The 50696-nt window shown below is 37.2% G+C and overlaps 4 protein-coding genes across 11 annotated transcripts; 1 reads left to right on the plus strand and 3 right to left on the minus strand.

The window, feature by feature from the left end:
* The first annotated feature begins 20339 nt into the window (after positions 1-20339).
* LOC112758618 (universal stress protein PHOS34) lies at positions 20340-22460 on the plus strand. 2 transcript variants are annotated; one of them, XM_025807332.3, is made up of 4 exons: positions 20340-20936; positions 21027-21121; positions 21954-22075; positions 22164-22460. In XM_025807332.3, exons 1-4 carry the CDS (start codon positions 20735-20737, stop codon positions 22249-22251), a joined length of 507 nt encoding a protein of 168 aa, XP_025663117.1. In that variant the 5' UTR covers positions 20340-20734; the 3' UTR covers positions 22252-22460. The 2 variants fall into 2 exon arrangements, with proteins under 2 accessions (XP_025663117.1, XP_025663116.1); XM_025807331.3 differs by having other exon boundaries at positions 20383-20936; positions 21021-21121.
* A 9948-nt stretch (positions 22461-32408) lies between these two features.
* LOC112758580 (uncharacterized) lies at positions 32409-35313 on the minus strand. Of its 2 annotated transcripts, XM_072219247.1 has the most exons (3): positions 33570-34829; positions 33117-33499; positions 32409-33037 (listed from the first exon to the last, which is right to left on the minus strand). In XM_072219247.1, the coding sequence occupies exon 3, from the start codon at positions 33017-33019 to the stop codon at positions 32570-32572; it is 450 nt and encodes a 149-aa protein (XP_072075348.1). In that variant the 5' UTR covers positions 33020-33037; positions 33117-33499; positions 33570-34829; the 3' UTR covers positions 32409-32569. The 2 variants fall into 2 exon arrangements, with proteins under 2 accessions (XP_072075348.1, XP_025663073.1); XM_025807288.2 differs by having other exon boundaries at positions 33189-35313.
* Positions 35314-35386: 73 nt separating this feature from the next.
* Positions 35387-37580, minus strand: LOC112758579 (phytochrome A-associated F-box protein-like). The gene has a single exon (XM_025807286.3). It carries the CDS (start codon positions 36527-36529, stop codon positions 35579-35581), a length of 951 nt encoding a protein of 316 aa, XP_025663071.1. The 5' UTR covers positions 36530-37580; the 3' UTR covers positions 35387-35578.
* A 593-nt stretch (positions 37581-38173) lies between these two features.
* On the minus strand, positions 38174-42709 carry LOC112756399 (serine/arginine-rich splicing factor SR34B). 6 transcript variants are annotated; one of them, XR_011873449.1, is made up of 16 exons: positions 42479-42709; positions 42150-42243; positions 41787-41852; positions 41632-41706; positions 41404-41512; positions 41277-41323; positions 41148-41205; positions 40906-40955; positions 40691-40747; positions 40456-40583; positions 40265-40366; positions 39546-39633; positions 39246-39456; positions 38978-39011; positions 38607-38683; positions 38174-38461 (listed from the first exon to the last, which is right to left on the minus strand). XR_011873449.1 is itself a non-coding variant. In XM_025804990.3 (14 exons), the coding sequence occupies exons 2-14, from the start codon at positions 42234-42236 to the stop codon at positions 38458-38460; spliced, it is 894 nt and encodes a 297-aa protein (XP_025660775.1). In that variant the 5' UTR covers positions 42237-42243; positions 42479-42709; the 3' UTR covers positions 38174-38457. The 6 variants fall into 6 exon arrangements, 2 of the variants coding, with proteins under 2 accessions (XP_025660775.1, XP_025660776.1); XR_011873451.1 differs by lacking the exon at positions 39546-39633; XR_011873450.1 differs by lacking the exon at positions 38174-38461 and having other exon boundaries at positions 38610-38683; positions 39272-39456.
* Positions 42710-50696: the final 7987 nt, after the last annotated feature.

The following is a 50696-nucleotide window of genomic DNA, read 5'->3' on the forward strand; positions in this document are numbered from 1 at the left end:
ATTCAGGGTTGGACACAAACTTCATGAAATTTGCAAGCTTTGTAGCAGTTCCCTGTGTTGCACCTTGCATAGGGCCACTTGTTCAAATACTCCCAAGTTTCCTTATTAACCCTTTCAATCTTTTTGATGATATCAAGGAAGCCATCTTGGCTAGTACACCTTGCACAATCCCAAAGTAGCCCTCTAAGCTGGAGATCCTTCCATTGCTTATTGAAGTTCTTCCACAGATGCCAAACACAGAATCTGTGATGGACATCTGGAAAAACCTCCTTAACTGCATTTATAAGGCCCTGTTTCAGATACCAAAGAAGGGGTCAGATAGTTATTTTCGGGTAATAAAACTGTCCCTACAGTTATATAAGTGACATCAAACTAGTCCCTAGACTTATGTAAGTGACATCAAACTAGTCCCTACACAGTACTGTTACAGAACATTATGCAGAACAGGATAAATGAGTAACAATAGATTGACAGAACATTATGCAGCATATAATCAGTCCAGGATTAATTCTGCATATATAGACAGCAGCCCAATGTATTAACATCATATAATCAGTCCAGAATTAATTCAGCATATATAATCAACAATATGTGCCTTAAATCAAACTGGCAAATAAATCACAAGGACAGGCACCAAACTTCACTCTCCGTGTAGTTCCCCACAAAATCCAAGACCAAGACCCTTTTTTTTTTCTTTTGCAACTAAGAAAAATATATATATACAACTACAACTTACTACCAACAAAAAAAGGCACACAGAAATAAAGAAAATCTGTCAAATTTGGAGCTAAAGTAATCACTAACTAGAGAGATTAAAAATAATAAAATAATATACAACATTGAAGGTGGAGATGAAACAAGAAAAACCATCTAGAAATAGTAATGGTAAATAGTAGTTAATGAAAGCTCATTAAATGACATCTGTTATCTTCTTCATATCATAGCATTGATTCAGTCCTAATCTTCTTCTACCATTTTCATCATCACTCTCACTCTCTCCTTTTCATTACTTGACAGTTGGCAACAAAAACACCACTCCCTTGCTTTTCTACTTCTCCTTCTCCCTCTAATATTTCACTGTGCTATATTATCACTATATTCAAATTAACAATATAAGTTAAGTCTTCTATTATTTGTGGTTTTTTTTTTTCAAAATTTTTATTAGAAAAAGTTATTGTGGACCGGGGTATTGAATAGAGTGCCTAACTTTGTTAGTTGTTAACTGTTAAATTATATGATATTTCACCTTTATTTTGATCATGTTGCTAATGATTTGTGTCATGTGAATATAAGAAAGTGTGAAATCAAGAACATTATTTTGGTGTAACTAAGGATAGTAGTTCTCTAGACACTAACTTCAATCTTGGTGGATCAAACCATTCAAATTTACATACCCTTTCCCACAACTAATCCACTAGTCCAGATCAAATTCATCAAACAATTTGACTATTCCAATAGCTAAGTTAACTTCATTAGCAATTGCAAAACTTATTACTTTATATTACTCTAACTTATGTATGCAAGAATCCTTTATGATCACACACTCAGTTTAACTAAACAGCATTACACATTACATTTAGTTTAACTAAACCAACCCAATACAAAGAAAGGCAATTAGGTAAATCAGTCAAATTCAGAATCCATTATCAGAGTTACAAAAAATTTTAACTCCCAAAAGATCTTTACTTCTACTGTGATCATGCAAACTCTGTTTAACAAATTCATTGATCAGAGTCATTGTCCTGAAACACATTAACAATTTGGAAACTCCTCCACTAAGAGCAGTAAACTCTAACACATAAAGAACACGTTTTCATATTATCAAAACACAAGAAACACTCCTACTCTACAATTTTCTTTGCCAAACCACTACAAAAGTCAGTAGTGATCAAACCCTAGCATAGAGAACAGAACAGAGGCGTTCATACCCACCAATTACAGTAAAAAAAAACGGCCTGAACTTTTGTGAATATTAGATTAACAAAAATATCAAAAAACAGAGAAACCACTTTTTTTTTTTCATTTTTGGCTTACCTCTTTCAGAGAAACCAGACTTCCCATGATTTTTTTTTTTCATTTTTGGCAAACGAGCTTCTCTATTTCTGTTCATTCTCCTCATGATGCTTCCAAATGATCGTGGATTGTTCGAGCTCCCAGCTGCATTGCTCGTGCTAGCCATAACCTTCGGGTTTCAGAGAGGGAGAACAGAAGAACACAGCACCGATGAGGAGACAGCAGAGTGAACAATGTGGCCTTCAAAAAAGGGGATTAGGGTTTTAACTTCACCTGAGGGACCAAATTGAGTCAAAAGAGTTTACTCTGCCACATCAGCTAGCCGTTGTGAGTCCCATGTGTCACCAACGCTGCCAGCTAAGCTTTCCGGTTGCGCCACGTGTGCTGAAATTGCCGGAAGGACCACTTTGAGTCCCGGAGTGCAAGTTCGGGGATGACTCTGAGGAACTTTTAAGTTCAGGGACTACTATGAGGCTCGAGTGCAACTTCAAGGACTACATTGAGACTTATCTCGAAAGGATGAGAGATAACCGTTTGTTAATTGTTAAGAAAAGTTTATGGGAATAAATAAAATAGAGAAAAAATAGGAGATAACTGTTTACCAATTATTAAGATCAATTGTTAGGAGAGGTTGAAGGAATAAATAAAATAGAGAATAACCGTTTCAATCCTCTTCTCATTTTTTCTGTTTTATTTATCGTGTATCAACTTCATGCTTCCTATCTTTTAAATATATTCCTATACAGCAAACAAAATTTAAAATATAATTATATTTCAAATTTTTATGTACTCTTATATAACAAACAAAATTTGAAATATATATAATTTGAATTTAAAAATTAATTAATACTCAAAATAGTACATAAAAAATTTAAAAATTTTGTCCATTAGAAACAATAGTATTAACAGTGGGTAGTTAAAAAAAAATAATAGTATTAATAGTGGACAGTTTAATGGTATCTGCTTTCATGTAAACGTGTTTATTTTAAATGTACAGTCCATCTTTCCTAATTTCACCTAACGTGTTTATTTTAAATACACAATCCATCTTTTTAATTATTTGAAACATTTTATTTTTAAAAGTTTTATCCAATTTATATTATTAATATTTTTTATTATTTTTTAAAATTTTATTTAATTATTTATAAATGCATATATATCGTTTACACTGTAAATAAAATAATATGTATCTCGTTTACATATAAACAAAATACATGCAAAATTATCTCGTTAATAGTGTAAACGAAATGAAATATGAGTGGAGTATTTATTTCAGTAAATATATTTTAAATTATTTATTTCAATAATTTTTATAATTTATTTATTTATTAAAATAAAAAATCCGCCACATATATATATATATATATATATATATATATATATATATATATATATATATATATATATATCTTTTTCTGATTTATAAGATAAATCTTTTTTTTTAAATCTCAATAATTAATTACTTTGGTAAAACTAAATTATATATTTAAATATTAATAGTTAAATTAGTCTCTAAAAGATAAGACATTCTTTAAATTTATCCCTAAAATTTTTTTCAATCAAATTGGTGTTTCAAATATTATGAATTAATCATATTTGACTAATTAGCAATTTTCTTTAAAAATTGATATTATAAAATGTTAATTGATAACATATATAATATCTGATATGTCTAATTAGATATTGACCAAATATATTTTTGAAAATTTATTAATTTAGTCATTTTTCTCAATTACAAAAATTTTATTCCTAATATGACCTAGTAACTAAATTGATAGATTTTTGTAAACATATTTAATCGACGTCTAATTGAACATGTTATGTATCATTTATACTATCAGTTAATATTTCACATTATTAATCGTTGACAAAAATTGTTAGTGGAGTAACTAAATGACAAATATGATTAATTCGTAATCTTTGAAGGACCAATTTAATTAAAAAAATCTTTCAGGAACGAATTTAAAAAATACCTTCTTTTTTAGAAACTAATTTAACTATTAATTCATATCTAAACTATGCATAAAAACTACCATTTAAGATTTAAAATTACATTTGCAAACAGCCAGTCAAATTTTAAAATAGAAAAGAATAAGAGAGATTCTGACAAGAATTAAAGGAGAGAGATAATTTTATTGAAAAAAATTTTAAGAAGAAAAGATACAATTACTAATTTTTTGATTGTCAATTACATTTTCATTAAAATTAGTAGTATCAAAAAATATTTTAAATTTAATATTATCAAAAAAAAAATATATAAGAACTAATTTGATTAATTTTTAAAATTTCAGGGATGAAAATGACTTATGTCTGAACTTTTAAGGACTATTTTAATTATAAATAACTTTTTTACATGTCAAGTGCCACGTTGCATGCCACGTGTCACTGATCTGACACGTGTCACTGACCTGACACGTGGCATGTCAGGTATCACTGACGTCAACCAATCATCTTGTGACATGTGACATTAGCCCCCACGTCATCATCCAACTGATGGAAGGACTAACGTGACCAATCGTGTATCTTTCGAGGACGATTTCGATTAACTTTATCTTTCGAGAACCAAAATGAAGATCGGGGTATCTTTTAGGGACGATTTTAGCTATTTACTCTGTAGTAATGGCACAAAAATAACGTGTGCGCGTAAATATAAATGATTTGTATATAGATTTATATTAAAAAATGAGTTGTATATATAAAGAAGAGGAATGCTAGGGGCCACCAATTTTAGTGTTTTGTAGCCATCAATTAATCATCAATAGTATTTTTAATGGTGTAAAATTATATCTAATAGTAGGAGATCACTCACTTTTGTTTTGATAATTAAGTGCTGACCAAAAAACACAAAAATTATTGCCCCTAAATTTTTCCTATAAAAAATAATTGTAAAAAATTAGACTGGAGTTCTCAAGACGATTCACTCATAATTAAGCATTAAGGATCCCCTCAAAATTGAGCTTAAGGTCTTATTAGTGATTCCAGTGTTTCTAGTTACGTGAACAGTCATTCAATTCAGACACAGTGGTGATGCATGCAATATTGTACACATCAACATATGCGTAGGAGTATTACGTACTGATGGTACTTAAAAGAAGAGAAATATTAGTTGTTTTTTAATTTTTAGTTTTTATTCAGTTTTTAAAAAATTTATTATTATTTAATTAATTTAAATATTTATTTTATATATTAATTGTTCAAAAAATTAAAAAAATTATTTATTTTTTATTTAAAAACTGAATAATAAATAATATTTAAAAAAATATTTAGTTGAATTGTTAAAAAAAATGACGATGTTTGTACTTTGTACTATTGTTTTGGCATATTTTTTTATTAAAAAATAATTTTTTATTTTTTCTTTTTATTAATTATTTTTAACATTAAAAAAAAAACATTGTATACAAACATGATAATGCCCTGTATAATATATTTTTTGAACAGTATATATAAATATAATAAGAAAAAGGAGTAAAATCCCTCCCCATTCCCTAACCATTTACGAAATTGACCTAGCGCTCCCTCACCATTGGAAATTAATAACGCGGTTCTTAACCATTATCTCTGTGTGACCGAAAGGACCCTCTTACCGGTACTTCCGGTTAAGAGGGTCCTTTCGGTTACATAGAGAGAATGAATAAGGACCGTGTTATTATTTTCTAATAGTGAGGGGACCAGGGAGGGATTTTACTTAAAATTGAAAAATAAATAAAAAAAAAAAGCATTGTTTTAAGTTTTGCATCTAATGCATTCTGCCATATTTTACATGTGAACGGAGAGCAAACAACGTCAAACTTAATAGATAGCACGAAATCATTAACAACGAGACTTAATACAAAAGTGATAATTATTTGGGTTGATTAAGTATTATTATGTCTTGGATTTAGGGTTTTAAGAACGACACGTATGTTCTATATTGTTGAATCTAAAAAAAAGTTAGTTCAAGATTATTATTCCATACACCTTTTTCTAGAAAAATTAAACTGCTTTTTTTATTAGTGAAATTAAATTCATCAACCATAATTTTAATAGTAGGGTTATATGTAGAGACTAAATATTCTTTTTAAATTTTTAGAAGTGATATTTGTTTCATCCAAATGTTCGTGATATGACTAATTAATTTTAATTTAATTTTACGTATTTTAAGTATTGTTTATTTAGTTACTAATTTGAATTTTATGTCATAGGATTTAGAGTTTTCTTTATTTAACCTAAAGTTGAGTGAGTTTCTTCGATTTAATTTTCAAACAAGTGAATAAATTATATTGAGGTATTTCTTTCTTATTGCATCAAGTAATTAAATACAAAGAGAATCGGTTGATCTTTTATTCAATTTCTTGATGCAACAAGAAAGAAATACCTCAATCTAATTTGTTCGTTTGGAACTTTAGGTTAAATAAAGAAAACTCTAAATTTTCTGGCATAATTAGTAACTAAATAAACAAAATTAAAATACGTAAAATTAAATTAAAATTAATTCGTCATATCACGAACATTTGAATGAAACAAATATTACTTCTAAAAATCTAAAAAGAATATTTAATCTCTACGTGTAACCCTACTATTAAAATATTTAGTCCTTAACCATCTAGAAAAGGACCTGGCGCCCATTGACCATTAGAAAATAACAACACGATCCTTATCCATTCTCTCCTGTGACCAAAAGGACCCTCTTGTCGGTTTTTTGGTAAAAAATAACCAGAAGTACCGGAAAGAGGGTCCTTTTGATCACACGGAGAGAATGGTTAAGGACCGCGTTGTTAATTTCCAATGGTGAGGGGGCGCCAGGTCAATTTCATAAATGGTTAGGGATCGGAAAAGGGTTTTACTCTAAGAAAAAGGGTTAAGTACTGCTTTCATCCCTAAGGTCTGAGGCCAAAATCAAAATCGTCCCCAACCTTTTTTCGTTATTAAAATCATCCTCAACGTTACAAAACGTTATAAAATCGTCCTTTTCTACTTCAATTTTATTTTTTACCAAATTACCCTTAATAAATAATAAAAATAATTAAAAATAATATTAAAAAATTAAAACAAAACCTTACTCCACTCCCGTAACTCCCCACCCCTCCCCACCTCTCACCCGCCAATGGAATCGAATCTCCAATACAGAGGTAAATCAATCACAATGTACAGGAGTTAGGGGAAAAAATGTTCACGAAAATTAAGCTCGTATGGTCAATCTAAGAACATGATCATTCCATCACTTGTAAATTAGGAAACCATAATTCAATTGAAAAAAAAAAAGATCTGCTTTCAAAACCAGCAAGATCCAAACACCAAGTCCCTGGCCTTTCCAACTTTTTCCAAAATAAATCAACAAAAAATTCAGATTAAACAATAATTCAATAATCATCAATTACAATTTCAGTTTTCAGATCCAAAAACAGCAAAACAACAGAAATTAAAAAAAAAAATTACAGAAGAAGAAACATAAACTCAAGCAGAAGCAAAAGTTCAAGCATAAGTAGAAGAAAAAGCAGAAGAAGAAGCAAAGAAGCAGAGGCAGTCACAGAAGAAGAAGCAGCGCCAGTGAGGTCCCCCTCCCGATGACGACGCGATGGCGTGGTCTCCCGATGATTTCCAACTTCTTACCACACTCCTTCCAGAACCTTCCACAACAAACCCCACTACATCAAGCCACCGTTAACCTCCTCAAATCCCACCCCCTCTCCGATTCCGACATCCCCGCATCGCCGCTGCTGCCCCCTCCCTCTTCTCCCCCTCCTCCGCCGCCTTCTCCCCCGATATCATATCCGCCGTGTTCCACTTTCACAATCGTTTGTCTTTTGCTTTTTTTTTTTGTTTTCTGTTCAAGGTAATGATAAAGGGTGGGTTGGGTTGGGGTGGGGTGGGGTGGGGTGGTTTTTTTAATATTTTTTATTTTTATTTAAAGGGTAAAATTGTCTAAAAAATTTTGTTCATGAACAAAAGAATGATTTTATATGTTTTGTAACATTAAGGATGATTTTAATAACAAAAAAAAGGTCGGGGTTAGGGACGAAAACAGTACTTAACCCTAAGAAAAATGATATGGATCACTTCCAGAAATTATTTTTAATATGGAAATAGAGATGGTGTTTTGATTGATATTGATATTTGAAGTGTATTACAATATTGTGGAAATCATTCAACACGCTCCCCACGTATTTCAACACGTCCCCCACGTGTTGGCCAGGATGCTGCCACGCATCCAACACACCCCCACGTGTTGCAACACGTCCCTCACGTGTTACCCTTCTACCTAACACCTCCATTCATACGTAAATACACTAGATTTATCCATTCCCAACCAATACACCACCCTAAACCCCATAACCAAATTTTTGAGCCGACAACTTCAGCCATCAGCTATATATTGTGCTACGTGTAAATTAAATATAGTAGAATGGATCCTTATACGATCTCATCAACATGATCATTGGTTGGTTTTTTTTGGGATCCACAAGTTACATCATCAAAGTGTAGATCCTCGGAGAAAAAGAGCTTACAAATTAGGTTTTTTTTATGAAAATAAAAATAGTGATATTTTAATATTATAATTTTTTATATTTTTTAAAATAATAAAAAATACATAAATTAAAGAGTTTGATTTTTATATTTTAAATTTTTTAATTTTTTTAATATAAATTAGACAGTCTAATTTATGTATTTTTCATATATTAGACGGTCTAATTTTTATACTTCTAAAAATCGAACGGTCCAATTTTTATATTTTTAATAAATTGGACGGTCCAATTTTTATTTTTTTAATTAAACGGTTTCACGTTTAAGAATAACATCTTAATGGTATACATTTTTAAAAAATACCATTGTCACTTTAATGTCAAAAACAAAAAATTTTACAAATTCAAGATAAAAGTTAAGACGTGATTATTTTCATGTAAAATTGATAATTAAAAATTATTAAATAATTTAATAAATTTAATTAAACTATTATTTAATAGTTTTTAATTATTAATTTATATTAAAATAATTATATGTAAATATTTATCTAAATAGAACCAAGAATAATACACCACCAAATAGGGGTGTTCATGGATCGGATCGTATCCATAGATACATGGTAAAATATTCACATCCGATCCGAAAATTGCGGATACGATCCAATCCGCACATTGATTGGATAGGATCTAATCTGCACCTCAGATAGCGGATATCTACTCTACATCCGCATATCCGATCCGCGAAGTCGTAGATCCGCACAATAATATATATATATATATATATATATATATATATATATATATATATATATATATATATATATATGTTTGGTATTATATTTACTTGTTTGTATGTTTTAGTTAGTAATTATTAATCATATATTGTATTATTTTATTTTTGTTATTTAGAAAAAATTTGATTAAAAATATTTTTTAAGAATAAATAAGTTTAAAATTGTGAAAGAAATATTCTTATTAAATTTTTTACATAGAAATATAATTAAAAAGAGAATATTCAATTATGCGGATATATCTGATCTCCGATCCAATCCGACACTAAAAAACGCGGATATCATATTTGATCCGATCCGATAAAAACTGTGCGAATCGGATCGAATTTTCAACCATATCCAATCCAATCCGATCCGATATGATCCGCGTACACCCCTGTCACCAAATCTTGCCAATTCCCGTCTTTAATTTCTCTTAGACTACTATTGTTCGGTGCTCTTTGTTGTTAATGTAGCACTTAGCAATATAATGGCATCAATTAATAAACGCGGTTTAATTTGGCTCCTTCACGTTACGACCACGAAACCAGGTGGCCCCCTTATTAATATTGCACCTTAGCTTCCTGTCTTTTTCTCCTTTTGATGGTTGCCAACTTTGCTATCTGTATTGCCACATTGGCAAAGTTAATTATGAATACGTTCTCTCTCTATCTATATATACAGTTGTACATGTTCACATGAAAAAACCATGTTATCTATGAAAACTTTACGTGATTGTATTAAATCATCAGCTTCTCTTTACTGTGCAATTTTTCCGTGCCATCCGATCCTGATGATTCGTGTGATATGATCATTTGGACCTTTTCTTTTTGAAATATCTGTCCATTAAATCACTAATAATAATTTTAAGTCTAGTTTAATTAAAAGCAAAAATTGAATTCCTTAAAACATTGGAAAATTTTGAAACATTTTAAATTTGAGAGAGAAAATTAAAATTTTGAATTATGGCCATATTATATAATTAATGACAGTGCTTGAAATCAGATAACGTGGATGATTAGTATAAGTGAAGCAATTAGTGGCAGATAGAGGTAGAATTCTGCTAATCATTACATTGATCTTCTCGAATATTTTAACCAAGTGAGGCTGATAATAAACTACCATATATATAACATAAACAAACCGCAACATGGAAGCATGCATATCGTTAATTAATAATTTCTTTAATGAGCACTAATTAAGCACCACTCAATTTATCACCTGTACATAGAGCTATATAGCACACTGAAAGTTTTGATGGTGGTTTTGGTTCAAATATTGATAATATCTTGATTTCTTGATTGATATTTTATGCTTGAACATATCAAATCAACTAAACTCTGAAAGTAAGCTTTCTCTATGGATGGTTGAGATTGCCCTCTTTTGTGTTATTCTATTCATTCTGGCAAAATCAACTGTATAATGCCTTTTTAATGTTAGTGGAAGGATCACTAAGAAATGTCGACCATTAATCCATCATCATTACACAAAGGCAGCAAATGAAGAGTATATATAGTACATTAATGTTTTTAAGAGAGTTAGTAATAAATTTTTTTAAATATTTTACTTTAATAAATACATAAAAAGAGAGTTTTATGGTGGTATTAGTTTTGGTGGCTAAAAATAACATAAATTTGAGTTATAAATAAAATACTAACACATGACATGATAAATTTATGACCAAAATAATTTTTTCTTTCTTATAATTTCTTATGATTACTTTTATATCAAAATAATTTTTTATATTATTTTTATAATTATAAAAAATAATTTCAAAAGAATAAAACCAAAATAATTTTTTTATTATATTTATAATAATTATTTTATTATTATTTTTTTAAAAATTAATTCTTTATAATTATTTTTAATAAAATAAGTTTTTATAATTATTTTTATTTTTTAATTATTTTTTATTATTATTTTTAATAATTTCTAAAAATAATACTAAAATCATTTTTTAAATTATTTTTGTTTTAAAATTATTTTATTATTATGTTTGCCAAAATAATTTTTTTATAATAATTTTTTTTGTAATTTTAAGAAACTAATACCAAAATATATTTTCTCTTATAATTTTTTATGATTATTTTTAAAGTAACACCAAGAGAGAGAATATTATTTTGATGTTAGTTTTTTAAAATTATAAAAGAAAAATTATTATAAAAAATTTATTTTGGTAAAAATAATAATTAAAAAATAATTTTGGTGTTAGTTTTAGAAATTATTAAAAATAATAATAATACAAAATAATTAAAAAATAAAAATAATTATAAAAACTTATTTTAGTAAAATAATGATAAAAAATTATTTTAGTGTTATTTTTTAATTTTATTCTTTATAATTATAAAAATAATTATAAAACATTATTTTAATAAAAATAATCATAAAAAATTATAAAAGAAATAGAATTATTTTGGTCATAAATTTATCATGTCATGTGTTAGTATTTTATTTGTAGATCAAACTTATATCATTTTTAGCTATCAAAACTAATATCACTATAGAACTTTTCTACAAAAAAAACTTAAATATTATATCTTTTAATTAATAATTTTATCATAGAACACATGTTAACTAAACTTATCTTTTTATGGCATTATATCTTATAAATTCTTTTACGTTACCATAGAGGTGTTTCATTTGTTGATTAGAGGTGGTTAGTTGACACTTCGTTTTGTCTATCCAATAAATATGTGATTGCAACAAACAATCCACTTTAATATGGGAAGTGGCAAACTAATTTCTTCGTCAAAAACGATTCGTTGCTTTGTATTATTTATTGAGAAATGCTAGGGTCAGCAATTTTAGTATTTTATAATCATTAATTGGTCATTAATAATATTTTTAATGGTAGAAAATTACTCATTTTTAATTTTAATTTGATGGTTAAGTATTAGACAGAAAACACAAAAATTACTAGCCTTTAAACTTTTTCTTATTTATTTTGGCGTTTCCATTTATTGCTTTCCTTATTTGTTCGAGCCTCTCCACATGTCCAATATTATTTTCCATGTAAGAATAGTTGAAGTCATATAATATATGCGAGAAATTATATATTATTTAATTATAGCAAGACCACCATTTCTGCAAATATTTTAATAAAATGTGAAGAACACCATTCATACACTTTTTCATCAGGTGACCATTTTTGACGATATCAAATCAACAGGATTGAAAAATAATGCTGAAACTGCTAAACTTTAATTAGTTTTATTTCCAACTTTTTGACTTAAAAACAGGAATTCGCGCACTTAGCTTGAAGATTATAGGATATAGATAGGCTTAAAAGGAAGTAAATATTTTATACGTAAGCACTTCTATTGCCTTAGCTGTAAGCCTTTAACAGTTTTCAACAGGGATTAAATACCGTATTTCATAGGGTTTTTTTTTTTTTTACCAAAGATAGGAGATTCAAATCCACAACTTCTTAATTGAGTATGGAAAGACTATGTCATTTGAGTTATAACTCATTGGCCGTATTTCATAGGGTTGCACTACACAAATGGACGGCAAAAATTTGTTAAGTATTTTAGAAAAATAATAAGATGTTTATCTTTTATATACAAAAAGACAAAAAATAATACAAACATGAAACATCATCTCTCAAATAAATAAGGTGGAGGCTTTTTAGGTGAGGAAAGAATATTTGGGTCTTTAGTGATCTAAGATTCTTTATAAATTTTATCCATTAAAATTTTAAATCAACGGATGAGATTAAAACATTTTTATTATATAAAAAATAATTTTATAAAATATACTTATATTAAAATATTTAAAAAAATTACTTGAAAATGTTTATTTTATCCTTCTTCTTTGTTATCACCTCATTTTTTTTATTTATATGTGGTTAATTTTTTTTGTTATGAAAATAAAAATAGTGATAAAACAAAAAAGTGGGAGATAATTATTTACCAATTATTAGGAGAGGTTGATGGAGATAAATAAAACAGATGAAGAGTAGGAGATAACCGTTTGCTAATTGTTATGAGAGGTTTACCAATTGTTAGGAGAGGTTGATGGGAATAAATAAAACAGAGGAAGAGTGGGAGATAAATCATTTTAAATAATTTAACGTGTTAACCTGTTTATTTTAAATGAACAGTACATCTTTCTTATTATTTTTTTTTGTGACTTAAAAGAAAATAAACAAAAACTAAGAAAGAAAAAAAAACAAGAAACTGCTTAAGAAAGGCAGTCCCGCTGAATACTACTCTCAAACTCCTTCCAAGGCAATGGAAGCTCCACTTGGGGAGAAATAGTCCTCATTGCAGTCTTTGCCATGATGTCTGCTACTGTATTTGCATCTCTCAAGATCAACCGAAGATCAGCACGCCATTTCGAAGACATGATATCTCGGATTTTTAACACCAAAGGATCAATAAACCCAGAGCAATCTTGTAAATTATTGACAATAGTAAAAGCCTCCACACAGTCTGTCTCACATATAATGTCTCTTTGTCCCGAGTTCCATGCTAAAAGAAAGCCTCTCCAAATAGCAAACAACTCTCCTTGCAAAATGCTACGACTCTCAATTGTTCCCAGACAGCCTCGTTGCCACCTTCCCTTCCAATCTCTGCTAACACAAGCAAAACCAACTCGAGCACCACTGCCAAGATAGCTAGCATCACAATTAATCTTAAAGGTACCTACTAAGGGGGGAATCCAAGAGCCACTAATGGTTGAGAGGATAGATAGTCGTTGCAACTCAAAAATATTTCGGAGCTCCTTTTCTAAGGACAAAGCCATACCAATCACCTTGTCTGTGGTCCAATGCTTGTGAGGATGAAAGATCTCGTTATTTCTTGAACACGAAATCCATCAGAGACCAGAAAAGAATCTAAAGGGGCGCTGTTTGCTATTATGTAAGAACCAACTCATCAAATCCACTGGTTGATCGGAGATCCCTAAAGCTTGCCAAACAAGTTGGGCTTTTGGACAATCCCGAATACAATGTAAAACCGATTCCTGACCTGAGAAACATCGTGGACAACTATCCGTGTGCGAAATGCCCCTCCTAAAACGAAATGCAGCAATAGGAAGAGCCTCCCGAAGACATAGCCAGGCCAAAAATTTGTGCTTTTCCGGAACATGTTGACGCCAAAGCCAAAGCCAATTACCCCTATCCTCCCAACTAAACATCTTCTTACTGAGCCACAAATAACCACTATGAGCATCATAAACCTTTGAGGTCGCACCAGTCCAACACCAACCGACCTCTGAACCAGCTTGAACATCTGGGTTGTAAAAGTTAATGTTGCTCTGCAGAGACTGATTCAGAGGAGAATAGATATTCTCAAGGTTCCACTGTCCAGATGACCAAAGGTCCAAGATCCTGAGATCCGAATCAGAAATGTGAACATAATCCATCTCCTGACACAGTCGCCCCTCTCTTCTCCATTTAGAAAACCAAAAGTTCTGTTCCAAATCCCCAATGCACCAACTAAAACCTTCCTTCAGGATATCCCAAGCTCGACATATACTCTTCCAAACATAAGATCCCCTTCCTTGAGACCGACTAAAACAATCATCCTTAGAAGAATGGTATTTCTCCGTCAACAGTTGAACTCATAGCTTGTCGGGATGGTGAAAAAGTTGCCAAACTAGTTTTTCAAGAAGAGCAATATTGGCACAAAAAGGATCTCTAATTCCCAGACCTCCAAACTTCTTAGGAGTGACCAACACTTTCCAGTTAACTAGATTCAAGCCTCTACCATCAGCTTGACCCTTCCATAGAAAGTTTCGCATCATGGATTCTATCTTATTAGTTACCCCTTTAGGGAAGAGAGATACTTGCATGCGATAAGTAGGAATCGCAGTCACTACCGAGTTGAGCAAACAGAGTCTGCCTGCCTTATTAAGTAATCTCCCTTTCCAGCTGGCTAGCCTTCCCCGAATCTTGTCCAAAACATCGTTGAAAGTTGCGCGTGTCACCCGAGAGTGATTAAGGTTCACCCCTAAATACTTGCCCAAGTTCTGGACGAATCTGATGGAGAAGACTCCGGTAAAAATCTCTTTTCTTGTCGCTGAAACATTCCTGAAGCATAGCGCTTTAGATTTTTTCACATTAACCTTCATCCCAGAGGCTCTGCAGAAATTTTTCAAAGCTACCATTACAGTTTGAACTTGCTGTTTTTCAGCTTTACAGAAAAGAAGCAAATCATCGGCAAACATCAAATGAGAAATTCTTGGACCCCCTCTAGAAACTGCAACCGGCTTCTACAAGCCCTTATCAACTTGCTGATTAATAGAACAGGACAATCTCTCCATATACAACACAAACAGATACGGTGATATAGGATCTCCTTGCCTAAGACCCCTGCTTGGAGTAAAGCTATTTAATCTATCCCCATTCCAGAGGATAGACAATGAGGAAGCAGTGACACAACGCATAATCAGATTGACTGTCGGAGGAGGAAAGCCAAAACTCACCAGGGTTTATTTCAGAAATCTCCAATCCACTCTATCGTACGCTTTCTCCAAATCAATCTTAAAGGCCAGGGTGCCTTTCTTTGACTTTGTCTTCTTCATGAAATGGAGAACCTCTTGTGCTACAATGATGTTGTCTGGGGTTCCTCTCCCTGGGATAAACCCTCCTTGAAGGGGCCCAATAATCTCTTTGAGATGGGGACGAAGTCTATTGACCAGGACCTTCGTTATAACTTTGTAAACCACATTACAGAGACTAATTGGTCGGAAATCCTTCATGGAAACCGGGTTTTCTACCTTCGGAATAAGAACCACAAGAGTTTCCATCATCCTTGGATCCATATCCAAACCAGAGAATGCATGACGAACCATAGTCCAAACATCAAAACCAACAATCTTCCAGTATTCTTTAAAGAAAAAAGCCTGAAACCCATCAGGGCCCGGCGCCTTAAAAGAATGCATACTGAAAACAGCCGACTTAACTTCTTCCAGAGTAACTGGCGCTGTGAGGCTACAACAGGCTTCATCATTCAGGGAAGGCAGCGGCACATCACCAAGACAACCTAAGTCTACATCCTCCGACTGGCAGAATAGGCATTTATAGAAGGATTCAGCTTCCCTTCTAAGGACATCCGGGTCCGTTTCCCACACCCCATCTTGAAGAAAGAGACCATGAATCTTATTATGCTTTCTCCGCACAAGAGTCTGGACATGAAAGAACTTGGTATTTCTATCCCCAAATTTTACCCACTACTCTCTGGATTTTTGAAACCATAGAAGTTCCTCCTGCACAAGCGTGTTATTAAATTCCTCAATCAGCTGTTTTTCTTTTTGCCGCATAGACAAATCTTCCATTACTTCAAGTTGCTTCTGAAGGAAATTAATCTGTCTCTCCAATTTGTATTTCCTAATGAAAATGTTGCCGAACACTTTAGAATTAAACTCCAAAAAGTTCTTCTGCACTTCTGAAAGCTTGCCATGCATCTCTCTGTAGCCAGCCTGCCATGACTGGTTCACAATATCTCTGTACCCCGGATGAGTTGCCTAAGCTGCAATAAATCGAAAAGGCCTATTCTTTTTCGGTTGGGGATGACCTGTACAGCGTACTAGGATAGGACAATGATCAGACTGAAGCCTATTTAAAATTTCTGCGTAAGCCTCTGGAAAGAGAGATAGCCAGCCACTATTGATACAAACCCGGTCAAGTTTTTTCGCCACCTCAACACCATTTTTAACCCTTCTGTACCAAGAAAACTGTCTTCCAATAGTCTTCAAGTCAAACAGATTACTATCCCCTAGAGAGGCATCAAGCCGATCTGCATGACGACTCGAGAAGAGGCAACCCTTAGATTCACGAGAGAATAGTACTTCATTAAAATCACCAAGAACAATCCATGGCCCGCAGAAAGACGAAGACTGAGTAACAAGATAATCCCATAGCAGAACTCTGGTATTAAATTGAGGACTACCATAGATACCACTGCACCTCCAAATCACATTATTTACCTGAACCTCAACTGTAACACACTGATCGAAAGCATCAACCAATTTGCAGTGAACACCCTGTATTGCAGAAAGGAACCAAATACCCCCTTATGTCTTGACGCCTCCACTATACCAATAGGGTGATAACCAAGTCTTTCCCATAACAGTTTCAAGTGTTGAAAAGGACAATGAGTTTCAACCACAATAAAAATTACAGGTTTAAATTTCCTAACCAGCTCTTTACAATTCACCGGGGCTAACTTATTAGAAGCACTCCTAATATTCCAAGCTATTATATTTAAACTATCCATACTATAAAATATAAAAATATAAAACAAGGAAATCAAAGTGCTTCACCAACCTCAAACCGAGGCTTGCCCAGCGGAAGTGACTCCCATGACCTTCAGGTTTGCCGGATCTCCATGGAATATCTCCTTAGTCCCGCCTACCGACGTAGTAACAGCCGGCAATACGCCTTCCTTCTCCAATGGAACCGCCACGGTAACACCCTCCTTCACGGTTGCAGGAAGACATGACGATGCTTCCACCACCGTGCCTCCATTCTTCTCAACTGGCGAGCTCTGTAGGGACCCCGGCCTTGGTCGTTTCCGGAGAGAGGACCCGCAAGGCACTGGGGTGTGTCGGGTTGAGGAGATCGACGTCTCACCAACACGGAAGGCGCTGTGTCCGACCTTGACTCGTGACCCGACCCTAGCGCGATAGGAGCTGGATCCATTCGTGTGAGAGAAGTGAATGGTGGGCCTGATTACTCTACCCGAATCGGTTCTGGATTGAATGCCTCTTTGGACCTTGTTAGATTGCTTCTGACCCAGCTTGGTTTTACCTTTCCTCACAACTTGCTCCCAGCCTGGTTCATCATGCATGCAAGCCTCCTCAACATTATTTCCTTCCAAATTATTAGCCTCCAAATCCTCTTGCAAATTCGATGCAGGATTCTCGCCAGTAACGCCACCTACCACATTAGGTTCTACTTCATTTGAATTGTGAATTTTGGTTTCAGGATGTGGCACTGCCTTTGTACCGTCCCGTGGCTTGGTGGCATCGAAATCAGCACTCTTTCCTTCCCTAGAGTCTCTATCCAAGCACTGTGCCATATCGTGACCATAACGTGCACAAGAGTTACAAATTAAATTTAAACTTTCATACTCCACTACATGAGTTACGCCTTCCACAATGATATGCTTGATCACTGGCAGTCCTAAATTTATTTGAACACATACTCGGGCATATCGTCCTCTCTCAGCCAACTTAGTGGCTAAGTCCACTTTGATGGGAACTCCTATTGCAGAAGCAATACGCATTATGGCCTGTTCCTGATAGCACCAGATTGGGAGTCCCGAAATTCGAACCCATACAAGCGTAGACCCGAAGGATTGCTCACATGGCCGAAAATCTATATCCCACGGTTTTACAGCAACATAGTGCCCCTCAATCAACCACGGGCCACCAAGCATGACCTTCTCACGATCTTCACATGCATCGAATTTTACCATGAAGTACTCAAACCCCACATCAAGCAGATCAAAGCCACATTTGATGCGCCAAACCATCCGAAACTTGTGTGAAAGAGATGTGTAACTATAATTTTTATCAAGAACCTTGATCACTAAAGCTTCTCGATAAGGCTCTGCCAAACAAAGCTTGGCTTCTTCAGTGAAGTTTACACATGGAGGTTGGGAATCGCCCTGCTTGCCCACCACCGTGGCTATACTATCCCCAGATAGAGATCCTGCAAGTGCAAACGCCTTCGATTTCTCTGGACTAATGACTTTATCTCTAAAGGAGATCTTTGTAGGATTTGAAAAACCCTCTCATGAAAAACCTTCCTTGGCACCGGATGCACCCCCACCCACACACTCTCCCCCTTATCTCTTCCGACGGCATGGCCGCCATCCTCCCTGTGTTTTGCCCTCAAACACTCGTTCCCGCTCTCTCCTTCTCTCCTTCTCTCATTCTCTCTGAGTACGGAGTACGTACTCTTTTTCTGCTAGGGTTTAAACTATCTTCTCCACATCTTTCTTATTATTTAAAATGGATTGATTATCTTTCTTATTATTTAAAATCGTTCATCTTCCCTATTATTTAAAATGTTCTATTTTTAAGAGTTTGATCCAATTTAAATTATTAATATTTTTTATTATTTTTAAAAATTATATTTAATTATTTATAAATATATATATCTCGTTTATATTATAAACGAGATATATACAAAGAAATAAGAGAATGATATTTATTTTGGTAAATATTTTTAAATTATTTATTTCAATAATTATTATAATTATTTTATTTATTAAAATAAAAAATTTGCTAAAAAAATAAGTACAAGATAGTCATTTTACATTATATTTTATATTATTTTAAAAGACCACTAAGATCCTGATTTTAGGTCCCCACCTAAGTCAATTCTAAATAGGATACGTCAACTCTTTATTACAAAATTCGTAAACTCGTAGGCCTTTTTTCTTTTTTTTTAAGTCAGGAAATTTTTATTTTTTTTGGTATTGAGTCCAGAAATTTTAGGTGTATTTTGTTTGTGTTTTTATTTTTTATTTTTTATTTTTATTTTTTAAATTTTATAAAAAAATAAAAACAGTAAAAATAAAATTGTGTTTTTTGTTTTTATTTTTTTTATAAAATTTAAAAAAAATAATAAAAATAAAAACAGAAAATAAAAATAATGCACTCGTAGATTTCAGGGGAAAAAAATTCAAGAAGTCCTTGACACCACATGTGTTTTCAGCTTGTAATGACAAGTTCAAAACTTCAAATAATAGGGTATAGCTGGCTTCTTTTTATTTTGGCCCTGATCTGGCTTCATATTCCGTATATTTATGAATCCATTAATAGTATTTATGGGCCTCTGTTAACAAAAAACCTATTTATTTATGGGCCACTTATATTTTAAGGGATTTCTTTCTGGAGTTGTGCTATACGTGACTAGGAACGAGGGAAAAAAAGTTTTTGAAAGAAAGAAAGAATGGCAGCTGACGCTGAGGCTTTAGTTCAAGTGGTAAATTGTGTGTGAGTTTTTGAAAACGGTCTAATTTATTGAAAAAAAAAGTTATAAGACAAAAAACAAGGCATGGAAAAGTAGATTATGGAAGCATTTATTGAGGAATAGGGATTTGGTAGAATTTCTTTTTAAAAAGGAATGTTTGCCAAACGACCAAGTGATTACTATTACATACATAAGAGTATGAGACCTTTATATGAAGGTCTGTGGACATGTCTAGAATCCGAAGCTCCAGATTATTCCTTTCCTGTTTAGGTTTAACAACACATACCTAACACAGAACGAAGCATAAAATAATACAATTATTAAGTAACTTAATGAAACTTTTAATCATTCACGTAAACACAAATGTCAGTATAAGAAAGCAGAGGAGTTAGGAGAAGAATGTAGAATCGGGAATAAAGCGTGGAGTGGAGGGTAGTTTTCATGAACCCGATTCATATGCCAATCATATAAGCATTACGCTACCTTGGAATTCGAATCAACCAAGCCAGTTGCGCCACTAATAACACACTATTTTAACTTGGATCGGAGGCAATAACTAAGCAAGCAGAGAGATCAGAGCCATGGCAAGTTGCTGCGCAAAGAAGGTTCCAGAAAGAGAGAAGCAGGTGTTGGTGGTTGGTGTGGATGACAGTGAATACAGCACCTACGCTCTTGAATGGACCCTCGACCACTTGATCACACCCTCTCCCACTCCCATCTTCAAGCTCGTTATCGTCTTTGCCAAGCCTTCTGTTACCTCCGCTGTTGGCATCATAGGCCCTGGTATGTACGTATGTATTTTCGAATATCCATCCATGCATACGTATACATACGTATACGCATATAGATACGTACTAATTCAAGTAGTTGTAGGAGCCCCTGAGGTGTTTCCGATGGTGGAAGCCGATATTAAAAGGACTGCTGCCAGAGTCACAGAACAAGCTAAACAACTCTGCATCAACAAATCTGTAAGTAATTAATTAACTAATGAAAAATGTATTATTTTGTTCCTAATATTTAGATCCAAATTTTAATTTAATTTCCAATGTTTGAAACGTTGTATTTTAATCTTAAAAATTTTTAAATATCATATTTTAATTCAAAAAAGTTTTAAGCATGTTTAATATTGTCTCACTATTAAATTTGACATAAACAAGTCGCATATTGAAAAGCCAATAGCATTCGATTTCAGTATATAAATAAAATTAATCTACTAACGATCACTAATATAAAAGTTTTTTCTTTGATTTTGAAGGATTGATTGTTAGAATTTGGGATTGAGCAATGCTAGGGGCCAGCAATTTTTGTGATTAGTAGTCATCAAATAGCCATCAATGATAATTTATTGGTGTGAGATTTCATCCAATGGCTCACCTTTTCCTGTTGGTTACATGCTGGCCAAAATTCAATAAAATTGCTGCCCCTACTCTTTTCCTTTGGGATTTTGAACCAAAAAAATTAAAGAGAAGAAGTATTACAGGAAGGTTTTGGTTACATTTTTTAATACATGAAATAAGATATGACTTAATTAGTATCGTTATTAACGTCTACATCACTCATTTCGTTAACTATTAACGTCAAAATTAACCGTAGAACAACATTAAAACTGTTTAATTGTTTTTGGAAAAGAAATAGGACGTTTGAAATATTAGGAATAATAATAGAATTTATTCTAAGTACTGGAGACTAAAAATCTAAAGTAGTACTTTATTCTTAACTAATTAAATTAATCCTAATGTGCAGATGATAGCTGAATACAGTGAGATGACAATATAATTAATATCTTTGTTTGATGATTAGGTGAATGATGCAATTGTGGAAGTGGTAGAAGGCGATCCAAGAAATGTTCTTTGTGAAGCTGTGGAGAAGCACCACGCTTCGGTATTGGTGGTGGGTAGCCATGGTTACGGAGCTATAAAAAGGTACACCATCTGTCGCTTGTTTTATGAAAGTATGTTGAAATGAAGTATGAAAAGCTGTGTGCTGATTGAGTTTCCTTTGAGGTTGCAGAGCTGTATTAGGGAGTGTGAGTGACTATTGTGCTCATCATGCTCATTGCACTGTCATGATCGTCAAGAAGCCCAAAACCAAGCACTGATGTATAATATATTCATCTCAAGGGGAGACATGTTTTCTTTAAGAAAATCATAATGCTTCACTCTATATATGCTTCCTTCAATTTACTTTGTATTTCCGAGATAGAACTCAGAAAATAATATATGCATGTAGGATGTGTTGTATACATTGGACTTTTTCCACTTCCCCTCTTCTCCCTCCCATATATATATTTTGATAAATGTTATTTCTTTTCTTGTTAGTCATACACACATATATTGTACTTTATTTTATTTTATTTCTTTCTATTTTTTAGAACAATCAATGTATGTGTTCAAATTAAAGCTAACGTTGAAGTTGAAGTAATATAAAATTGCAAGTCTCACGAAGGGGTGGGGTTATGATTGTAATATATTAATAAACCTTTTTATAATTTTATCCTTACTTACTTCTTATAGATGCCTTTTAATATAAAAGAATAAGGGTTAATAGTAAAATTCGTCTCTAAAAGATCATTTATTTTTTAAATAAGTTCTTAAATAATTTTTTTAGTCATATTAGTCCTTGAAAGATAAAATGTAAGTCAAATTATCCTTCCGTTAGTTAGATGATGACATGTCAGGTCAGTGACACCTAGTACGTCATGTGTCACTTGACATGTAAAAAAGTTATTTATAATCAAAATAGTCCTGAAAGTCCAAATATAAGTCATTTCCATCCCTAAAATTTTAAAAATTAATCAAATTAGTCCTTTTATATATATTTTTTTTATTTTTTTATAATATTAAATTTAAAATATTTTTTGATAGCATTAATTTTAATATTATTTTTAGATTTTAATAAACAAAATTTTCTGTACATAAAATAATAAAAATAATTAAATTATTATTATAAAATTATTTTGTCATTTGTATTTTAAAATTTTACCTTTTTAAAGTAATTTTTTATAGTGACATTTTTTTATTTAAACGAATTTATCAAATTATTGTTGATTATATATTTAAAATTTAATATTTTAAATTTCACTAAATAATATAATAATTATTTTAAAATTTAAATCTTTTAAATTTTTTAAAATTATAATTTATATTATTGTTCAATTTATATGATAGAACTCAATAATTTAAAAACCGATTTATGAGATCACTTGTCGAATAAAAGATTAAAATATTTAAAATAATTATTATATTTATTTAGTGAAATTCAAAATAGTAAAATTTTTAGTATATGCTAGTTATATACTAATTATTAAGATTCAACAATAATTTGAGTTCTATCATATAAGTATTTTATATTAAAATATTAAGATTCAACAAGTGATTCGATTTGATTTTTTAATTATTGAATGCTACCATATAAATTAAATAATAATAAAATTATAATTTTAAAAATTTAAATGATTTCAATTTTAAAATAACGACTATATTATTTAGTGAAATTTAAAATATTAAAATTTTAAATATATAATCAACAATAATTTAATAAATTCGTTTAAATAAAAAAATGCCACTATAAAAAAATTACAATTTGAAATGGTAAAATTTTAAAATACAAATGACAATATAATTTTATAATAATTTAATTATTTTTATTATTTTATGTAAAGAGAATTTTATTTATTAAGGTTTAAAAATAATATTAAAATTAGTACTATCAAAAAATATTTTAAATTTAATATTATAAAAAAATAAAAATATATATATAAAAGCTAATTTGATTAATTTTAAAAATTTTAGGGATGAAAATAATTTACGTTTAGACTTTCAAAAACTATTTTGATTATAAATAATTTTACCTAACACGTCAATCAATCATCTGGTGACACGTGATCATCTAACTAACGGAAGGACAAATTTGACTTACGTTTTATTTTTTAAGGATTAATATAACTAAAAAAGTCATTTGATGACTAATTTAAAAAATAGGTAATCTTTTAAAGACGAATTTGACTATTAACCCCAAAATAATAAAAAGGATTAAAAAAAAGTCATACATGTACATTCTTCCTCAAAAAAAATTTTTTCTTATCATAGGTTAACTTTAGAGAGACCTACCACTATTGCTAGATGGTATCCAATTCAAATTTATTGAAATGAATTGGTTCATTGGTCGGTTAGAAATCGGTGATAAAACATGAGAGTTTGAAGAACGGTTCTGAGGTCAAATAAGTTTTTCTCCTTATCCTTGGTCTTTTGGTTATTGGTGAATTTATTTTCAGTCCCACATTAAAGAAAGAAATCCTGTAGTCCTTTTTTTTCGCTATCATTAAGAATTTTCTATGATTTCATCATAATAAGTTCATTTTTAAAAGAGATAGAGCCTTTAATGATGGTAAGATTCATGAACTAGTTTTCTATTTAGCCAAAGACAATAACTTGACCCAAGTTGAATTGTTTTAGATAAAGAAAAATGTAATTAACTTTATGGAAAAACAGGTGGATTAGCCGCCCCAAACCCCATCCATTAAATTAATTTAGATGGCTCTATAAAGGAGGAAAAGATGTCATAGCACTATAGCAGCACTGTGCTAACTTTGACACTTGTATAGTGGCGTTTACTAAGCTTTAGGACATCTTTTTGGGACTAGATCTGGCGCTGAACGTTCATGTAGAGATGAAAATTTACTCAAATTGATTTTCATTTTTTGGAAATTTTGGTCTAGCCCATCCGAAATCTTTGCATCAAATTGAGGAGTTGGAGCCTCCACCATGAGTTTAAAGAAGAAAATTCTTGTGCCAATAAACTGGCCTTACATGAATATGATTTACAATATAAATGTCATATATATATATACATTTCTGTCTTCTTATATTTCTCTTAATTTCTTTACGGATTTGACGTGTACCTCTCAAATCACGACGATCACTTTCTCACCTAACCGACCAAATATCTCGGTACCAAGAGTAGACTCCAAACGTAACTTGGTCACAGTCTCACGCAAGTCAGATTCTATCTTCAGCCCGTTACTAACAAACGGAACTCACTAAAAATATCGGAACAAACCCAAAAGCGTAGACACTCCCCTCGTCTATAAAAACAAATCAAGCAACTCATATGGAGGCAGGTCACAAATACACTCTCATTTTTATTTATTCACCTCATTTTGAATACTCTTCTGACTTGAGTGTCGGAGTGCTTTTTGCAGGTGCTCCCGCCGCCGTGTTTCGCAACGCCGAGGTTAATCCTAAGGACCATCCCTAAGGCGACGCATAGCTCTTCCCCAAGACAGGCAGCCTCGCCCGAAGACATATACCTCGGCTGAAGCTGAACGAAACATCTGGCGCCCACCATAGGGCCGAGAGTTAATCTAACCCCACTATTTTTTCTATATTGCACTTTGTATTTCTCTTCTACGCAGGGTTTCCCAACCTTCCAACATGGCCGATAACGGAGTTCACTAACTCACTCAGGCCGAACTCATGGCCCAGATGGCCGAGCTGCAAGCAGAAGTCAAAAGCCTTGCTGAACTATCCACCCAAAACAACGCTAGTAAACGTGAGGAGAATGGTTCCAAAGGAAAAGGCGACGCAGACCTACTAAGTGTCAACCCACCGAAGGAGAAACTGACCTTAGACAACCCGTTCTCGGAAGAAATCACCAACTACCAGATGCCAAAAAATTTTACACTGCCTTCCTCACTCGAGCCATATAAGGGGATTGGTGACCCCCGAGCTCATATTAAGAAATTTCAATCTATGATGTTCTTTAATGGCCCTAACAATGAACATGTTCTTTGCAGAGCTTTCCCTACTTACCTTGACGGCGCTGCGCTACTTTGGTTTTCAAAATTACCTGCAGGTTCGATCTCTTCTTTTGAAGAACTGGCAAAATCCTTCATAGACTACTTTGCTGCAGCACGGATACACATGCACGAATCAGATTACCTCGGCACCATCCGCCAAGGTCCCCAAGAAAGCTTGAAAGATTATCTGACCAGATTTACAGAAGCAACAATGGAGATACCCGATCTGGACCTTGCTGTCCACCTGCATGCCTTGAAGGCCGGACTCCGACCCGGAAAATTCAGAGAGACAATCGCGGTAACTAAGCCGAAAACATTGGAAGAATTTCGAGAAAGGGCAGCAGAACAGATGGAGATTGAAGAGCTTCGCGAAGCCGAAAGAACAGAAAGGAGCAACCTAGAAGGGAGGAAGACAGAACGACAAGGTCGGTAAATATCAAAGACTCCAGAAAACCCTTCAAACTCACCCCAAAATTTGACAACTACACCAGATTCAACACAAAGAGGGAGAAGATAATTAAAGAGATACTCAACGCTAAAATCATAAAATCTCCAGCAAGGGCGGGGAACTACCAAGACCAGTGATTTGTCGACAAAAGCAAACACTGCGCTTTCCATCAGAAGTACGGACATACAACTGACGAGTGCGTGATAGCTAAAGACCTCTTAGAAAGATTGGCTCGGCAAGGCCTCCTAGATAAATACATCGAAGGAAGAAAGCACAAAGAAGGTAACAAGGACCGAGAAGAACGCCATCAAGCTCCAGGACACAAGGAGGACAACAAATGGTCAAACAACGCTCCACCAAAAAGCATCATAAACTGTATATCCGGAGGATTCGCCGGGGGAGGTGAAACAACTTTGGCGTGAAAACGAAGCTACCGCGCAATGCTAGCAATCGAAGGAACAGCACCACAAAACAACAAAGATGCGCCCGACCTCAACATCACTTTCAGCTAGGCAGATATATGTTCGGCAGCACCAAACTTGGACGATCCGGTGGTAATTTCCATCCAAACAAGCGAGTTACTGGTAAGAAAAGTCCTTTTGGACCCAGGTAATAGTGCAGATGTCCTTTTTTACTCTACTTTCCTAAAAATGAAATTATCTGAAAAACTCATGCAACCCTCATCCGGAGAACTAGTAGGATTCTCTGGAGAAAGAGTCCTGATCAAGGGTTACATATGGCTAAAAATAATAATGGAAGAGGACTCTTTATCACGAACTATTGATATACAATATCTAATAGTTGATTGCCCAAGTCCTTACAATATTATTCTCGGAAGGCCTGCTCTGAACATGTTCAGGGCAGTAGTATCCACTTTTCATCTATGTGTTAAATTTCAGGCACAGGATGGCAGGATAGCTACACTCCATTCAGACCGCCAACAAGCTCGGCAGTGCTATAATGCAAGTTTAAAGAGGTCGGCCATAGGACGAGAACTTCAACAAGAGGTCAATGCAATTCACAGCACAAACGAGGTATTGTCACTGGCAGAGCTTGACCCCAGAGGAGACACTCAGGAAAGACCCCAACCTGCAGACGAGCTCCAGGAAGTTCCACTGATGTCAAAGCCAGGGCAAGACACATACATCGGCCAAGCTCTCCAGGGACATAAAAGATCGGAACTCATAAAGGTGCTACAAGCCAACGCCGATTTGTTCGCCTGGACTCCCGCGGACATGCCAGGTATAGACCCAAATATCATTAGCCATAAACTCGCCACAGACAGAACAATCCGACCTATAGCTTAGAAGAAGAGGAACCTCGGGGCAGAAAAATCAAAGGCAGCCTTAGAAGAAACCAGAAAACTTCTCAGTGCCAAATTCATCAAAGAGATCCGCTTCACCACATGGCTATCAAACGTGGTAATGGTAAGGAAAAATTCAGGTAAATGGCGCATGTGCGTCGACTTTACAGATCTGAACAAGGCATGCCCTAAAGATGCCTACCCTTTGCCAAGTATCGACAAGCTTGTAGATAATTCATCAGGTTTTAAAAGTTTAAGCTTCATGGATGCATATTCTGGCTACAACCAGATCCTCATGCACCCAGAAGACCAGAGCAAAACAGCCTTTATAACTGAACATGGAAATTTTTGTTACAAAGTAATGCCATTTGGTCTGAAGAATGCAGGTGCAACATACTAGAGACTGATGGACATGATCTTCCGCAATCAAATAGGTCGGAACATGAAAATCTACGTCAACGATATGGTCGCCAAAACAACACAAGGAAGATCCCACTGTGACGACTGATAAACCACTATTTTATGGTTTATCTTGTGCTCATTTGAATGGATTTTACCAACTCTCTACCTACTTATTCATACTATTTGCATGGTTTTATATTTGCCTTCCTAATTATGTGCTTTGATTGAAAACATGCTTCTTTGGCCTTAAGTTCTCTATGTTTAATCCTTTCTTATTACCATTAGATGCCTTGATATGTGTGTTAAGTGATTTCTGAGATTACAAGGCAAGAATGGCTCAGAGGATGAAAAGGAAGCATGCAAAAGTGGAAGGAATACAAGAAGTTGGAGAAATTGCTAAGCTGTCCAGCCTAACCTCTTTGCACTCAAATGGCTATAACTTTAGCTACAGATGTCCAAACGACACAGTTCCAGTTGCGTTGAAAAGCTAACGTCCGGAGCTTCGATTTGATATATAATATGCCATAGTTTCCCTGATGCTAAAGGACGCGGTCGCGTGATCTACGCGGACGCGTCGCAGTGACGAAAAACCAGCGTGGCAGATTTCATCTTCAGCGATTTCTGGGCTATTTTCGACCCAGTTCTCGGCCCAGAAAACACAAATTAGAGGCTATAAAGTGGGGAAACGCATCCATACATGGATAAGCTTTCATATTCACAATTTTAGGAGTAGATGTAGTTTTTAGAGAGAGAGGTTCTCTCCTCTCTCTTAGTATTAGGATTTAGGATTCCTCTTAGTTTTATGAGTGACTCTCAATCCCAGGTTCAATGTTCTTTTTATTATTTTCCCAATTTTATTTATAAATTCTTCTATGTTACAGATTACTCTTTGAATTAATGCTAATTGAGGTATTTCAGAATTACGATTGCTCTCTTTAATTTATGTATTCAAATTATTTTCATTCAAGTAGATTCTCTTCCCTTTTGGCTTTGGTTGAGTCATTGGAGACACTTGAGTTATCAAACTCATTGTTGACTGAAAATTAGAATTTTTCAAGAATTAATTCGAGTTCCAATAACTCTAGCCTTTCCCAAGGAAAGACTAGGATCTGAGGAATAAAAAATTAATTCATCCACTTAACTCACCTTCATAGTTAGAGGTTAACAAAGTGGGAGAAAAATCCAATTCTCATTACAATTGATAAGGATAACCAGGATAGGAATTCCAGTTCTTCATACCTCGCCAAGAGTTTATTTTACAGTTATTTATTTATTTTATTGCTTTGAAAATATACCTGTGCCCATTGCCCAAACTCCAAAACCCCAATTTACAACTCATAATCAATAATAAGAATATACCTCCCTGCAATTCCTTGAGAAGACGACCCGAGGTTTGAATACTTCGGTTATCAATTTATTAAGGGGTTTGTTACTTGTGACAACCAAAATGTTTGTACGAAGGGATTTCTGTTGGTTTAGAGACTATATCTACAACGCGACTGTTTTTATAAAATTCTTTACTGACAAAAATCCTAACGTCAACGACCTCACAGAAATTTTCGAGCAGATCCGAGCTTACAACATGAGACTGAACCCAGAGAAATGCGCCTTTGGGGTACAAGGAGGCAAGTTCCTCGGATTCATGCTAACCTCACGAGGAATCGAAGTAAACCCTAAAAAATGTGACGCAATACTTAACATGACAAGCCCCAAAACAATGAAAGAAGTCCAACAATTAGCAAGAAGAGTAGCCGCACTATCACGGTTCTTGCCAACAGTATCAAGCCGATCATATCACTTCTTCCAGACGATATCAAAGAACAAAAAAATTGAATGGACGGAAGAATGCGAGACAACATTCACCGAACTCAAGGCTATCTTGTCATCACCACTAGTATTACAAAGACCAGAAATCGGTAAACCTTTATATTTATATTTATCTGTTTTCAATTATTCTATAAGCTCAGCATTGGTCATTGAGACAGAAAAGATACAAAAGCCAATATACTTCGTCAGTAGAGTCATGCAACTAGCAGAGCAATGGTACCCGAGAATAGAACAGTTGGCTTTAGCATTAGTAACAACAGCAAGAAGACTCGGACATTATTTTCAGAGCCACACAATAATCGTAAGAACAAACCAACCATTAAGGCAGATACTGACAAAATCAGAACTAGCTGGACGATTGACAAAATGGTCTGTCGAGCTCTCCGAGTTCGATATCCAATTCCAATCAAGCTCGGCCCTAAAAGCACAGATCCTAGCAGACTTTGTCTCCGAGTTCACACCTGACGAGCACCACTATAACAAGGCTTGGGAGTTACACGTCGATGGGGCATCAAACCGAGAAGGCAGCGGAGCCGGAATAGTCCTGAAAGAGGGAGACAAGGTGATAGCCGAGCAATCCCTCCAGTTCCACTTCTTAGCGAGTAACAATCAAGCCGAGTATGAGGCGCTCATAGCAGGGCTCAAGCTCTCCCTCAATCTCCAAGCACATAGCCTGACAGCATATTGTGATTCCCTCTTGGTGGTTCAACAAATCCGAGGAGAATTCCAGGTAAAAGATCCCTTGCTCGAGCGGTATTGGCTCAAGGCAAAGGATCTCATTTCAAAATTTAGTTTGTTCATAATATTACATGTGCATAGAGAGAAAAACATTAGAGCAGATATACTATCTAAACTTGCTGCCACTAGAACAGACACACGAACATTGGCATTATCACAACTCACACTTAAAAAACCCAGCATTGAACTATTATCTATAACGAGCATTAATCACCTCCACGACTGGAGAACACCTTTCCTTGAATACATCAATGCAGGAATCATACCCAGAGACGAACTTAACCCGCAACAATTCAAACGAAAAGTAAGTCTCTACACAAACATAGCGGGAGAACTATATAGGCGAGGTTTCTCACAACCATTGCTAAAATGCCTAGACAAGGACGAAGCAAAAGAGGTAATGGACGAGGTTCATGAGGGCGTGTGTGGAAACCACATCGGAAGACGAGCTCTTGCCGCAAAGATCGTCCGAACAGGATACTATTGGCCGACCATGAAAAGGGATTGCATAACCAAAGTCAAGACCTGTGACAACTGTCAGAAGCACGCCCCGGTAGCGACAACACCAGCCGAAGTATTGCATAGCATGGAGGTAAGCTGGCCTTTTTACAGATGGGGGCTCGATATCCTCGGCCCGTTCCCAGTAGCGCCAGGCCAGGTAAAATTTCTTTTAATATCAATAGACTATTTCTCAAAATGGATAGAAGTACAACCTCTGGCAAAAATAACCGCTGAAAAGGTACGATCTTTCATATGGAAAAACAACATATGCCGATTTGGAATACCAAAGGAAATAATCTCAGACAATGGTAGACAGTTTACAGATAATAAACTCGCATCATTTCTAAATAACTTTAGCATACAACATCGTTTTAGCTCGGTCGAACACCCACAGACCAATGGACAGGCCGAAGCTGCTAACCGAGTTATATTGCAGGCAATAAAGAAAAAGCTTAACAACGCCAAAGGAAAATGGGCGGAGCTAATCCCAGAAATACTATGGAGCTATAACACAACAATACAATCCACCACGGGTGAAACGCCCTTCAAACTAGTTTACGGGACGGAAGCACTCATCCCCGTCGAAGTCGGCATTCCCACCTTACGAACCGAACTATATGACGACATAATGCCAACACAAGAAGCGCCGAGCTGGACCTGGCTGAGGAGGAGAGAGAAATCACTGCCATTAAACAGAGAGCCAGAAAACAATTGGCAGAAAGAAAGCACAATAAGAGAGTTGTTACGAGAACATTCGACGAGGGCGATTTAGTCCTCAAACGAACAGAAAAAGCCAGACGACCTCCCTCACATGGAAAGTTCACCGCAAACTGGGAGGGACCATTCCGAATATTCAAAGTGCTTGGAATGGGGGCTTACCAGCTCCAAACACTACAAGGCAATCCAGTTTCAGGAAATTAGAATATTTCTTCCCTAAAGTTGTATAGATCATGAAATGTACATTTCGCGAATGAAGGTACTCTTTTTCCCCCTTAGAGTTTTTTCCCAAAAAAGGAAGGGTTTTTCCTAAGGAGGGTTTTAACGAGGCCGGACGCCCAAATCAAACAAAATCGATTACTCATTTATCTATCTCATTCTAACAAGATCGATTACTCATTTATCTATCTCATCCTAACAAGATCGATTATCCATTTACCTATCTCATTCCAACAAAGTTGATGATTCATTTATCCAGCACATTCTACTCTTCAAAAGCAAAAATTTCTAACCATAGACCAGTCTAACGCAAAAGCAATACTATCAAACTAACCTCGGTTAAACATAAGTTACGAGTTCAAAACAAAACACCAAACATTCAACATTACAGTAAAGATGACCACAACTCGGTCAGGACAAAATAAAAGGAGTCTTTTTCATTACAAAGGATAAACATGTCCAAATCAAGACGGAGACACATTCTCATCATGCTCCTCCACAGTTCCATCCACCACCAACTTACCATCAATCACGATTTTAGTAACATCAAGTTGGTCACAATCAAAACCAGGAGCTAACAATGCAATCTGATTGACAGCACGATTAAAGCCTGAAGAAAACATCTCCATTCCATCTTCCTCCAACTCATGGATCCTCAAAGTCAGTTTCCCTTTAGAAATATCACTCTCCTTAATCTTAGTCTGTAGTAACCGAACCTGATCCCTTAAACGGAGTACCTCCTCTTCAGATTCCTTCATCTTGGCTGTAGCAGTGACAAGAGCATCATCTTTTTCTTTGGATGAGTTCTCCAGTTCAGCAACCCTAACCTTGTATGACTTTTCTAAGTCGGCAACCTTATCCACAGCCGCCTGCTGCTCAGCACCAATAAGCTCGGCCGTGCGACCAGCACACATCAAACGGGATGCGACAATCTACAACATGAACACCAAAGTAAGAAACAGTATAACAAAAGAAACAACAAAAGAGAAGTCAGCAGAAACATAAAGCAACCTAAACAAACTTTTCAAGTCCCTCCATACCAACCCGGCGTGTCATAAGTATGTCGCCAGGATACTGAGATACCTTGTCAGACAACTTGGCAAAAGGAAACTGGTCACTCCATAATGAATGAGGGCTGGTCCCAGGAATGAAACCGTGAAGCTTCCTTTGGCGATCAAACACAGGTTTACTGCCACCCACAACCTCCTGATCGGCCTCCGAGATGACCTCCAGAGAATTATCAGTCTCACCCCTTTTCCTTTTATGCGAAGACACTGGCTGAGCAGCCTACCCACCATCCTCCTTTAGAACCCCAGAACCTCCAACATTCTTCTCTTTTTTCTTTTTCAAAAACGATTGGAACTGATTAGGATCAAGATGAGGGACCCGTCCACCTACAGACACACCAAGCATATTAGGAAACTCAACAACATGAAACACAGTCGATAAAAGACATAACTTTACCTATATAAGCTTTTAAGCCATCATTATCACCAGAATCATACAAATGCAAAAGCTCGGGGATAGACAAGCACACCCCGTCAGCAAAACACTCAATCAAATAATCTAAAAGATAATCTTCTTCCTCACTCCGCTCAGTAGCCTCAAGGACTTGAGTTGGTTTAGAACACCAATAAAGAGGAAACCTTTCGATAAGTTCATCGTCCAGGTAAAAAGGATACTCAGTTTCCACAGAACGAACCTTAACAAAAAGGGATTTGAAATTCTTAAAAGAAGACTTGTAAAGCAGGGAAAGGGAACGGCCAGGGAAACTGCTAAGACAAACCCACAAACCCTTACGAACCCCTTTCGACTGAAACAAAGAAAAAAAGTAGCGATAAGGAACACGGGAAAGATAGGAACTCCATCAGGCACTGAAAGGCACGAAGAAATGCCCAGGAGTTTGGATGTAACTATGAAGGTGCACAGTTAAGCTGGGTCAACACATCACACTCGAAGGCAGAAAAAGGAAAGCGAACACGCAACTCGGTTAGACATTGCGTGTACATATAAAAGTACTGCCAGTCACCCCTCCTCTCACAGACCCTATCTTCACCAGAACAAGGAAGGAGATCAATCGACAAACCAGAGCCACTTTTCACAAACTTTAACCCATCCAATTCCCGCAATGAGTCAACACTAGTATAGGACGAAGAACGGGTCCTGACATCATCATGCACCCAATGATATGGATCATCCTCCTTAACCTCGACGGCTTTCAATTTCTCTTTCTCTTTTTCCCTCGCCATTACAAGAAAAAGAAAAAAGGATAAAACAGAAAAGAACATTAATCTTTGGAAGTCATGGTAGGTCAAACAAAAAGAAAAGATTCGAAGAAGTAGAACGTCGAAAAATGCAGCAGAAATTATTATAACCCACTAACTTAGTGGGCAAACAAATAACGTAACCACCCCAAGCCTTGAAAACCCAAACGCCAAAAAAGGGATAATTAATGAAAGCACGATTCACAACACTTTTTTAAAAACTTCCCACCAATACTGCCTATGTATTTCCTATAACTCTTCCAATTTTTTGACACATAGAAAAAGCCCAAGATACAAATACCCAGGCCGAGAACAACCAAACAATAATAAACTTGCCCGTCAACCAAGACATGGAGACGGACAAGCTTGGAGGCTATGACGTGTACCCCTCAAATCTCGGCGATCACCTTCTCACCTAACCGACCAAATATCTCGGTACCAAGAGTAGACTCCAAACGTAACTTGGTCACAGTCACACGCAAGTTAGATTCTATCTTCAGCCCGTTACTAACAAACGGAACTCACCAAGAATATCGGAACAAACCCAAAAGCATAGACCCTCCCCTTGTCTATAAAAATAAATCAAGCAACTCATATGGAGGCAGGTCACAAATACACTCTCATTTTTACTTATTCACCTCATTTCGAATACTTTTCTGACTTGAGCGTCGGAATGCTTTTTGCAGGTGTTCTCGCCACTGTGTTTCGCAACGCCGAGGTTAACCCTAAGGACCATCCCTAAGGCGACGCATAGCTCTTCCCCAAGACAGGCAGCCTCGCCCGGAGACATATACCTCGACGGAAGCTGAACGGAACAGGATTCGTTTAGAATCATATTTTCTAGAGTAATTACGGTGTCGTCTGTTTTTTCTTGAGTGTTTTTGGCCCGTTGTTTATCCAAAAAAAATGTAAAAAGTGGAACTATGATGATTATACCTTTCATCTGGTCGTGAATCATGGAAAACGAAGACAGAATTTTGTTAAACAAAGTTGGGAACAGAGGATCAGAGAGAGAGATTTACAAGCACCATAATTATGAATCCGTCTGAAATATGACATAAGACTAGTGGGTCCCATGCATCTGAACAACTCTAAAATATATCGATTCAATATAATAACAAAAGAAGGAAGAATGAAGGGTAAGTTGAAGGGCATAGGAATTAGGAAACAATGCTACTCTAATCCATTGAAGAAGTGAATTGAGTAAAGTTAAGTGTAGATGGGGACATCAGTCCAAGCACCAGAGACATGGCCATTTTCACAAACAAAAGCTCGAACAACAGGCTGACCATCATCGTGATAGCCAAAGCCCCTCCTCAAACAAAACGCAGACAACAGATCCCAAGTCTGATGACAGTTACAGAAGGCGCAACCAAGATCGATCCTCTTCCTGTTTCCATCATTGATGGTCCTCCACACCCTGCTCCTCTTGAAGTTCTTGAACACACCTCTGAACAACCTGTAATTCCTCTTCTCTTCCACGTGGACGCACCCTGGCCACTCACAGATGTACAGCCAATCATGCCGAAACTGTCTCGCAAGAAGCTTGCTCCCCTGTTCTCTGCTCAGGTTCCGAGTCCCTGAAGCCAGATGCGATGATCTGCACACTTTCCTCCTCTTGTTGCACTCCTTCTTCTCAACCACCGACGATAACGGCGCTTGCTGAGACTCTACAGGATGCGATGCGGACTCGGTTTCGGTTTCGGTCTCGGTCTCGGAGGGATTGTAAACGGTGTCGAAGTAAAGGTCGTCGTAGAGGGACCAGTAGGAGTCAGAGGAAACAACGTCGTTGGAGGGAATGGGAGGGGCGGCGGGTGCTGTGGCGAGGGTGATGGGGAGGTCTGGGCCGAGCTCCCGTTGGAGGCCGAAGTCGGAGGTTTCGAGGAGGAGGCCAGCGTGGATGGGACCGGGGCAGCAGACGGAGAGCTTGTGGAGAAAGGCCCAATCTGCGGCGGTGGAAGTGGATGAAGAGGGGAGGAGATCGGAGGGGATAGTGCGGTGGCAGAGGGACTTGCAGCAGGAGGTGTGGATGAGGGAGCAGAATCTGGTGCATACGCAAGCGAGTGTTGCCCAGTGGCGAGGGTCATCTTCCAGAGTGTGGAAGATCTTGAGGATTATATCGTCGCTCAAGGCTCCGAACATTTTCGCCTTCAAACTCATTTTCTGTATCCAAAGGAATGGGATTGGGATTGGATTTGTAGCAAATGTGTACGTGTAGGTGTTACACTTTTATGCTTTATTAATGCATTCCCCTCCCCCAATTTCTTTTTCTATTTTTGCCTTTTTGGACACTACATTTCCTCTTACATCTCTCCTCGCCAACCAATCATTCACGTATCTCATTACTATATTACATAAATTATTAGAATCATTCTCATTTCATCTGTTTCTTCTTAAATTTGCCTTATTAACTAAGTAGTACTACATTTTTTTATTTTTTAAATATATCTTAATTCTCCCCCAATTTCTTTTCTATTTTTTGGACACTAATCTACGTCTACTGTTTTACCTCTCTCTTCGCCAACCAATCATTCACGTATCTCTATTCTATTTTCAAAAACATAAATAATTAGGATCATCGTCATTTTTCATCTTCTTGTACATAGGAGTGGCAACACTACCCGAACCCGCGGTACCCATTCCGCCTCTACCCACTACCCGCCCCCGCACTGGGACGGATTTTAACGGGGCGAGTTCTTGGACGGGGCGGGACGGGGTCGAGTTTAGGTTAAACCCGCCCCTACCCGCCCGGTATATATAATATATATGTAAATATATATTTTTTTAATATATAATATATGTAACATATATAACATAATTAATAAAATGATTAATATATATAAATTTTTACTTTAATTTATATTATGTATGTAAATGGTGGTTATATAATTTTTAAAATTTAATTTTATTTGTTGGATTTAATAATTATAGGGGCGGAGCGGGTACCCGCAGGGGCGGGTTAGGGTTTAACATTTTACAACCCGCGGATAGGACGAGGCGGGTTTGATGCGGGTTATTTGTAGGGCGGGGCGGGGTTGGGTAGAGCAAAAACCCGCCCCGTTACCACCCCTACTTGTACAGCCACTTGGGAATTAATCATTTTAGCTCAAGGGGTGCGGTGAGGATGGCGAAACAATTCAAAGAATAAGGATGAGGCTCATGACGCAAAAGCGAATTTAGGCCACAAGTGAGGGAAAGGAGAAGTGAGGTTCGGTCCTTTTTCGATGAAGAAAACAGCACATGATATGACATGAAAATACAACCACGCAAGGGAGGAGCCACCACATAGCTCGTCAAGTTCACATCATGTATGCTTATTGGGACGTTACGACAATCAACTTGTCCCCCACGTCCAACTACCACCTCAAATTCGTCTATGCCTATTCTTTAACTCCACGCCAACCACGTAACCACGTGCTTATCCAAGTAAAAACACCACTACCAAAAACACAAAGGACATAGCACAAGTGATTCCAGGATAACTTCAAAGGCAACACTAACCGCATGATGAAATCATGAATCTCTCGACCAATTTAGCTTAGACAAACTCAGTTAAGCACCATTGTGTACAACAGAACCGAATGCTAACTAATCGGGTGTCCAACGACTTATTTTAAGGATGGACTTCATTTGGAGGTTATGTTGAACCAGGAAAATAATGAAATATCGTAAACGCCTTATCCATTTCGGTGTTTGGTTTTGGTATAGGGGGGAAATCCCACGTTAAACCGGTCCTGAAATAGTAAAGCTTTGGTGCCCTAAAAATAAAGTGGGAACTGAGCAGTAAGTTCACAGAAGATAGAGTGACCAAGCCAAACATTCATGCATGAATAATGTTAAAGTACAATCATAATAGATTCAGGGAATTTGATATTCAACAGTCTATTACTAAAAAAAAACTAGGTCCAATCATCAAATTCTCCAAATAAATGACATGGAAAAACTCTAACGTTTAATTCAAAGGAGTTGAATCAACAACTTTAACCAAGCAGGTGCTCTCGATGAAACTGTCAATTCAAATAGAAAAGCTTCTGTGTCATTCACCTTCACCCACTTCTTCAACTGTAAAGATTGATAACAGTCAAAATTCACCTGCCCAGACAGAGACAAGTTAGATCCTCTTTTTTTTTTTGCAAAAAATTCAAACACTGTTGAGGATGCATCCATCGCCAAACAATCATTTGAAACTAGAAAGTGTAGCTACGGAAGGCAAAATCATTTAAGAGAAATAACAGACCGGGACAAACTCTTGCTCCTGCTCCTGCTTCTACTTGGACTCCTGCTAGCACTGCGTCTTTTTGGGCTTTTATTACGCTGGAATAAAAAAATCAATTACGGAAAGGAAAAACAAGGATCAGTATCCCATACACTATTTAAAACCTAAAATACATTTTCCGCCATATATATGGATCCCCACTACCCCAACACTTTGAAATACTATATTAGAAGTCATAAAATTCCTTCAGAAAAGCAAGACCTCAACTGTCGAAGTCTTCATGCTTGGCTTGACTCAAAAAACCAAGCATACCTACCATACTGTGCTGCGGTAAGACTAAAGGCAGGAAGCAGATCAACGTTTAATCAGGGAGTTTAAGAGAATTTACTCACCACAGGCAATGGAGACCTAGACCTTGATCGTGATCTGCAAAAGTTCCAGAAACAATAGAATTTAAAACCCACAAGTTCCCTTTATCAAATTTGATCCAACAGCCTTGATGCCTCTCCCAAGTCACAGTTGACATATCCAAGAGAGGGTAAAAGAACAAAATTGTAAAATATATAACAGTAGAACAGTGCCAAAAAGGAAGTTTTAGACATTCTAAGCTAATAATAAGATGGAAAACAAATATGAATAAAGCATCACAGAGTACGACACCAGTGGACTAGAGAGAAGAAATCTTCCCTACTGCACCACAAAATCCAGAGAATCCAGATAGGGCGTCCTATTGGCATGGCAAATCTTGAAGTCCATACTTTAATGAAATTTGTCCCTATTGCTCATTGGAGATGATTTCCAAATCCCAATTGCCTTAATACACAAGACATCCAGCTCTAAATAGCAATCCATGATCTCCTTGGTTCCCAATCTAGCACCCATGGACATTTACATGCTAAAAGCATTAGAACAAATGTACTATGAGGGTATCCAAAGTCTCCCATCTAAAAAACATCATACCTCTACAACAAATTGAATTGCACGCAATTGAACCAAATCCCACCAAGTTCCTAATTTCCATTTTCCAGTTTGCCGCAAGTATCCATATCTAATAAAAAAAACAAATGTATTTTCACAAAAACGAAGGAAAGTGAAAGTGAACACCTTGACTAGGAGGCATGTTTAGCCAGGTACCACACGAGCACACCATGAAGGGAAAACTGACAATGGGTGCATGGGAAAAAGGCAATGGTATGTGTGGGAAAATGAACAATTGAAAAGTTAACATTTTCTTGGCACAGGATCCCATGCCTTTTACAAGTAATAAAAGATAGGCATTGAATGGACAAGTTCCGGCCTTTGGTGCTTATCATCAACACAAATAACAGAATGTGAAGACAACTGACTTCAGCGGGACAGTGTAGTTGAAACTAAATTGTTAATCTAGAATTTAAAAACTCCATCTTAAATTACTTATATTTGGTTAATTACCAGAACCTTTATTACTCTACGTTCCCCCCAATTTCATAATAATAATAATGCCTTCTTATCTGACCCAAAAGGATGGATGGAGAGCTTTGGTCCTTGAACATAACTAAAAAGGTCTAAATGGGTTCTCCAGAAACTGAGATGACCAACAACAGTATCAATCAAAAGATACTTTAAAAGCTTTCCATCAAGGCATCAACACATTATGACATTAAGCGACAGAAAGTATACAAAGTAAAGAGATTGCATACCCTGATAAAGAACGAGACCTTGATCTTGAACGAGAACGGGAAGCAGATCTTGGTGGAGATTTAGCTGGTGACCGTGGTGAAGACTTCCCCTTTGGAGATTTGCTGCAGGAAGGACAAAAAGTAATGATTCAAGTATGAATCTAACATATAACAAGGATTCGTGTGGAATCTAAAATACATGCTGGACAGACCTTGGGCTCCGGCCCCGACTGTAGCTACGACTGCGGCTGCGGCTGCGGCTATAGCTTCTTCCTCTAGAATGAGATGGGCCACGACTAGGACTTCTAGAGGAATCCCGCCTTGAATCATATTCCCTCACCTACATAGATAAAAGAGAAAAATGTATAAGGGGAAAAAAATCGAAGCAGAAGGAGAATTCACTGGACAAAAATATAAAGTTTTCTGGATATCAAATTTAGGTCTTACCCGAACATAGCCCCTGGAAAATGCATTCCGAAACTCAGAGTCGTCAAGCTTCTTGATCTGCAGAAACACAAATAATCATTTAAACAAAACAAATATATAAGCTATTTATTGGGGATATGAGGATATCAAAGAGCAAAACTCATGACAATATAACATAAATATGTTCATTTGCATTTAGATAAACCCATATATTTAAGAATTAACAAGTAACTTACAGCATATTTCATGTCATCATAGTTTGTGTAATCCACAATCCCAGTAGTTCCTGCAAACCAACCATAAAACCCCATAAATCTTGAATAGATTTTTGAATGACTGATTAAAATAATGTCAGACTCTTCTTCTACAAGCTAAATGCCACTTTCTATAAGAAAACCAAGGAAAGAGAAATGAAGAACTGGACCCCAAAAGACAAACTCAAAATTAGGAGAAGCATTTTATTTGAATGTATAGGTACCTCTTCCATCATGGAAAACTTGGGAAAAGCAAACATCCCCGGCCTTTCGCATGTGATCCTGCATTCTTAACAATGATTATCTAAGCCCCCCAAATATCTGACAGATATGAAATAAGCACAATAGCTTACTTTAAGATCCTGCCATGAAGCAGAAGAGGGCAATCCAGTGACCAGAACTGCAGGGGATATGAAAGTAAATTTAGAAGCATATCAAATTCTCAAAAACAACTAATACAGGAACCAACAGTCTACACACCACGATATTCCGAGCGCCTAGATACCCCACGTCCACCTCGACCGTTGCTGTGACTACTATATCGATCTCTCGAAGATGAATGACCACGCCCTCCATGTGCAGGCTCCACCTATAAGGATACAATTTTAAATAACATTAACAAGACAATGCAGCTACGCCACTTTTTATAGATGTCATTACATTTGCAATATGATCACTGTAAGTGTGTTGTTGTGAGCAAAAACTAACCCTCAAGCGGTGGCCATCAAAATCATATCCATCACGCCCTCGAATCGCATCCTCAGCATCTTGATAGTCTTCAAACTGCATGAATCATTACTCAATTAGAATAAAGGGGGAAAAAGAAAGGGAATTTGTGTCAAACTACATTACTCCAAGCTCACCTCCACAAATGCATAGCCAGGAGGCCTTGGCGGAACCTTGAGATCAATGTGAGTTATATGTCCATACTGAAAAGTGAATTTTATAAGTAAACAAAGGAGAAAGAAGTAAAATACTTAACCGAGACATGCACAAAACATTAACTGCGCTTGAATAAGAGGGAAACTACACTACTTGGATATGGAATTAGCAATTTATTGACATCAAGAATACATCCAAGATCCTATTCCTACCTACAGTAAACTTCTTCATATCAGAAATCCCCAAATACTTCCACAAGAACCTATTCTAATTCAGCGACGGGCATTTGCCTCCCCTAACTTACCAGTTACCAGAATTCCAGAAGAATGAAAATAGCAAAGTACCTTTGAAAACAAATCTTCTACTTCTCTTTCACGAATATCACCAGGGAGGTTCCCAACGTAGACTGTTCTGCTCCCACGCCTACTCATTTTCAATCTGCGGCAATAAAATAATCGAAAAATAAGGAACAACAATAAAACTGAAAGGTGAATAGAAGACCTAAAATTAAGCTAATTCAGCCAGCAATTTCAATTCTCAGCAGAATAAAAACAGAACATCGAAAGGGAGAGAATAAAGAGGAAATAAAATTGTACAATTGAATTGGAGAGAGGGTATAGAGACTGTTGGGGGCGGAGAAGGGTTGAAATGGGCGAAAGGGATTTTATTTTACCTCTGATGATGAGACGGAATTAGGGATCGGTAGGTTTGCAGTGGATGGCCTCCAGGTTAGGGTTTTTCAATTTTGAGAGGAGAGGGAGAAGCGGATGGGTGCGCGCCCGCTATGCGTTGTGGTGATAGTAAAGTGTGGTTTCGGTACGGAGGCAAAGTAAAAAAAAGAAAAAATATATCTACGATGACGCCTTCAACTATCAGATATTTATGCCCAGCCCCCCGCACGCCCACGGCTTTCTGCACGTCACACTATTTTGTATTTTCACATTCCACTTTCCGCTACCATTTTTTTAGTGTTTTTAGCGTTATTATTTTAATAAAAAAAGATTTTTTTAATTAAAAAATATTTTTTATTTTTTGGTGTATTTAGCAAATTTTTAATAATAAAAATAAAAAGTACTAAAAAAATATTTTTTAAAAAAATTATAATTTATATCTTTTTTTAAAAAAATTTAAAAAAAAAGATGTTTTTCGTATAATAAATAAAAAAAATATTTTTATATTATTATATCCAAATATAATTAATAGATAAAAAAATATTTGACATAGATACCAAAACATAAAATTAATTTTACTTTTTCATAAAATCTTTTAAAAGAAGATAACTAAAAAAAAATCTTTTCTTAAAAGCTCACCAAATAAGTCCTTATTGTAATTTGCTAGGTAGACCATGGTTTTTGTGAACAATGGACTCTAAAATTGACGTAAAAACATACTACATTCTCAAATTATCTAACTAAATCTTAATATTATGATAACTATTCGTACATCTAATGAATTGAACATCTGATATATTCATTGTTCACATTGTTTAATATTTTTATTGTCTATCTATATATTCATACCCTGACCCAATAAATAGGGCCCTGGATTCAAGTAAAGAAGCCCAACCCAAAGGGGTTGGCCCTCCCCCAGTACCAGCCTTCATCCCCAGAAGTTGGTACTGAACACGACCTGCTCCAAAGAAGTCGGATACGAGGGTTAGCTGGCAGATAACACTCATTCGAATGAGTAACTGCCCCTAGAAACTCTCTAACCACTTCATAGAGCCATATCTTAACCTCCCTAAGATATGGGAACGGTTATCCACCTAAAAAGGTGGCACTACTTCAGCGGTGGTTATTGGTTCACCACTATAAATACCCTGACATCCCTCAGGTATCACTAAGTCCCAATACATTCTCAACTTGCTCACACTCTTGCTAACTTAAGCATTGGAGTGTCTTTGCAGGTACCACCCCCCATTCTTCCACACACACAAGTCGGACGGAGGAACACCGGGTTTCAGGATCGCTCGATAGTCACCTCCCTCGCGCGTTTGGGCCAACCAACGTCATCCGGCCCACGAATCTCTGGTTACCCACCGTAACATTGGCGCCGTTGCCGGGGAACCGAGAGATCAACCAGTGATGGCGGATAGATCCCCTGAAGAGGGTCATGTGGAGACAGATTCTGAACAAGAGAATCTGAACACTGGAAACAATGAAGCAGATCAGAACCTCCACCAGGAAGCTAATGATCAAAATAAGGAAGGCACCTCCGGAATCAAAAATCCGAAGGTGAACTCCTCGGAGGGGCGCGAGTCAGAAAAAGAAGGACCCCCTCTCGCTAGTGAGCTTATGGGACTAATCCATAGCCGCCTCGAGCAGCTAGAACAGGAGCGGGAACGACAAAGGGAAGCTGAAAAGAACCTAAAAGAGGAGATGGAGCGACGAAAAGAGTTAGAAAGAAAACTCTTAAAGTTAGAATCCTCCTTCAAAGGTCGGAATTCCCACGGCGATAGAGAAGATTCTCCCTTAGGAGAGAAAGATCCGTTTAGCGAGGACATAATGAGGGCAAAAGTTCCGAGAAACTTTAGAAGCCCCGATATGGACCTCTACGATGGAACCACCGATCCAAAGCATCATCTGAGCAACTTTAAAAGTCGGATGTATCTGACCGACGCTTCTGACGCTACGCGATGCAAAGCTTTCCCGACAACCTTGTCAAAAGCAGCGATGAAGTGGTTCGACAGTCTCCCTCCGAGGTCAATTACCAGTTTTGAAGACCTCTCAAGAAAATTCTTGATGAGGTTCTCCATCCAGAAGGACAAAGTAAAACATGCACCAAGCCTCCTGGGAATAAAACAGGAGGTCGGGGAGTCCTTACGGGCCTATATGGAAAGATTCAACAAAGCATGTTTGGAGATTCAAGACCTGCCCACCGAAGCGGTCATCATGGGGCTAGTCAATGGTCTTAGAGAAGGTCCCTTCTCACAGTCCATATCAAAAAGACACCCCGCCTCTTTAAATGATGTACAGGAAAGAGCTGAAAAGTACATCAATATGGAAGAAAACGCTAGGCTAAGAGACCCGAGTTTGCGAATCGGGCACCCTCCCTCAACGAAAGAAAGGGAGAGGGAAGCGAAGAAGAAGGAAGAACTCGGCCTTGATAGGCCAAGAAAATATCACTCTTATACTCCATTGAAAGTTCCTGTAGTGGATGTATACAGAGAAATTTGCAATACTGAAAGGCTGCCTCCCCCCAGACCCATCAAGAATAAAAAAGGGGGGAGCCGCAGTGATTACTGCGAGTACCATAAGATATATGGACACCCCACAAACGACTGTTACGACCTTAAAAATGTGATAGAAAAGCTAGCCAGAGAAGGTCGGCTTGACAGATATCTCATAGAAAGGTCGGACGGTCATGGAAAAAGAAAACGAGAAGATACGGATAGAAGAGACCCACCACCACAAACTCCGGAGAGACATATCCATATGATCTCAGGAGGATTTGCGGGAGGGGGACTCACAAAATCCTCTCGAAAAAGACATCTCAAGAGAGTCTACTAGGTCGAAGAGGGGTCCTCCGATCTTCCGACCATTTCATTCACAAAGGAAGACGGGCGAGGAGTAATCCCTGGGCACGATGACCCAGTGGTAATTACCATAATCCTGGCAAATGCCCATCTACACAGAACCCTAGTAGACCAAGGAAGTTCAGCAGACATCCTCTTTAAGCCCGCTTTCGACAAACTAGGTTTAGATGAGAAAGAGTTAAGAGCCTACCCCGACACATTGTACGGATTAGGTGACACGCCGATAAAGCCACTAGGATTTTTACCCCTCCACACCACCTTTGGAAAGGGGGAAAAATCAAAGACTCTGAGTATAGACTTCATAGTCATCGACGTGGGGTCGGCTTATAATGCTTTAATCGGTAGAGCTACCCTTAATCGACTCGGAGCGGTGGTATCGACGCCCCACCTCTGCATGAAGTTCCCGACCTCGTCGGGGATAGCAACGGTGAGGGGAGATCAGAAGTTGGCAAGGAAGTGCTACAATGAAAGCCTAAACCTGAGAGGAAAAGGCAAAGAAGTCCACACAATAGAACTCGGGGGAGCAAGGGTTAAAGAAGAGCTGCGACCACAGCCCGGGGGAAAAACTGAGGAGATTCAGGTCGGTGAAGAGGAAGGGAAAAACACTCACATAGGAGCCAACCTAGGGGAAACCCTAAGACAAGGGTTGACTAAGCTCCTAAGAGATAACTCCGATCTCTTCGCCTGGAAGGCCTCCGACATGCCTGGGATAGATCCCGAGCTCATGTCTCACAAGCTCTCGGTCTACTCAGGGTCCCGACCTGTACAACAAAGAAGACGCAAGCTCGGCCCAGAGCGAGCCCTAGTAGTAGAAGAGCAAGTGCAGGCGCTCCTAGAAGCCGGCTTCATCAGAGAAGTCAAATACCCAACATGGCTAGCCAATGTAGTACTAGTCAAAAAACAAAATGGTAAATGGAGAATGTGCGTCGACTACACCGACTTAAATAAGGCATGTCCCAAGGACCCTTATCCACTACCAAGCATTGACGCCCTAGTGGACTCTAGCTCGGGGTATCAATACCTGTCATTCATGGACGCTTACTCAGGATATAACCAAATCCCGACCTCTCACAAGTCTTTGACACCCTAAGGTCGCACGGGATGAGACTAAATCCTGCAAAGTGCGCCTTCGCAGTGGAGGCAGGAAAATTTCTAGGATTCATGCTAACACAAAGAGGGATCGAAGCCAATCCCGACAAGTGTAGAGCTATCCTAAGAGATGAAAAGCCCGACTTGTTTGAGAGAAGTCCAACAGCTGAATGGCCGACTAGCAGCTCTCTCCAGATTTTTGGCAGGATCAGCATTAAGATCCCTTCCACTGTTCTCCCTACTAAAAAAGGGGCACCAGTTTGAGTGGACCCCCGAATGCGAGGAGGCGTTCCAGGAGTTCAAAAAGTTTTTGAGCCAACCTCCTATCTTGACCCGACCTATAGCCGGAAAAGACCTCATCCTATACCTCTCCGTGGCAGACAGGGCTGTCTCAGCAGCCTTGATAAGAGAAGATGAGGTCAGACAACACCCAATCTACTTCATCAGTAAAGTTCTACAGGGCCCTGAGCTAAGGTATCACAAATTAGAAAAGTTTGCCTACTCCTTAGTAATAGCCTCTCGAAGGCTACGGCCTTACTTTCAGGCTCACACAATAAGAGTCCGCACGAACCAACCCATGAAGCAAATCCTCCAAAAGACGGATATTGCAGGAAGAATGGTACAATGGGCAATAGAGCTCTCCGAGTTCGACTTAAAGTATGAAACTCGGACGGCGATTAAAGCCCAGTGCCTCGCCGACTTCATTGCTGAATATGCAGGGGATCAAGAGGACAAACCGACTACCTGGGAACTCTACGTGGATGGGTCCTCCAATAAAACAGGAAGCGGCGCAGGCATAATATTGGTAGATGAAAGGGGAACCCAGATAGAAGTTTCCCTCAAGTTCGAATTCCCAGCTTCAAATAATCAGGCAGAATACGAAGCCTTGATCGCAGGATTGAAGCTGGCTGAAGAAGTCGGTGCCACGAAAGTGATGGTATACAGCGACTCCCAGGTGGTGACCTCCCAAATAAGTGGGGAATATCAGGCAAAAGACCCAACTATGAAAAAGTACTTGGAGAAAGCCTCGGAGCTCCTGGGGCGCTTTGCAGAAACCGAGGTGAAACACATAACTCGGGATCTAAACAGCAGAGCAGACGCCCTATCCAAGCTAGCAAGTACCAAGCCAGGAGGAAATAACAGAAGCCTGATTCAAGAGACTCTCCAGGAACCTTCAGTGGTAAAAATGGAAGACACACTAGAAGTCCTTGAAGTGGTCGGATTAAACCTCGGATGGATGAACCCCTTAGTCGAATACCTAAAATTCGACATCCTCCCTAAGGAAGAAAAAGAAGCCCAAAAAATTCGAAGGGAAGCACAACACTATACCTTGGTGAAAAATGTTCTCTATAGAAGGGGGATATCAACACCATTGCTAAAGTGTGTGCCGACCTCAAAAGCCACCGAGGTGTTGGAGGAGGTACATAGTGGAATCTGCGGGAATCATCTTGGAGCCAGGTCATTGGCCAGGAAAGTGATCCGAGCAGGATTCTACTGGCCAACCTTACAGAAAGATGCCACAGAATTTGTGAAAAAGTGCCAGCCATGTCAAATGCATGCAAATTTCCACGTGGCTCCCCCAGAAGAGCTCATTAGTATCACTTCTCCATGGCCCTTTGCAAAATGGGGAATGGATTTGTTAGGTCCTTTTCCCCAGGCGCCAGGACAAGTTAAATACCTAATAGTGGGAATAGATTACTTCACAAAGTGGATAGAAGCAGAACCACTGGCCACCATCACAGCACAAAGAAGTCGGAGGTTCCTCTACAAAAATATAATCACAAGGTATGGGATACCTTATTCCATTACCACAGATAACGGAACCCAGTTCACCGACTCCACCTTTAGAAGCCTGGTAGCCAGTATGAAAATTAAACACCAATTCACCTCGGTGGAACACCCACAAGCCAATGGGCAAGCCGAAGCAGCCAACAAAGTCATTCTGGCAGGGCTGAAGAAAAGGTTACAAGAGGCGAAAGGAGCTTGGGTTGAAGAGCTCCAACAAGTACTATGGGCTTACAGAACAACCCCCCAATCCGCCACTGGAGAAACACCCTTCCGACTAGTCTATGGCGTAGAAGCCATGATCCCAATAGAGGTCAATGAGCAAAGCCCAAGAGTGATTTTCCACGACGAGATCAGGAATATACAGGGGCACAAAGAAGAGCTCGACTTGCTCCCTGAAGTCCGAGAAGAAGCTCAGATAAGAGAAGCAGCATTGAAACAAAGGATGACTACAAGGTACAACAAAAAAGTCATTCGAAGGAGTTTCACCCCAGATGACTTAGTCTTAATCAGAAACGACATTGGAGTCAACAAATCTGGGGAGGGAAAGCTCGCTGCTAATTGGAAAGGACCATACAAAGTCAAGGAGGTCTTAGGAAAAGGCTATTATAAGGTGACCGACTTAGGTGGCACCGAGTTACCAAGGTCATGGCATGCTTGTAACATGAAAAGGTACTACAGTTAAAAGCGAACTCTACTCCCTGATGTACTCTTTTCCCAGCTTCATGATTTTTTCCCAGAATCAAAGGGTTTTTTCTGAAGAAGGGTTTTTAACGAGGCATCATAGTAGGGACTAAGGGAAATAAATTATCAAAAGCCCTTAGTAGCAACAAGGTACCTCCTCGATTAATAAAGATCTCTTTCATTTTAAATATCTCTTTCAAATTCCCTTTTTATTTTCTTTCTACGAAACGCGCCGATTTAAGCTCGACAAAACGTGAAAATCCCATGAACCGACCTAGATGGTCGTCAGGATAAAACGACGAGGTACAAGTCGGCGTAAAGAGGCTATAGAAGTCGGTCATGATAAACTCGGAAGCAGTCCGACTCATAAGTCGGAAAACGCAGCCGAGTAAAGATAAAATGAATCGCAAAAGTAGCCTAAGTCACGAAAAACTCAATAAAACAAAATTGAGTACTAAGAATAACAAAAAGAGATAAGGAAAAACTAAGAAAAAATAGTAAGGCTGCCTTGAAATTCAGAAAAGCAGGCAAGCCTCAAAGAAAAGTTTTTCTAGAAAGGATCAAAGAGTCAAGAGAACCACGAACAGAAAAAAGCATGCACACATAAGGTAACTCAAAACCCTTATCCAAAAAGGGCATTTATTTAACGCTAAATTAAACCCCTATTAAAAAAGGGGCATTACTGTTTTGTTTACGGCCTTAAAAGGCCAAAAAATTGTTCAAAACACCAACAAATAAATATAAAGAGTTTAAAAAAAGAGGGGCCCACAGGCCGGGCCCCGATAGCCAAAAATCACTTTTTTAGAAGATCACCACCAGCAGAGTCAGGGGGAACGCCAGGAGCAGGAGTCGAAGAAGAAGTCGGAGGAACGGTAGAAGAACTCGGAGCGTCCTTAGAGTGAGGAGGGGACTCTATGATCCTTTGCCCCCGAGTCTTTAAATCAGACTCAGACTCCACTATGGGGACAGGAGGATCCACGATGGCACCATCAATAACAATCTTATCAGGGTCCAAAGGAGAAAGGTCCAAGTCAGGAGCAATAACTCCGACCTGTTCCTTGAAAATCCTCCAGGCCTCATCAGCACCATCCGCAATAGAGTCCTCCAACTCGGTATAGGCCTTCCGAGCGTTCAGCAAGTCATTTTTTACAGACACAAGATCAGCAAACAAACTGTTGTAGCTGGCTTGCGCTGCTTTCCTCAAATCCATCTCCATGTTGCATTGGGCTTGCAACTTCTTCCCCTTCTCTCTGAGGTTGTCCCTCTCCTTCGTCAGTTTGGCGACTTTCCCCTCCAACTCCTTCTCATGCTCCTGATATATACGAAGCCTACCCTCCAGCTCCTCGACCCTCGAGGTCGTCCCTAAAGAGCTGATGGGAGTCTTCTCAAATATATCCAAGAGTTTGCCACAAACCCCCGCCGTCTTGAGACTCTCCTCAACCACAGTAGTGAGGTAGTGCCGAACAGAAACATCATCCATACTCATACGAGCATGAGGATAGATGTTCTTTCGGACGAACGCAAGAGCGTCCGCCTCACCAGAAGCGCCAGACTCTAAGGTCTTGCGCTTCTTTGGCTCTGGTTCGGGAGTAAGTCGGACGGGAGGGGGTGGCAGAGAAGAAGCAGAGGAAGAAATTACAATAGGTTGAGAAGGAGTCCCAACGTTCCGAGGAGGAGGAGGGGGAGAGACAACCGTCCTAACACCTCCAGACCTGGCTCGAGACTTTGCCTTGGCTTCCTGAACCCTCTGGTAAGATCCTTGAGCGTTTTTCTTTGCCATCTCTACAAAAACAAATTA

Source organism: Arachis hypogaea, chromosome 16 (genome assembly GCF_003086295.3).
Source record: "Arachis hypogaea cultivar Tifrunner chromosome 16, arahy.Tifrunner.gnm2.J5K5, whole genome shotgun sequence".
In the NCBI taxonomy this organism is placed as follows: Eukaryota; Viridiplantae; Streptophyta; class Magnoliopsida; order Fabales; family Fabaceae; genus Arachis; species Arachis hypogaea.

Coding starts and splice junctions, on each gene's coding strand:
- LOC112758618 (XM_025807331.3), top strand. CDS start 20,735: ATGGCAAGTTGCTGCGCAAAGAAGGTTCCAGAAAGAGAGAAGCAGGTG. Junction 20,937..21,020: donor TGTTGGCATCATAGGCCCTG/GTATGTACGTAT, acceptor TAATTCAAGTAG/TTGTAGGAGCCCCTGAGGTG. Junction 22,076..22,163: donor GGTTACGGAGCTATAAAAAG/GTACACCATCTG, acceptor TTGAGGTTGCAG/AGCTGTATTAGGGAGTGTGA.
- LOC112758580 (XM_025807288.2), bottom strand. CDS start 33,019: ATGTGTGCTGGTCGCACGGCCGAGCTTATTGGTGCTGAGCAGCAGGCG.
- LOC112758579 (XM_025807286.3), bottom strand. CDS start 36,529: ATGAGTTTGAAGGCGAAAATGTTCGGAGCCTTGAGCGACGATATAATC.
- LOC112756399 (XM_025804990.3), bottom strand. CDS start 42,236: ATGAGTAGGCGTGGGAGCAGAACAGTCTACGTTGGGAACCTCCCTGGT. Junction 41,853..42,149: donor TAGAAGATTTGTTTTCAAAG/GTACTTTGCTAT, acceptor TTCACTTTTCAG/TATGGACATATAACTCACAT. Junction 38,684..38,977: donor CTAGGTCTCCATTGCCTGTG/GTGAGTAAATTC, acceptor TTTTTATTCCAG/CGTAATAAAAGCCCAAAAAG.